This window comes from Capricornis sumatraensis, chromosome 12 (genome assembly GCF_032405125.1).
Source record: "Capricornis sumatraensis isolate serow.1 chromosome 12, serow.2, whole genome shotgun sequence".
NCBI lineage: Eukaryota > Metazoa > Chordata > Mammalia > Artiodactyla > Bovidae > Capricornis > Capricornis sumatraensis.
The window spans coordinates 44,284,881-44,345,828 of record NC_091080.1 but is presented as its reverse complement, the minus strand read 5'-3'; the positions used below and the strand labels follow the sequence as shown (position 1 = coordinate 44,345,828).

Sequence of the window (60,948 nt, the reverse complement as noted above, 5' to 3'; positions counted from 1 at the left end):
CTGTCCAACCACACCATATAAATTAGGGCGTTTGTGGGAAACACATACAAACAAACATCAAGCAAATGCCCTCACAGGTGACGGGCGTGGCTTTGGCAAGCGGTTCTCAAAACAATATTCACATCCAGCGAGAACAGGGGCCACCACCGGGTCTCCCGTAATGCCATCTTCATGATCTGGGATGCCTGCAGGCCCAGGGAGGGGGACCTCCAGAAAGAGGATGTGAAGGGCACTCAGGGAACCCCAGTGGAGGCTGTCTGCAGAGTCTCAATCAAGTAGTATTCAGGATAAAATACTGTACCATGTTACACATGTGCTGAGTATCTAGTATGTAAAACTGCAACAGGCTCATAATCAGATCCAGCTGATAATGCACCCAAGAGGATCTGCTTAAAGAAACGATAAAGCTCCACAGATCTAATATCCTTAATTTGTTTCAACCAATGATATGTCCAGTGTTTCATTAGCTCCTTCAAAAATACTGCATACATCAAAAACATAAAACTAACTCCTCCCACCCTCCACCACCAACCAGAGACCCAGAGACTCTATCTAACAGACCGCTGAGCTTTGGTGTGTAAAGTGCAGTTCACAGAGGTGCTGGCCGGTCAGCCAGCCGCATCCAGCAATTTCAAGTTCACCACCAGCCTCGAAACACTATTCTCTCAGGTCAAGGTCCCCTGTGGACATCCACGTTAATAAGAAGGCCGAGATTCTACCTGATCAACTCCCATGTGCTTCACCATCCCTGAATGCTGGCGATGAGGCTTAAGGAAGGACAGTGAGTCATATTTGTGCTACGACATGTCCAGGACCTAGCTCCCCACTTCTCCCCCGGTGTTGCCTCACACTTTCTGTTGTATGAAGTTTTCAAGTTTTATGATGATACAGGCAGTACATTCCATCACCCTCATGGCAACCTCAGACGTGAACCTGTCATTGGGGATCTGCGGGAAGGGCAGCAAGTCAGGGTACCTGGTCTTCAAGCTGTCCACACCGTAGGCCTCCAGGGTGTGGACATCGTTGGTCAGGCCCTCCAGCTGCTGACTGTACTCCTCAATCTTCTGCGCCAGGGCCGTTGGCTTCACGTCCTTATCGGATTTGCCCCGCACGGCATAGTCGGCCGCGATGAGAGCCAGCTTGGCAGACAGGAAGCATTTGAAGCACACCCACTCGTTGGCGTTCTTGTGCAGGTCGTTCCTGGCAGCCGAGAAGTTGGCCCTGGCCTGGCGCAGCCACCTGCGCGCCTCCACCGGGTTGCCAACCGTCTTGAAAGTAGGGGGGACAAAGAACCTCTGGGAGTACGTCTGCCCAGCCGGCGGTGGGCCTTTCTCTTTATTTTGCTGCTGCCGCTCGGATTTGTGGCTGGTGGCCTCCTGGTTCCACGATGTGTAAAATCTCTGGAAGGAGAACTTTTCCGACTGGAACCGGGTGGCCGAGGTGGGAAACGTCCGCCTCGAGGCTCTGTCTGCATTTTGATCGAGAAAGGCCTGTTTCTCTAACCTGTTAATCTCATTCTGCAGATGCTTGAAAACCTCATTAGCCATGTCGTGGTCCTCTGGGTTTTTGTCAGGGTGCCATTTCAAGTACAACCGCCTGATAATCTTCTTCCTCTCCGACTCAGGAAGCTTCCAGGCTTGCTCCACCACAGACGTCACCTCCTTTAGAATTTCTGGGAGAGAAGTAGCCTTGAGCTTTTGGGGGGAATGATGCTTGGAAGATGGGGTCTTGAGGCCCTCTCTCCCAGGGAAGAGGGGTGGAACACTTCGAAGACCGGGGGCCAGGAACTCTGTGGGGCTGGTGGGGGTGGAGGGGGTGCTGTCTCTGCTCTGGGAGCTCTCCTCTGGCCGTGAGAACTTGTACAGATCCAGAGAGCTAACGATTTTGTATTCACTGTAGCCAATGTCAATCTGATAAATCTTTCCTAGGAAGCTTGAGTTGTCGGCGTCTTCTCTTTCAACCTCTTGTACGATGATGGCGTACGTGTACGTTGGCTGGTATGACCCATAGATGTCCCCGCCTTCAGCATCGACAAGGTAACCGACGTACTCTCCCGGGTAAAAGACATTCATGGGGTCCATGAGCAGGGTGTAATGAATCTCAGCAGGTATTGGTGTGCCAGGCATTGGTAGTTCAAGTTTTGATGGCTCTGAAGAGTCGTACTTCACACCTAGGCTGTCAAGCTTCTCGCTGATCCTGTAAATATCATTGCAGCCCAGCATAGCAATTAGGTAGGACGTGTCAGAGATCAGGTTGTCGGTCGCCGACTTCAGCGTCATGGCCAAGGCCAGCAGGAAGTTGATGTCCTTACTGTCTGAGTGCTGTATGTACAGCAGGATGACGGCATTCCCAAACCGCTTCAGGAAAGCGAAGGTCTCGCTCCTGCTCTGGGGGATGGGGTTGAAGCCCTTCACCCGTAGTGTGGTCTGAAGCTTCTCAAAGCAGGACACCTTCAGCCCTTCACGGAGGGCCTTGCAGAGGCGGATGGCCTTCTCCTCGTTGGCCAGGAAGGCGTTGTCATTCTCGTGCTTCATGATCCTGACAAGGCCCGCGATGAACTGCTCAGAGGACAGCAGGAGCTGCAGCCGGCCTTGGAGTGAGCACAGCGCCCCAAACTGGCACACCCTGGGGGTCTCCTCGTCCAGCTGCTCCTCCAGGATGCTGCTCAGCAGGCGTGGCCGCAGCTTCTGGGGAAAGAGCATGATGAGCTTGGTGTGGAAGCCGTGGTCCTTCCCCAAGTAACACTGGCTGAGGTCCACCAGCATCTGCACCCCGATGCTGCCCTGGATCCGGCTCTTGTAGTGCGGGGCATCGTCAAACACCAGGATGCTCGACCTGACCAGTCGGCCGTCCTGACTTGGCAGGTAGAGTGCGAGGTCCCGGATGTTCTCCAGGTCGCCCCGCACCTTGACAGAGTCATTCTGCAGACTCCTGAACAGGCCAGAAACAACCCTCTTGACAGTGCGCATCTCGTTCGGGTCCAGCTGCTTCCCTTCAGAGTTCTTGAAGATGCGGCTCAGCACCTCCACGTACTGCTTGGTGGAGATGACGTCCTCAGTACCCAAATGTTTGAACAGCTGGTGGAAGGTGCCCAGCTCTAAGGGCAGCTTGTACAGATACGGCTTGAAATCAGACTCGTACTCCAGGTTGATCACCACCTCCTCTGGCTTCAGGAGCTTCCAGCCGTCTTCCACCATCACAAAAGCAACACCCCGCAGCTGGAAACGGAACTCTCTCTTCTCGGCACTGAGGAACTCGTATATGCTCCTCAGGACCTTGGCTCTAGTCCTGACCATATCCTCGTCCAGTGTCGTGATGTTGCACACGTTCCTGCAGTTGTTGATGACCTTGTCCACAGGGGGGTCGAGGTTCACATTCAGCAGGCTCAGAACCTGCTCCAGCTGCTCCTGGGGGCCGAGGTCACTCCCTGCTTGCTCCCTGATGCTCAGGGGTGTGGCTTTCTCTGGGAGGATGGGGCAGGACGTCCACAGCAGCTGCAGCACATCACACTGCTTGAACTTTGGGTTCACCTGAGCACCACTGAACCTGATGAGGGGGAGTGTCCCATTCACCTCCTGATATTGAGGGTGAAATCGGATGAACTCTGCAGGGGCCCGCTCTGGACACAAGAAGGGGATCAGAGACAGTTCTTTCAGGAAGTCCCCCACAAACAGATCTGTTCGTTCCTGGAATATGTGATGGAGAAGGATGTCGACCGTGTTCTGCAGTGTTTCCTTAGACCAGTTTTCCGTATTAGCTCGCACACTGATCTCCTTAGCAAACTGCAACAATTGCTGCTGAGAGAGGATGTGTTTCAGTCCAATGTTTCTTAAGAATTCTACCCAGGAGGTCATAAATGCAACTTGATTTTTGGGTTTTATAAGTTGTTCCAGTTTTTTAAAGAAGTCTTTTGGGATGAACAATTTTTCAGGAAGCATAACTTCAAAAACTCTTACAGTTCTGTCATAGAAATGCTTTGCTTGCTTTAGTCGGTTGTTAGCATCGTGGATTATCAATAAACCTTCCAGCTTTTCAAAAAGTTGTTCCTTAATCTCAGACAGCTCCTCAACATTCGACAGTCTATTCTTGAGATAAATCAAATGCTCTAGTTTTGCATCATAAGAGAGATTTTCAATTTTTGGTAAGAGGTGTTTCAAATATACCTCAAGATCATCCACGGGTACACAACCCAGCAGCTCATACAGTTCTTTCAAGTGTATTTTTTCTTCAAGAAATGCAGAGGATGATGATTGCGTCCATTTTTCCACTTCGGCAGAGGGAATACTTTTTGTAAGCACATAGCATGTTCCAAACTTCACAATGCTCATGTAGCGACCACTGATGGATTTGTAGCATGGAAGGGACTTTAAAATTTTTATGTCATCTTGGGACATCAAGTGATTCAAATTGCAGTTGAAATACATCAAAAGTGCTTCAAAGTCATTTTCCACTAATTTTTCAGTTCTAAACGTTGAGGTTTGGACCATGTAATGCACAGCCTTCAAAATGCTTGTGGGGCTCTCTATGTTGGCCGTGTGAGAGGACAACAAAGGGACAAATGCACTGTCTTTGGAGCAGATTTTGTTCAAAGCCAGCTGAATGCAGCCAGCTTTCATGAGGGCATGAAAAACCTTATCAGTCTGGGCATTTGGGAAGACAGCGATGTGCATGAGGCTCAGCGGGAGCAGGACGTCCCCCTCAGGGACCACGAGCTGGTTGGCCGACACAGTGAACTTTGTTCCCGGGAGCAGGGCCCAGTCTCTCAGGGTGTCCACGACGGCGTCGAAGGCTGGCTTTGTCTCCTCTTGGTCCTCCTTCACGTTCATGGACTCGCTGATGAAATGCCAGGCATTCTTCAGCCAAGACTCACTGGCAAAGCTGTCTTTCCACTTGGTGCAGCTCTTGGTCTTGTACTCGCGGGGCAGCACAGAGGGCAGCAGGTCAGCAAAGCTGGAAATGTCAAACACTTTCGCAACTTTGCAGTTCAGTAAAATACTGCTGTACTTCAAGTACAGCGTGTTCATGAACAGGTCTTTGCGGGATGGGATCAGTTCGTGGTATGTTGTTAGAAACTTGGGACGTTTTGCATCAAAAGTTTGCAAAACGCTGTCCAGGGTAATGAGAAGGGGCAGGCCCTCCACTTCAAACTCACTTTCTTCTGCGTCCTTAAAACAATAATCGACTAAAAGTTTTAAACTGTGGAAAAGCTTCAGGTTGGTCTGCTGGAGACGACAGGGCAGCTTCCCAATATGGCAGTTGGTGTCAGGGGAGGAAAAGGTCATTAAGAAAGCCCGGACATCGGCAGGGGTGACATAGCTCACGGGGATGTTGGCGTCCACAAGGCAGTGGTACAGGTTAGCAGTCTCGTCACAGTTATAAACCAGGTTGAAGCCGATCTCCAGGAGCAGGTGCTTCAGCCTGTAGACATTCTCTGCGACCGTTTTGCGTGTGGTGATGTTATAATCTGCGTTTTTAAGGTGCTGTAGCTCATCCTGCAGTAGATTGTCAAAGAATGGCCTGGTTTTATTTGAGGTGGACATGTTGACCCAGGTGATGATAACGGCGGAGTGCAGGTCGGAGCCGTCGATGCTGGGAGCGCGCACCACTGGAAGGAGGCGCTTCATGTCATCATGGATGCAGCTGTACAGCGCCTTCACCAGACAGTACAGGTCTGGCTGGAGGTCCAGCCTGTTGACGGGGAAGAACGACAGGAACTTCTTCAGCGTGTCCTTGACAACATGGATGGGTGTGCTCTGCAGGACTGAAAGCGTTGGGTCAGAGCCGGGGAAGTAGCGCTTCTTTAGCTGGGCCAGCAGCTCCACATACGCGGGTGCAATGAGCGCCGTCATCAGGCTGCTATTCCAGTCACTGCGCACGCCAACCCCGTTGTCGTCTCGCCACAGGTTCCTGCGGGCCGAGTCCAGTGCAAAGTGGCCGTTCACGTGGAATGGGAGCCCCGTCTCTAAAGAGAGCGGCAGAAAGCAGAAGACCCTGTGGGGCTTCTTGTAGTTGTGGGTGATACAGGCGGCCACGCCCCCACGAGGGAAAAGCGTGATGTCCTGGTTCTTGTGCGCTGACACAACGCTCTTGGACACCTTGTCCATGCTGGAGAAGCCAGACCTGTTACAGATGAGCCATGTGGTGAGGCTCCCCTCAGAGTCCTCGGTGTCCATGGTGTAGGTGACCTGCTGCACTGGGATGTCTGGGAGCTGCCTCTTCTTTGTGACGCTGTCGATGACAGACGCGTGAAACTGCTTCCTCTTCAGCCGGTCCCCATCAGTGATATTGCCCTTCACAGAATACAGCACGTTCAGGGCACCCGTGGCTTTGTCTATTTCACAAATAGAGATTTTTTCCATGTGGTTAAGAAACATTAACAGCTCTGCTCCATCTGACCGCAGCTTGTCCAGGAGGTTCTGGACCATCCTGTCCGATGATGGAACTGATGAGATCTCCGAAACCTTTGCCATCTCTGCATTACGGAGAGGGAACCGGAACATCGTGCAGTTGTCCAGCTTGAAGTGGGTTCCCAGGTAAAGATCCAGAACGTCTGAGAACTGAGTTCTGAAATCCGCATCCAGGTCTCTGAACATGCGTCCAGGACTGACGGACGTGGCTCCCGGTGCATACCTGGCGTGAGGGTCGAAAATGCACAGGATGTCGTTGCCGGAGATGAAGGAGGGGCAGTCTGTGATGTGATACACGGAGTTGAACCCCACCCCATACTGCCCGGTCTTACAAGGGTTCCCTTCCTTGGTGCCTCTGCCCAGGTTCTGGATCCCTCTGACGTCATCCTCCGTGAAAGGCTGGTTGTTGTACACACACAGCGCTGGCCCCTGCAAGGGCGCCCACTTATCATCAAATATCCTGTCCACTGGGTGCTGCCTGGGGTCAAACACGAAGCAGATCTCCGTGGCCTTCGCGTCATCAGCGTTCTGAAGCAGCTCTTTCAGCATCTCCTTTTCTGACGGATAGGCATTGAGGATGCTCTTAATTCTGCTGGTCAGTTTTTCTTTCTGCCCAAACTCCGAGCCCAGTGTCGTGAAGCACACATTGGATGCATACCGTTCCAGGGCTTTGTGCCGCTTTGGCACTGCACCCAGTTTCACGGCTACTTCCCTAGGTATGTCTGCATGACAGTACTTGACAGTGCTATCCTTCACTTTTATCCAGGGACAGTCATTATAGCACAGAGACTTCGCAGGGAGAAGCTTAAGGTTAGTATCCGGCAATAATATATGGCCATAATTTTTCTCACAAAATTCTTGTTTCTTTTCTCTAATGAGACTCCATATCCCCTCACTGATTATTCGCCGGCAGAGCTGAAAATTCTCTTCTGTTACTTGTTTGGTTTCTTTTTCTTGAGCAATGGATTCCAAAACGAGGGCAAAATCTTCCACAGTGAAAGACTGCCTCACACCCACACTTTCAAAAAGTTCACGGAAATTATTTTTATATTTATTAGGCAACTGATAAAGGTATGGGGCTGCTTCAAAATTTAAATGAAAAGCCACCTTTTCTGAGTTGACATACACATTTTCAACGAGAATGAAGCTAAAGGTTTTCAGCTTTTCAGTGACTGCCGTCTTGGTGCTGTCGCTCTGCATCATCGCCTCGTGGAGGTATTTGTAGCAAGCATTGGTGATGTTCTCCTGGTATAACGTGATCCCATCATCAACTGACTTTGCAACTTCTCTCAGCTGGTTTACAACCAGCTCAACTGTGGGCTTCCGGAGCAAACCCAGAAACTCCTTCACTGCTAAGGGCACAGACCCACAGCCTCTGAAGGAATGAGAATTTTCATTTAGAATTGGTTGCAAAAGACAGACTATATCCTGGTGCTCAGCTATATAGAGGTCAGTTGCTGCAAACATGGTTTCAGGCTTAAAGCTGTTGCCTTTCCAATCCAAAGAGAAACCTGCCGGCTTTGTCAGAAATGGGAGGAAGGGGATTGTTTGATACATTGCAGCAAAATCCTTTGCTCTTGGATCCCTTATCTTCAGTTTTTCATCAATAAGACTTAACAGGATGCTACTTCGTAGACAAGCAGCACCGTGATCACTTTTATTAATTTCATCTACTGACTCTGCACGCTCCAGCATGTCATCCCACAAAATGTCATCCTTCGCCATACCTAGCTGGACTAGTTTGATCAGAATAATAGGGTTTAGATAGTCCTGAGTGGAACCGTAAGGAAATCTTCCGTCTTTAGTATCAAATAACTTAGCGACGCGTCCTTCAGGGTGGATTAATCTTGACGGTAAAACCAGAGGATGCCCCTCCAGAGAGCAGGGGATACATGGGGTAACACGGAGGATCCCTGAGAACTCATCAACTTTCTCATTTAGGACAAAATTCATTAAAGGATCTCTGAGTTCTGCTTCAATTTCCTGAATATTTGGGAAAAACACTTCTGAAAAAAACTGTCTCTCTGAAAATGTATTTTCCAGCAGTATCTGTTTGCACCCAGCTTCTTCAAATCCTAGCTTTACCGAAGAAGGAAGTTCAACAGCACAAAGGTTTTTCGACCCTGTCTTCTTGAGGTATTTCAAAAATATCTTGAAGGCAGCTGGACCAACATCTCTTCTTTTAAGTATGGAGTCATCCAGAAATCTCACGTTCTTCATGGAGACCCACGTGGACCCGTCAGAGAAGACCCTCGTCAAGTCCTTCCCTTTGCCATGGGCGATGTCTTCATAAAACCCTTGGCAGATGACAGAAAAGTCATCGTGCACTAGGTCGGGGTCAGGCCACACAGTGTGGTAAGTGTAGTCCATCAGCTCTCCGCTGGCGGCTAGCTCACGCAGCACACTGAGAGCCTCCAAGTACGCTTTCACTACCACGTGCCTCATGAAGGTGGTGTTCCAGCGCCCCTTCGTGTCTGTCTTCCAGATCTCTTTCCTGTTTGAAGTAACAGCAAAGCACCCGTTGATGTGAACTGGCAATCCCGTCTTTATCCGCAGGGGTAAATAGCAGAACACTTCTCCAGCCTGTGGCCGCACAGCCCACTTCTGGTCCTGGACTTCAGCAAGGAGAACCGCCACAGCTCCACATGGGACCAGGCCCAACCTTCTCCCGCTCTCACTCAGGGAGAACTTGAGTGCCTCCCCTGTGTCCATGCAGGTACAGATCAGCCACGTGGTACAATCCACGGTTTTCTGGGGCAACTCATCTGACGGTTTTTTGGATTGGCCTGCCTTCGCCATTTCAAAGAGAGCAGCTGGGTCATCTTCTGGACCTCTGAAAAGTGGTGACTGTAAGTCTGCAATCCTTCGGAACACGTGGTGAAATTCCTCCACTGTGATCTGCAGGATACAAGACGACTTGGGGGCCTCAGCGGGAAGCTTTTTGTTACTGGTGCCACAAGTTTTCATGAGCTTAGCGGCTTCTTTTAGAACACTGATGACAGGTGTGGTCAGCGCTTTGGAGGAGCATGGTTTTTTTTTTATGATTATTGTGTCCTGTGCTAAGCTGGGATTGGTTTCCTCAATCTTCAGGTATTTCAAGTACATGGAGGTTACATTCTGAGTGAAAATGATGAGCCTGTGTCCACAGAGACTAAACTCATCCACCAGAGAGTAGATGTCAGCTGTGTTGTAGCAGGTGCTGCTGACCTCGCTCACTTTGGCTTCCTGCTGGGTTCTGAAGGACAGTCGGAACAGAGTCCCACTATAACTGTAGGGTGCCTCCACCGTCAGGGGCAACTGACAGTCAAACACGTTCATGAATGGCTTGAACTGATTAGGAAACTTCCTGAGTCTCTTCTGCTGCTTGCTCCAGTTAATTTTGATCCCAGGGTTAGACCTGTCCTTAATGTGCTTGCTAATGTGGTTGATGTTCGGGTCAAACATTATCATGAACTCTCGGCTCATAATGACAGGGATGTCCGTGATGTGGTACACAGAGTTGAACCCAAGACCAAATTTCCCAACCTTGTCAACTTCGGCCCTCTTCAGAGATTCCCCAAGCCTGGTTATGTTCACAAAGTCTGAATCTGAGAACTGGGAGTTGTTGAACGACCACAGAGCCGGCCCATGGCACGCCGCCATCCCCGGGTCCAGGAGATTCTCTCGGATGTCCATGTTTCTTCTCATGTCAATCATGAAGCTGCATTCTGTTGCATTTGCATCATCAGCATTTTGAAGAAGCTCTTTAAAAATATCTGACACCGAAGGGTACTCTTCCAGAATGTTTTTGATCCTTACTGTCAGCGGTTCTCGTTGTCCTGACTGCTCAAAGCCCATGTTCTCAGGGTTGATTAGTCTTGTACTGAGGCATGGGACTTTCAGCCACTCAGCAGTTTTCATGGGTATGTCCTCATGTACCAAAATGATCGGCTCCACAGAATCTTCCAGTAAGTCATTCAGGTCATCAACTTTGATGTCACAGTAGCAGCATTCATGAATTGGCTTCATGATGAGCTTGGAAGGGTTCTTGCTATGATGTATAGGAACTGGTGTGTTGGGGCTTGCTGGAATCTGATTGCTGTAAAGCCACCTGATAATGTTCAACATAAGATGAAGATTCTGTTTGCTTTCCTGGTCACTGAGGTCTTGGTCACTTTTGAGATACACCTTCTGAATGACCATGGAAATATGATCTGCTGTCAACTCCTCTATTGAGCCACAGGCCTTAAACAGCTGGTGGAACTTTGCCATGGTTTTAGGCACACTATGCAAATAAGGCTGAAGGTCAAGATCATGGAATGGTTTTATCACAGCTTGGGTGAGAGGACAGAACTTTTTGCCAGTCCAAACCCATGGAAATTTTAAGGCTCTGAAAGCATCTTTCCCTTCATTTAAATGATCATGCATGAATCCATAAATTTCAAGCAAAATATGTTGGAATTGGTAGTAGTCTTCATCGCTAAAGGTCTTTGATGTATACCAATCCACAACGATCTTAAAGTGCTTTAAGACGGCGTTGATACCAGGTTTTGTGAGGATGCCTAAAGCTTTCTCCAAGTTTACATGGACGCTTTCCACGAGGGGAAGTGAAGAGCCAACCAGGATGGCATGGGCTGCATCGCACATGTCAGGGGGCACACAGAGCTCACAGAGGTCGCCCTTCCAGACTAAGGAGCCTGGGTAGTTTGGGGGCCTTTCCTTGCAAGCTGGAACCCATTTTATCTTCTTTAGGGTCGCCTTCCCTTCACATGAGTGCAGCAAGGCAGGGTTCTTATTTAAAACCAGTAAGAGTGTCCTGGCTTTCTTTAGGAGAGTGTCCTGATTTGGACAAGAACTGGCCTGTAAGGCTTCAATTTTTTTAGCCACTTGCACAACATCTTTCTCTTTGAGACTGGCTTCATTTTTCAGGCCAATCTGTCTTAAAGAGTGAAGGATGTCTGGGGAGGTAAAGGCCAAGGGCGGGAAACAAGCTTCCTCTTCGTCATAGAAGAGGTCCTTCAACACCTCTACGTCAGGGTCAAAGAGTTCACTGGCCATCACCAGCCGCCCTGGTGGGAGCTGAATAAACTTTAGTGGCGTTAACCAATCAAGCACATTTGGGTTCTCACTTTTGAGAGAGGACAGGTTCTCAAGGACCCATAGCACAAGGTGTGTCACCTCTTCTTGAGAGTAAAATGTACTTTCTATGTCTTTTAAGATGAGCTTCAAGCAGCTGGTGGTCCTGACCTTCTCCACCTTCAGCAGGTTCGCCAGGCGGATGGTGGCCTCGTCGCTGCTGTCGACCACCGAGACGGAGAGCCGCAGGCCTGCCGGGAGTGTGGCCGCGGGGTGCAGGACCCTGCAGCCCTTCAGCTTGGTGTAGGAAGACAGCCCCTGGCTGGATGAATGGTTGATGCGCTTGAATATTGTCAGCTCCTGAATTATTCTCTTCTCCTTCTCACTGCTCTCAGTCAAGTTGGCCAAGAACTTACGCAGGGCATCTTTGTGCGTTGGAAGAAGCGATGCAACCTGGTTACACAGCTTCTGCAGAGGCATCTTCTCCATGATGTGCAGCACAGCACTTGGCGAGGGCAGGTGGATATATTTTTTAATAAGTGGGTGCTGTATGCAGGCATCTAATTTTTTAAGGACAATCCCTCCAAGCTTCTGTACCACGTCTGCTAAAAATTCTGGAAGCTGTGCTTCAGACTCATCATCTAAAATGACTAATGAAGGAGCCCTGAGTCTGATGAGCTCCACACACATCTGCCCTTCTTCTAGTGGGGTCCTGGGGATGAGCGGCATCTCATCAAATAAAGTCAGATCCTCTGAAAAATGTACATAGAGATGCTTCCACACCATCCTAAGCCATGACACAGATGGGTGCTTTCTGTCTTCATCGCATGGGTACCACTGGACAATCAACTCTCTGCCAGGCCAGAATGTGTTCATTACTTCTTTGATAAGACGTGCAAAGCGTTCTGGATTCAGGAGCTGAAGCTGAGTGCAGGGTCTTCCTACAAGTCACATAAAGAGATGCTATGAGTACATACAAGTCTACTGTCACTTATTTAATTTGCATATTCTTGCATATTAGATAGGCCTAGAAAGTCACTTTGAGAGTTTTAAGCACACTGTAAAAACACAACAATTTGGCATAATTGTGCTGACAGAGCCTAGAGAAGTAATATTTTTCTCTGGAAAGTGCTTACTTTATTTTTTTATAAATGTTATTTATTTATTTTATTTGCCTGCATCAGGTTTTGGCTGTGACACGCAGGATCTTCAGTCTTCATTGAAGCACGTGGGACCTTTAGTTGTAGCAAGTGCGATCTAGTTCCCCGGCCAGAGATTGAGCCAGGCCTCCTGCATCAGGAGCACAGAGTCTCAGCCACTGGACCAGCAGGGAAGCCCTGGAAGTGCTTATTTCAAATAAATATATAGAATGCATTTACATGCGTTTAAAAAATTACCCTATAGTATCATACAAATGGAATCAACATGGAAAATAATTTTTAGTGGTGATTTGACCACAAATAAGAGCATCAAAGAAAATGTGAATAAAGCTTAAAGAAGCCTCATTTTATTTAAGGATAATTTATAAGCAGGCCCTGTAAGAATTTTTCTTTGTGGTGCTCCCAGGAGCCGAGCAGCTGAAAGGATAAAGCGAGGCTCCAGGTGAGGGTATGGGGACTGATGTCCCTGTCCTAGCTGACCCAGGCTGCAGGAGCTGAGGCAGCCAGGAGCCTGGAGCTTCCTGTCCACCACGACTGGACATTTGAGGAGAGGGGGCTAGCGCGGCCTCTCTGGAACTTGAGGGCTCCCTGGAGAGAGGAAGGGGCTGAGGTTACAGCTCTGAGATGCTCTGTGCGTGTCCAGGCAGGGAGCACGGCCACAACCCTCCAAGGAAGAGTTCACTTGTGCTTATCACCCAGGAAAGGGCACTCTTCTGGACTCTGGCCTTGGCAGCAGTGCTTTAGGGATAAGCAATGGGACACCGGGGCCAGCTGTGATGGCATGCTTTCCCTACCAGGTAGCAGCACTCTGGGACTGTTGATAAACCAAGAGGCTAGTAAGGTTTTCTCTGGGGAAAAAACATGTTTGCTGATTTTCAGCCACTGGTCTAGAAAATAACATTTTATTTCTAAGCACATTTTGTGTTTCCGTGCATTTGTCTACAATACCAGGAATAATAAAATTTTAAAATAACATAATATACCTGTGGGTATGTATTTGCCTATACAGGGAAATAAAAAGCATCGCAAATTCAATATTATGCAAACTAACATTCCATTTTTTCCCTAGCATACGTATAATATCTAGACTCTGGAAAGACTAATTTTGGAAAAAAATTAAAAGGGGAACACCTCAAGCCCCTTGAAATTTTGTCCATCATTATCTGTTAACCAGGGAACGACACTCTTATTTCACAGACTCACACACCAGGGAGATGGCCTTAACTTCTACCAAGAAGATTCTCTCTCATGTTACAATAAGACATTTAAAATTACTGCCACAGAAGTTTAAGCAAGGACACACTTCTGCAGCTATTAAAGACACCAGTACCCACGTCCTGATTATTGTCAGTTTCTACACTATGTGGTGTTGGAGAAGACTCTTGAGAGTCCCCTGGACTGCAAGGAGATCCAACCAGTCCATTCTGAAGGAGATCAGCCCTGAGATTTCTTTGGAAGAAATGATGCTAAAGCTGAAACTCCAGTACTTTGGCCACCTCATGCGAAGAGTTGACTCATTGGAAAAGACTCTGATGCTGGGAGGGATTGGGGGCAGGAGGAGAAGGGGACGACCGAGGATGAGATGGCTGGATGGCATCACTGACTCGATGGACGTGAGTCTGGGTGAACTCCGGGAGTTGGTGATGGACAAGGAGGCCTGGTGTGCTGCAATTCCTGGGGTCGCAAAGAGTAGGACATGACTGAGCGACTGAACTGAACTGAACTGAACTGACACTATGTCACTTAGGGTGAGTCAGGCAGTAGTGTTTAAGAAGTCACAAAATCTTGTCTATAGTCTGACTAGCACAGCCTCCTTGGTCTGTGAGTCCCATTAAAATATTATTTTTTAATTCATTTTTAATGTTCTGAAAAATGCTTACTGAATTAACTATAATAAAATACCCAAATCACAAGACAAGGATATAATACCAAAGATACAAAAAAAGAGTTAGAAATTAAAATTCCAAACACTCAAAAAACAGAAAAACCAAATGTGCAGCACACTGTGTTCCATGTTAATAACTGTCACCCAACATGCACTCTGCAGATAATCCTGTCCAATAACCCTGCGTGGAATTCAGCAGCCTATAAGCCACATACCTACCTTCAGGACAGCTGTCTAGTATCAATGTGCAAATAAAATGTCAATGATATGCACACACCACATGAAACATGTGATTGTGTGCGCCATGTGTAACATGTGATTCACGTATACACCACATGTAACATGTGATTGCACACACATGTAACATGCGATTGACGCACACACCACATGTAACATGCGATTAGCCAGTCATGCTCTGATGAAACAAATCATGGAAAATAAAGGAGAGAGAAAATGTAGTAAGAGACATTTCTAAGCACAGAAGTCAATTAAACCTGGAGTTCTGATTTCTGTTTATTTTGTAGTTAAGCTTTCAGCTTTTACCCTAAAGTATAAATGTTGACACAGAAAAATGTCTCCATGCCCTGGATTGGGGCACCCTTGAAATTGTGAAGCACCTAAACCAATATTCATAAAATAATTCAACAGAGTTTATTAAATGACTTGTGCTTCTGTGGCCCTGCCTTTAGAATTATCGGCATTGTCAAAAGAGGTTAAGTATTTCATGCCAGGCATGTTTCTAGAGACAGAGAGTGTTTATCAGTTTTAACTATTTAGGAACAACTCTGCTCAGACTGGTTTGTGCTTTACTGTGGGTCAGCTCAAGGTAAAACCGTCAGCATGCTAAATCTGTGGTTCAGCCCTCACTTTGAGGAAGATTTTCCACGTGGATGGAGACAGGATGCTACAGTCCACTTGAAAATAAGATGAGGTGCCAGTTAAACTGTAGGCCATCTGTCAGTCAAATCTTCAAAGGAAGAAAAAGGAAACAAAGGACACAAAAGCAGCACACAGGGATGGAGAGGGCAGTTCGGTGGTGAGCCCGGTGCTCCCGGTGCTCTGCAAGGGCCCAGGGAAGCCTCCCTCTACTCCACAGGGCACCAGGCTGGCTCAGAACAGCACTGCGAGCAGAAGTCAGCAGTGGCACTGCAGCGCCGCCCTCACTTCCATCCTGAACAGGAGACAGACAACAAGTCGGGGGGTGGCCGACACCACCCACAGCACCCCCCACCCTGGGCAGGTGGCTAAACATGCAGCCTGCTGACAACAAGACTCTGCCTTCCGCTGTGATCACTCCTTAAAGATGTAGGAATGCAGTCACGGTAGCTGTGAGGGATCAGCCACTTTTCTTACAAGCTAGAAAACAAGGTTAATACTTACATGAATTATCACTATAACAGTGACTTAGCTTCTAAATTAATTTTAGCTTCAAGGAATAGACTAACTCCAAAAATAATGTTTACTATAAAAACAGTTTCTATAAAGCTAATCTCATATCCTGATTTTCCAAGGGAAACACAAACTGGAGGAAAATAGTACAAGTTTATCAAAACTTTTTATAAAAAGACAGTCAATAACTGACACTTCACTGACAGAGATCCTAGAATGGATGTCCCTCTGTCCATTTCAATCTCATCATGTAACAAGTGTGGGCACTCTCACCCTTCCATTAAATCCCACAGCTTAAATACCAATCTCAGCATAATTGTTTCATTTGAGACTACATGTTCTATGAACTGAAACATGGCCTGATTGTGGTGTGTGTAACAACCACCTGTGTACTCTACTAGTATAGTTTCCTCTCTCCTTTAATTGTTAGCACCAGAAAATAATACTGATACAACTTCTAGCTACTGGGGTAAATGAAAAAACAGGATTCAAAGAATCAAATGAACAAAAACATCAGGCTGCAAATGAATACAACATTTAGTCAGTCATCATACCTGAGTATCCCCAGAGAAGTTGTTGTGCTAGAATATAATTAAATCCGTTCTTAGAAAAAGCCGGAATTGTCACAGTTTTCACATAATGGCTACAACAATTATTCTGAATCTTAAGATAGCACTGTTTTCAGAATCTTACACATCATTATGTAAAAGAAAAGCTATAAACAAACTCCAAACATAGCAGAATATACATTTAAGATTTAAGGATATACTTCAATATAATTGACCTAGGTTCAATTCCTGGGTCAGGAAGATCTGCAGGAGAAGGGATAGGCTACCCACTCCAGTTTTCTTGGGCTTCCCTTATGGCTCAGCTAGTAAAGAATCCACCTGCAATGCGGGAGACCTGAGTTAAATCCCTGGGTTGGGAAGATCTCCTGGAGAAGGGAAAGGCTACCCACTCCAGTATTCTCACCTGGAGAATTCCATGGATTGTATAGTCCATGGGGTTGCAAAGAGTTGGACACGGCTGAGCACTTTCAATATAAACTTTCACTTTCAATATAAACTAAATCCAAATTATGAAGCATTCCTACCATATGTCTGATTCAACTGCTTTTCTACTTCCTCCAAAACCCATTTACCTGCTCTTCTAACTTCCAAGAGTCACCCATTTACTCAAGTAACTTAATACAGAAATAACCTGTAATGGAAAAGACAAAACAACAGAATCTTCACCCCAACTCAGAAGCTCCAGAGAGTCCTAAGTCCTTCAAGCTCTTTCAGCCTGTGTCTCTGTCCCTCAGAGGAGGATGAAGGTGGAGAACAAATCAGACACAGAAGATATGCATTTGAAAAGAAATTCTGACTCACGGCCACACTACAAGCATCTGCCTGCTCATATCCCCGTCCCCGCAGCTTCATCCCACCTAGCCCAGCAACGGAAGCTCAGCATCAGCCTATCAACCTGGCACTGGGAACATGAAAGAGACTAGTGGGTGGCTTCCTAGTCTGTCTGGCCCAGGAAACCGGGGCTGTGATCAGGCAGAGAGGATTAAAAGGGCTGTGACAGGCTTGAGTGACACAGGTCTGCATGGCCTACAGGGGCAGGGGCGTGGTGGGGGGGGGGGGGGGCGGGTGGCAGTGGGTGGCACAGAGAGCCTCTCCGTGGAGGAGACTTGTGGGTTGAAGGCAAAGAGATGAACAGAAGCCCTCAGGCAGGGTGCAGGAGAGAGAGTATTTTAAGCAAAGGGGATGCTGTGTGCAGAAACACAGATACGCGAAAACCTGAATTCGTGTAAAAGAAAACTTTACCAAGCGTCCACCTTGAAGTGGGCACTGTGCCGCGTCAGGGTGACAAACCTCACAGGGCTCTGCTCTCTCGGATGAAGGAAACTCTGGTCTCTGGAGGCCAGTCACGGGAGCCCCACAGGCCACACAAACAAGACCGGACCTGTCTGGAGCCAGGACACACACTGGAACCCATCAGCGGACGGTGATGAGATGAGCACAGCAAGGAGGAGGCCCTGCGGGCTCACAGCACAGCCGGAGAAGGGCGACGCAGAAATTCCATCCCCAGAGCCCAGAGACACGAGAACAAGGGTGGTAATGGTGCCGTGCTCACAAGGAAAGATCACACAAGAGGCGAGACAGATATGGACACAAGATGAGGACACAAGTGGGGAAAGCATGGACTTCGAGCTCCCTGAGGAGCTCCACGGACAGAATGACAACAGTGTTTCTCATGAGCCAGGTTTCATGTTAAACTACACGCTCCATGCACACCATCTTATCCTCAGAGAAAGCCTGCCAAACTAAAATATCACTGGAGAGGTTGTCAATAGCCTGCCTGATGGCCATCATGCAAACTGGATAAAATTCAGCTGGTAGGCTGGGACTGCCTGCCATCCTCCACTCAACCCTTATTCTCATTTCATTACACTTGTAAGAAAGAAAGCAATCTTTCATTTCATGTAGTTGAATCTCAAGCGCTCTAGATACACTTTTCTCGAAGGATGTCACTGATGAGGAAAGAGGCTCACAGAGATCAGGTAATTTGTTGAAGGTCACACAATGGAGGAATCAAGTCTGAGCCCAGATCTGTGCACTGACAGAGCCTGGGCCCATACCCCCTACGCTGCACTGCACTGTGAGTCCTGAAACTGGGCACCAACAGAAGACATACAGACCACTACACGTGTGTGATCAAGGGACCTGGGTGAACAAGGAGGCCCAAAGACCATAAGGAGTTCCTGAACTGACCCTCATTAAGGAGTCAACTAAGGAACAGGAATTCACAAATAATTCTTAAAAGCAGGCAAAGAAGTATCAGGACAATGAGAGAGCTGGGGACTCAAAGATGAGTGACCAGTAGGAGCAAAGCCTCAGGGGGACCAGGTAAGAAGAACAAAACAATTTCACTGGATTTAATAAATTTTAAAAAGTCATTAACTGGTGATCTCAGTCAGGCAATTTTATTGCACTGAATGAAAAGTGCGTCTGCAGAGACAACAGATGGTGAGCAAGTGCAGACGACAAGCATGTGCCACCCCCCCAGATGCTGGACTACACAGAAAGCAAACTAAAGTCAAGGTTGTCTTTGTTTCCCCCAAATGGAGAAGACTCTGTGGATCACAACAAACTGAGGAAAATTCTTAAAGAGATGGGAATACCAGACCACCTGACCTACCTCCTGAGAAATCTGTATGCAGGTCAAGAAGCAACAGTTAGAACTGGACATGGAACAACAGACTGGTTCCAAATCGGGAAAGGAGTACATCAAGGCTGTATATTGTCACCCTGCTTATTTAACTTATATGCAAAGTACATCATGAGAAATGCCAGGCTGGATGAAGCACAAGCTAGAATCAAGATTGCTGGGATGAACATTAATAACCTCAGATATACAAATGACATCACCCTTATGGCAGAAAATGAAGAAGAACTCAAGAGCCTCTTGATGAAAGTGAAAGAGGAGAGTGAAAAAGTTGGCTTAAAACAACATTCGGAAAACTAAGATCATGGTATCTGGTCCCATCACTTCACGGCAAAAAGATGGGGAAACAATGGAAACAGTGAGAGACTTTATTTTTGTGGTTCCAAAATCACTGCAGATGGTGACTACAGCCATGAAATTAAAAGATGCTTTCTCCTTTAAGGAAAACTTATGACCAACGTAGACAGCATATTAAAAAGCAGAGACATTACTCTGCCAACAAAGGTCTGTCTAGTCAAAGCTATGGTTTTTCCAGTAGTCATGTATAGATGTTGGACTATAAAGATAGCTGAGCACCAAAGAACTGACGCTTTTGAACTGTGGTGTTGGAGAAGACTCTTGAGAGTCCCTTGGACAGCAAGGAGATCCAACCAGTCCATCCTAAAGGAAATCAGTCCTGAATATTCATTGGAAGGACTGATGCTGAAGCTGCAACTCCAATACTTTAGTGACCTGATGTGAAGAACTGACTCATTTGAGAAGACCCTGATGCTGGGAAAGATTGAAGGCAGGAGGAGAAGGGGACGACAGAGGATGAGATGATTGGATGGCATCACCGACTCAATGGACATGAGTTAGGCTCTGGGAGTTGGTGGTGGACGGGGAAGCCTGGTGTGCAACAGTCCATGAGGTCGCAAAGATCAGGCATGACTGAGCTACTAAAACTGACTGACTGAACTAAAGTGTGCAACTGCAAATGAGAGGTGACAGAGCTAAATAGTGAGAGTACAATCAGTACCATAGTACTTAGCTGAGGATTTTACATGTGAAATAAGTGGAAGATAAAACTATCACATGGTGAGGTATTTTGTTGGGGCTACACCCATTGCCAAAGAAAACACTTCCCATGCAGCTGTACTTCCAAATGTGGCCAATCAGATTTTACTTATAATTAGGAAAGAAAAGCCCACAGTGCTTTGTGTCAGCAAAAGGATCACATAATCTGTTTTTGCAGCCAAAAAGATTCACTGACGTTTCACATCTGTGACGTTCCCACCGTAGGAAGGGAGCCCCACAGATGCAGCCCTCTTGGCCTCTCTTCTCATACTCTTACCCCACACACCAGCAAGATGACTGGCTCATCGACTTCTCAGTGTAGGAAGAAATGCCTGCCCCTGCCCAGGGGGATGCCCGGGGTAGCTCCCACAGCTCCGCAGTGCAGGGCATGCTGGGAAGTTGAGGTCCCCAATGCTGCCTGTGACCAGCCTGGTGAGCTCGTCCATCTCACCCCAGAGGTCACAGTACAGGCCCACAGTGTGCCCTAAGCCACACCCCCAAGACCAGGGTCACCGCAGTGACGCAGGGCTGACCAGTAAGGTCTGCCCACTGGTTCCTCTCTGCGTCTTCCTTCACCAACTGGAGTCCCAGGAAAGGAAAGCAAAGGGGTCATTACTGAGTCCCCACTGGCCCTACACCATAATGTTCTCCAAGCAGTAAATCTGTTCATCGGAATAAAGTGACATCAAAAATACATTTCTGTCTGGAACTAATGGTACAAAACAACAGGAAGGATGCCCGGGAGGCAGTCCCTTCACCACATGGTCAGCTAAAGACACCAGAAAGGCTAGAGACCAGGATGATTAAATAATCACAAGGGTGGCAGGCTAATATTAATACTTAAATCTAGATAAGTTGACAGTGAAGACAACTCCTGGGATAACTAGCTGCACATCACAGGTGACAATAACAGCAAAGACATCCCTTCTAGTGTAAAACCGGGAACCAGAGATAAAACACGGAGTTTACAGATGATTCCAAAATAACAAATCAGAACTCATAGTAGATAAGAAAATGAGAACACACACAGAGTGGGAAGACTCAGCTTTACAAAGATGTCAAATTACTGAGTTAACAATAGATAAATGTAACTCATCCCAAAAATATTACGATAGGTCCCCACTCATGCGAGGCTAGAGAAGAGGCTGTGGCCATGCCCTGTGCCACAAAGTACTTGAAAATTCTAAGTAAGACCAACATTATCCTGCTGGTCTTCTACCCTTTGAACCTGATTTGATTCTGAATTATTTTCAACTGATTTCCAACTCCCTACCTACCTCAGAAACTAATGCACATGAACAAAAATTCTCCCTTCAAAACAAAGTGAAACCACACAATGAAATAGCACAGCTGTGAGAAAGAACGGCCTGCAACTGCGGACACCAAACTAGACAATCCCAAATTCAGGGCAAGTGACTGCAGCAGACTGTGGGCACATGGATTCCCCCCACAGGAAGCCCCGAGTCCATCTGTGCTGTCGAGAGTCAGGGTCACAGTTGCCCTTGGGTGGTCAGGACTATCTCGGAGAGGCAGCCAGTCTTCTGGTTCTGATCCGGGCGTGTTCAGCTTATAAAATTCCAGACCTATGTTTAAGATAAGTATACTTTTCTGTGTGTACACTGTATTGCAATGTAATGTTTTACATAAGAAGATAATAGAGAACTTGGGAAGTAAGACCTTGTAAAACTTTGGAGCAGAGAATGGCAGAGTCATAGGAAAGAATCCACAGTAAGACTCCCCACAAGGCTCTTCTAAAGCTCCTGACACAGGGAACAGCAGCGTCCGGACCCCCTCCAGCTCACACTGCATTGCCCACAGCCTCCCTGCACTCCATCCTGAATCAACACCCCAAGCCCCAACACCTTTTGCTTCCATTTACAGGAATGAAGGTGCATGACCATTAGCAAGCTTTCCCTTTAGCCGTTACCTTTGAAAACAAACCAGCACACAGTACAAAAGACACGTCACAAAGAGCACGCTTTACAACCTTACCTAGTAGAACAAACCCAGAATTTTTCAGGCCAATATCTAGCTTTAAAAAAAGTTCAATATCCTTCAATTAAAAAAAAAAAGTGGCTGAAAGAATATAAACAAACAAACAAAAAGTTCAGGCAACAGTCTTACAAAGGTGCTCACAAAAGTTGAAAGATAAGGTTAAACAGAACCATGGTGATTTTTGTCCCAATTATTGTCTTTTCCTAAAAAGGACTCCCGATAGAGGACACCCATTCCTGCCTCGGCCCCAGGAGTCCTCCCGGCCCTGATGCACAGGTCTCTTTTCAACGTGCAGGTCCCCAAAGCCACCCCAACACAACCACGTGGAACCCTGGAGGCAGGTGGTGTGGGGGCAGAGCAGGCGGACCCCGTCTCCCCTCGTGTGTCCACCTAACCCACAGCAGTGCTCTCACTGCCACGCAGGCCACCAGGGAGGAGGCCGGGGGCAAAAAAGGGGAAAGAAATGGGGAAGTACTGCAGGCCCGTGAGGCACTGTGCAGGGGTGAGGACCACCGCCACACCCTAACCCTAAACACAGGTTTCTAAACACAGGACCACCTTTGCATTCGGACAGACGTCAGCATCCACGACTGACACATCTCAAACCACAAGTACATGAGGTTGAACCGTATGGAGCTGCTGACCAATAGGCAATTCCATATTCATTCAACTTAACAGGAAACACATAAATTGTTCACATTTTTATAATTACACTTATTTTTAAAAAGCTAAAATAGCTATAATACCTCGGGTTTGGGCAGCTTCCTTTAAAGCAGCTAGAAGGTGAGGCTTCAAGTTATCCAAAAGAAATCTGCCTTCCAGACCTGGGAAAAGGGACCTTAAAAGTGACAGAAATGCAGCAATTTTTAGTAGATAAGTCCAATGATATAATTTCAAGCCAGTTATATGTGCTCACTATTTTACCTAAATTATAAGGCACACCTCAAATCACACACAATCCTTGTAATCCAGGTGTGGCTTTAAACCCTGAGGCAGCATGCAAACCCAGGGACGGTCCAGAACACCTTAGAGAAACCTGTACTGTATTCCCTGAAATGTCAATAGGCATCCTGAGCTATAACTGGGGTTTCCCTGGTAGTTCAGAAGTTAAACCGTCTGCCTGCAATGCTGGAGACCCGAGCTCGCTCCCTGGGTTGGGAAGATCCCCTGGAGAAGAAAATGGCAACCCACTCCAGTATTCTTGCCTGCAGAATCCCATGGACGGAGGAGCCTGGTGGACTACAGTCCACAGGGTGGCAAAGAGTCGGACACGACTGAGCGACTTTACTTTCTTGAGTATTTTGGTGAATTTATTTTCATCAAAATAATTTCCTTTTGACTAACTTTAGTTATTACTAGCTCTTTGCAGCCATTCTTTTCTACATTCCGTTATTAGAATTTCCAGGAACGACGGCTTGGACCGCTTTTTAATGGATAAACATCTGGAGGCCCTTCCATCTTAGAACGTAACGGTGTGTTCTTTCTAACGGAGCAGCTCCGCAGAGCCCCCTAAGACCGCACGCCGACGTGTGCCCCGCCTACCTGGGGTGCTCCTCTGAGGCGATGTAGATCACGTCCTGGTCGCAGGCAGACGAGGAGAAGGGAACGAAGGCCCCGCTCTGCAGCGGCAGCAGCTCCAGCCCCAGCAGCTCGCCGTAGGCCTGGTCGGAGAGCACGAACTCCAGCAGATGCAGCCTCTCGGGCGTACCCGCGCCGCCCAGGCCGGCCTTCCGCAGCACCTGCCGGGTCCACGCAGGCGTCACCTGCGTCAGCGGCCCGGCGCTGGAGGCCATGAGCTGCGCGGCGGCAGCCAGGTGGGCCGGGGCCCGGACCACCTCCTTCCCCGAGCACTGCAGGAAGCGGAGCACGGCCGGGGCGTAGTCCAGGCCCTCGTCCAGATCCGAGAAGCATGCCTGCTCCAGGGGGACCCAGTGGCCGCCCAGGGAGGGCAGCACCTCGTGCTGGAAGAGCTCCTGAAACAGCGGCTCCAGCGCCGGCCGCCAGGGCAGCTTGACCTGCGCAGCATCCGGCCACAGCCCGTAGACCCCGGCCACCGAGAGCGGCAGCCTGGGGCTGCAACCGGCCCGCAGGCGGGCAATGGCGTCGAGGATGAGGGCGGCGTAGGCCCTGGGCACCACGCTCAGCACGAGCAGCTCGTTCCACACGGCGGCCGGGTCCCTCCACTGGTCCAGCTCCCGCCACTTGATGCTCCTGCGGTTGTCCGTCAGGCCGAAGAAGCCGCTGACGTGGACCGGGAGTCCAGTCCGGCTCTCCTCGCCGGGCGGTAAGGGGAGGAAGCAGAAGGCTTTCCCTGAGAACCCAGCCGCAGCGCCTCCGGCCCCGTTCTCCTCGGCGGGACCCGGCAGGGGCGTGGCGATGCCGATGACTGGGACGAAGCGCAGCTCGTCGGCCAGCGCGTCCAGCTGCGCGCTCAGGCCCCGGCCGCCCACGCTGTTGCACACCAGCCAAGACGTTTCCCGGGCGCCCTGGGCGCCCCCGTCCTCCAGGACGATGCTCACGGGGTACGTGACGCACGTGACGCCACCGCTGGGCACCCGCTCACAGTAGTCACGGAGGGCGGCCCCCAGCGCCTCCACCGCCCCTGGCCGCTCTGGCGCCGGCGCTGCCGGCTCGTGGGCCGTCACTCTGAAGACCAGCTTCTCCGAGCCGTCGGCCTCGCGGACGTGCAGGGACACGCCCTGCACACTCTTCAGGAAGAGCAGCACCGTGTCCGCGTCCGCCTGGAAGGACTCAAACAGCTCCAGTACCTTCTGCTTGTTGTAGAGGGTCCCGCTGAGCTGGGAGGGCTGCCGCCGAAGCGGGAAACGGAAGAACGTCCCTGGGAAGCTGCCCTTCACAAACGTCTCCTTGGTGCTTCCAAAAAGGCCAATAAACGGCGCAAACTGGTCTGAAAACTCGCTGATTTCTTTGCTGTCATCTCTGAGATTCCAACACTGGCCTGATTCGTGCGGACCGAACAGCGTCTGATGAGGATCTAACATGCCAATCTGGTCACCACTAAAGATGCAAGGAACATCTGCAAAGGAAAATTCAAGTCACCATCAACTCTGAGCTATACTGACACTGATAATCACAATTACACTGCCCAGTTACACGTGGAGAAGCGTGAGCCACAGAAGGATTCTAAATAGAGTTATCTTAAAATGAACTAAGTCTTGCTTTGGACACATAATTCTTTGAATGTAAAAAATGATTTCTCTTTAGATTCAAAAAGCACCAGGCATTGAGAGGCTTTAAGTGATTATTGTGAAAACCTAAGATGTATCTTCAAGCATTTACTAAATTAATTAAAATACATAAGGAATATTTGGATATTTACACTCTCCCTACAGCCTTGTGAACCCAACTAAACAGAACAGAGTTGTAGCCTGTGTGCAAAACAAAATTTCAACCACAGATTCTCTGAGAGAATGAGAAAGAACAGGTGATCTCAAGCATGCGTCCTGGAGTGAGTCTGAAATGGACAGTGACTTGAGTACGTAACCTTCACACAAGACCTCTGTGGGGTCCACCTGTGACACGCAGGGTCACCGACTATAGGCTTAGGCATCACAAGCACCAAATCCTGAGCTCTGGGGTATTTTCAGTAGGAAATGTTATGTCCACCAGCCCACCACCACGTCCAGTCAAGAAGGCTGGTCCACAGACCCCCATTGTCCACAGTCCCATCTGCACTCCCATTACTGAAACTATGTCAGGGAGAAGCCTGGTGGCTGCAAAGCAGAACGCATGACCTTGGCAAGTCCTTGGATTAGAGGCCAGCACCCAGGGAACCCATCCCACATAAGTGTGCTGGTTCTCAAACAGGGAACAAACCCACATTGAGAGCAGATACCAGCCACCAGGGGACTCTATGGACAATACACCCCTGAAAACAGGCTCCATGCTTATGCAACGCACAACTGTGTCCCCATAAAATTTAAAAACTACTGCATGTCACAGATGTGAGGAGTAACTCACAAATAGTTGAACACATGACTGTTAATATTCATATAATTGTTATATAACATAATGACTTCATCAGTTTTATTATGTAATACATAATATTACTTAACACAATACTATACATTATAACACTGTAAATGCAATTTTAAAAATAGGTTTGCTAAAAATGGGCCATGGTGAGGATGCTTCTGCGTCCCACTTGCTCAGGGCAGTCCTAATTTGGGCCAGTGGCCAAGAATAATATCACTTCTTAACCCTCAGGACTACCCCAGTTTGGGCGATCAATTACATGTTACTCTAGCAACAGCTAGAACTCTGCCAGCGCAGCCCCTTCTCCTACAAGTTCAAAATGCAAAAACAGTTCCAAATTAAGCCATAACTGGTGCTGATTTCATTAAAAGCTTTATCACAAAACCACAGTAAATACTAAGAACTCTGGTTCCAGAAGAACAGCCCTAAAAGTTACAAGTATTTCCTAGTGTAACTGAATCAGAAACCTCATATTCTTTCTAGATTCTAAACATGACTTTAAAGTAATCATCAAAATACTCAAGTTCTAGAGCAAAATTTCTATAGGTAAAGTGAGAAACCAAGATCATTTTAAAGTTCTCTGTGTCAATTGGATATTATATTTCCTTCTTCTTGTTATTTAAAAATATGTACAAGAAAATCTGTGAAAACCAGTTTGCCTGACTCAAAAATTTGCAGTACAAAAGTTTTTAGAGTAACAATTTTGTGTAGGCTTTCAACTGCTGACGTAAAGTCTCAAACTTCACATAAAATGACTGACTATACTACATTGATTCCACCGGAAATGATGACATTAACTTTTGCACCACACGATGCAGATTTGATACGGTTACCAAGACAACTAGAGAAAACACAAGACACACTGAAATTTCATCAGCATTCAATATCGTCTCTGAAGTTTACCCAATAATATCCAAAGCAGAGGCTAAAATAACTGAATCTCAGGACTGAAAAGCCAAATACCACACCTGTGATATGATAGACAGAATTGAAGCCAATTCCAAATCTTCCAACCTTCAAAGGGTCGTCCTTCTTCCTGCTCCGCGCTATTTCCTGAATGCCGTGCCAGTCTTCCGGGGTGAACACCGCGTTGTTGTACACGTAGAGAGCCGGCCCTGGGGGTCAAGACGCACAGGCAGGGGCTGAGAAAGAAGGGAGCCTGGACACTCACTTCTGCTACACAAACTTCCTCTATGTGATAATGCTTATTTGATGAAAAGACAGAAAGAACTGAAAACAGTGACTGATCCAGTATCACCGTTTGGTTGCTCTCACAGTAAAAACAGAAATTACAAATTAATGGTAAAAATGACCAGCACAAGAAATATAGTATTGTTGACCCAAAATCCAAAAAGGAAAAATTATAGTGCTTAGATACTCAAAACACAGCACGAACAAGAAAGTTAATCACCATGTACTACTTTGTAAAACTTGACCCTAAGTAACATATTTACTTATATATTTTTATAAATGGAATTACCTATAAATGTACTGAGAAGACTAAAGGAACCATGTTAAAATAATGCTTTTCATGTGCCTATGAATTCAAGCACAAATATGGGGATGCTGGTCATAATCTATGTTACAAAAATGGCATGACTGTAAAATATCTGTAAAATAGTCAAAGTAGAGACATGAAAAAGTCAAGCCTAAGAGGTTACTACAGGAAGGTTGACCATGTGGAGATCATGGTGTGTCCCACACAGCAGGAAGGGTGTGGGTGGGCTCTGGGAGCCCCCGGCTTCTGGGAGCCCCAGCCCTTCCTTCACTTGTAGCTCCTAATTAACTACACCCTTGAAGTCCTTCGTAAAGTGAGAAACTGAGGAAATCTCTTATTTTTCTGCATTGGATCTCTCTCATTGGACACATTCTGAGTCTTCTGTCTTCTCATTATATAAAAGAAACAAAAACAAGTTGAACTCAAGAGTTCTCATCTACAACACTAAGCATCTGTAAAGGGGAAAAAACTGTAACCCAAGAAGATGACACCAGCCAAGACAACACTCTTGTCTGAATGTGAGGAAAACTCCTCACACAGCATGAGCACAATAGACGTGAGCTAAAGAGATCACCAGGGCTTCCCTGGTGGCTCGGACAGTAAAGCATCTGCCTACAATGTGAGAGACCCGGGTTTGATCCCTGGGTCAGGAAGATCCCCTGGAGAAGGAAATGGCAACCCACTTCAGTACGCTTGCCTGGAAAATCCCTTGGACCAAGGAGCCTGGTAGGCTACAATCCATGGGGTCGAAAAGAGTCAGACATGAACTGAGTGACTAACACTATAGTCCATGGGGTCACAAAGACTCAGACACGACTGAGCAACTTTCACTTTCAAAGAGATCAAAATCATGTCCAGCTCCTTCTGGACGTCCAAGTTTTAAAAATCTGTCTAATGTGACATCACTCACACAGCTAAACAACCATTTCACACATTTTTTAAAAAATGAAGTGAAGTCAGGGCTGGAAGCAAAAACTAGACATGAGAGAGCTGAGAAGCAAAACACTTCTAGGATCTCTTCCCATTTACAGCTCTACAGGACACTCCAACCAGCAGAATGATGCCAGACAGAGAGCATGGCGACACACGCGAGCTCCTGGGACCCTCAAGAGTAACTGGGGGTGGCCGTGTCCTCACCAGTCCATGGACGAGCGGGCTGACATGCCGCCGGGCTCAAGCTCCACTCAGGCCCAGGGAGGAACTCGAGGGGCAGAGCTGACACTGGGTACCAGCGCCCGTGGACATGGAGCACGGGCAGCCCCAAGCAGGATCAGGACTTAGACAGAAGTCTGTCACATCTACACTGAGTGTCTTTCAACAATGCTTATACCGCAGACTCTCAGGGCCAGGAAACCTACTGGTTTCATCCTCTCACTGTAAAACTGAGCTTGCCCAAGATCAGCGAAGGTGGCAGGAGTCAGGACTAGAGTGAAAACCTCTTGACATGTTACATCTCATCTCCTTATGGAATAAAAAACAAAATGCAACTTCCATATCACAAGAATAAACATATGAGCTATCATAAATGCTAAATATTTAGTATTTAAATACTTAACAATAATGTTGATTATCCTCCTAAATCATAAAACATCTTTTAAAGAATATGTGATTTACACCTCTGTAAAAAAATATGTCTAGGAAAGTCTGACTTGAGTTTCCCTTTTCTCAAAGACTTTCCACCACAAAAGTCATTCACAATCATTCTGTAGACTTTAAAGCTGCTCTGCAAGTGATGAATACCCTTTTCAACACAGCCCTTCACAGCACAGGGCTTCAGGAGTCCTTGTGTTAGTTATTCCTACTGTCTTTCCTTTCATTCTCCTTACTCTACCCTTTCCTTTAGTCTTTCTTCCCACCTCCCTTCAAAATACTCCAAGGGCACCTCTCACAGCAGAAAGTAAGATACAAATCCACAGCCTCTGACTTCTTTCCAAATGCAGAGGAGTGTTCTCTTTGGAAAGGGTGCCATTCTGTCTTGCTAACGATATAAAAGGCTCACAAGTTTACTGAATAGAATAAGAGGTTTACATATTTACATTGTTTGTTCCTCTGAGTTTTAGGATTTTTATTCTTTTCTGTTCTGTAAAAATACCAACTAGCAGAGACACTTGCCCATGAAAAGCAGAGAAAACGTCTTAAGAAGTGGAGTTAAATATCCAGAGAAGTGAAGGAGAGGTGGTAATGCGACCGTGCACTGAACGCTGTACTGTAAACCACGAAAAGTCACCTGTTAGTACACAGAATAAAACGTGTCCCTGACTAACGACTGACCCTTACCCTGATATTGTGCCATGTCTTTCGACCAAAGAGTCTGTGTTCCGTACTGAGTCTCATCGTACAAGAACTTAACTTCTGTGGCCCCAGCATCTTCTGCATTCTGAATTAATTCCTAGAAATACACCAGAAAGAGTAATATTTAATAAAACAGTAATCTACTGCCCACCTTGTATTCACCTCAAATATGCAAAAAGCATTTACACATAAGTAAAGGAAACCCACTATCTGGATCACGAGCAGGTCTTTGTAGGTTTGCTTGTTTAGTTTGTTTGTTTAATGAGTGTATTCAAACTAAAAGGATATATCGTAAATACAAATACTGAACTAAAAAAATTACCCTTTTAAAATACACTCACCCAAAAAGCAAACTTCTAAATCCAGGAGTCAAGCAGGCATGGGTTCATGGCCCCTGAATGTGGGTTTAGTATTATTTAATTTGGTCAGCTGGTTGGTTTGCGAAGCTCCTGCACAATGTTTTACATAAATTCACAAAATTACAATATGTAATTATATAAAAATTGCCCCAAAAGAGCATTTGTAGCGTGACACTGCTTGACTCCCGCACACAGGGGCCCCTTTGCCTCTGAACCCTCACACATTCATGCCAACTGCATCTCAAGCCGTCCTGTTCAGCATACGCACGGCAGGTGCAGAGGGAAACAGATACAGCCATTGAAATCTAGACAAAGCTTTAAAATGAAAACATGAACAGGACTTCCTGGTAATCTCTCTCATCTCATGGTTACCAGCATGGAGGTGCACATGCATGCAACCCTGCCCTACCTTCAGAATCTGCCCTCCTTCTGGGTACCGTCTCAAGATGTCCTTGAGGAAGTCCACAAGCGGTGGCGTTGTTTGACCAAATCGACCTAAAAGACAGAACACATTCAACATGATTGTTATTAAGTCATTAATAGCCTTTACAAATGATGAATACCATTTGGTTCTTAGAGACAGTCAGTCAGTCGGTCAGTCAGTTCAGTCAATCAGTCATGTCCGACTCTTTGCGACCCCATGAATCGCAGCACGTCAGGCCTCCCTGTCCATCACCAACTCCCAGAGTTCACTCAGACACATCCATTGAGTCAGTGATGCCATCCAGCCATCTCATCCTCGGTCGTCCCCTTCTCCTCCTGCCCCCTATCCCTCCCAGCATCAGAATCTTTTCCAATGAGTCAACTCTTTGCATGAGGTGGCCAGAGTACTGGAGTTTCAGCTTTAGCATCATTCCTTCCAAAGAAATCCCAGGGCTGATCTCCTTCAGAATGGACTGGTTGGATCTCCTTGCAGTCCAAGGGATTCTCAAGAGTCTTCTCCAACACCACAGTTCAAAAGCATCAATTCTTCAGTGCTCAGCTTTCTTCACAGTCCAACTCTCACATCCATACATGACCTCAGAAAAAACCATAGCCTTGACTAGACGGACCTTTGTTGACAAAGTAATGTCTCTGCTTTTCAATATGCTATCTAGATTGGTCATAACTTTTCTTCCAAGGAGTAAGCGTCTTTTAATTTCATGGCTGCAGTAACCATCTGCAGTGATTTTGGAGCCCCCAAAAATAAAGTCTGACACTGTTTCCACTGTTTCCCCATCTATTTCCCATGAAGTGATGGGACCAGATGCCATGATCTTTGTTTTCTGAACGTTGAGCTTTAAGCCAACTTTTTCACTCTCCACTTTCACTTTCATCAAGAGGCTTTTTAGCTCCTCTTCACTTTCTGCCATAAGGGTGGTGTCATCTGCATATCTGAGGTTATTGATATTTCTCCCAGGAATCTTGATTCCAGCTTGTGCTTCTTCCAGCCCAGTGTTTCTCATGATGTACTCTGCATAGAAGTTAAATAAGCAGGGTGACAATATACAGCCTTGACATACTCCTTTTCCTATTTGGAACCAGTCTGTTGTTCCATGTCCAGTTCTAACTGTTGCTTCCTGACCCGCATAAAGGTTTCTCAAGAGGCAGGTCAGGTGGTCTGGTATTCCCATCTCTTTCAGAATTTTCCACAGTTTATTGTGATCCACACAGTCAGAGACAGTAAAGCTGTGCAATTCTGACTTCATACACGTCACTGCAGCCCTCTGGTATGAAAACCTACCTGACTACACAGCTTCAGTACAAAGTAGAGTAGACTCAATTTTATCAAATCTCAAGCTTCTTAATTAAATTACAAATTTGGGTTTTAAAAAAATATCCTAAATGTCACATAAGATTATTAACTCAAAAATAAAGAGCATGGGGTGCTGCTATTTTCCAAAGCAAATGAAATAAATGGCGCTATTTTATGGGTGCTTTGGAGGTGGTTTTTGTCACTAAGTCGTGTCTGACTCTTTGTAACCCTATTGACTGCAGCCCGCCAGGCTCCTCTGTCCATGGGATTCTTCAGGCAAGAATACTGGAGTGGGTTGCCATTTCCTTCTCCAGGGGATCTTCCCAACCCAGGGACTGAACCTGTGTCTCCTGAATTGCAGGCAAATTCTTTACTGCTAAACCACCAGAGAAGTCTTTGCAGCTAAGAAAGAAGCCAGAGATGGAAGTGCCTGTCATGCCAGCCTTAATATTCTCAAATCAACCACTGTTCTCACTGTTCTGAAATGTGGCACAGGCACCATTCCAATGGCTGCCTGGTTCCCATACCCTCTGTCTCTCCTAAACTGGAGACTTTCAGGACAGGCCATCAGGTCACCTTCAGACAGGGGACAGCAAAGTGTAGGGAGAATGGGGGAGGGAAAGTAATTTCCTAGATGCACAGAAAAAATACATGTTTATAAGCAGAAATGAAATCTGTGCTGACGACAAAACCTCAGTCTTAATTAATCTGCATCTTTCTGGTACAACAACCCACCCCCACCAAGCCCCACAGGACCCAACCCGCAGACCGCTCACCCCAGGGGAGACTCACTCCACCCATGTGTGCTTCTCCGACCCTGACATGCCCTCATCGCATCCCAGTGGTATGTACTTTCACTTCATTTTTAAAACATTATCTTTATGCAATTAAAAATGGAATTGACTCCTAGTAAAGTCAATGGTATACCTCCTCCTTTTAAGCCTTTTGATTGAAGGTTTACAAAAAGATGACAGTTCTGGGAGGTCAGATCTCCAATCTTGATCCAGTCAGATAACTGAAAAAAAGAAAATGTATGAAAAGCAATATGGTTTCTACTTCTATAAATTCAAAACTTTACCTCATTCTGTTTCACTTAAATAATGTTTGTTAAGTGTTCTAATCGGGAAATAAGTTGCTCTGGAGAAGTGAATATTTCAGAGAACAAAATTTAGTCAAAAATTTTATTTAAAAATTTAAATGGCTCTTCCTTGTGTGCATGCATCAGTCACTCAATCATGTCCGACTCTTTGCGACTCTGTGGATTGTGGCCATGGGTTTCTCTGTCCATGGGATTCTCTAGGCAAGAATACTGGAGTGGCTTGCCGTTTCCTCCTCCAGGGGATCTTCCCCACCTTTAGGGATTGAACCAGCATCTCCTGCCTCTCCTGCATTAGCAGGTGGGTTCTTCACCACAGAGCCACCTGATTTTTCCTTAAGTAATTACAAATAAAGAGACAGGGACACAAGCCATGGAAGAAAAGCACCAAGGCCAAGAGACTGTTAACACTGTTCCAGTGCTTCAGTTGGATGATGGGTTCATGGCTGTTCATTCTATTAATAATTGATTGATGACCAAAAGAGAGCTATGCACAAGCCAAAGATTAGTAGTCCAACTCAGTTAGCTAAGGTACATTTAAAGAAGAATGGCAGGAAGGGAAGCAGAAGTCTATAACATAGGACCATGTCTCCAGGTTTTAAGGAGGACTTGAAAGGAAGAACACACGCTGTAGAACCCTGTTAGTGACAACAGACATGACTGGCTGTGTGACTCCGACACTGGATGCTTCTGGCAGATTGTAATCAGTGGCCTATCTCAGGCAGTGATTCTCCCAAAGAGAAGTCAAGCAGCAGAGAGAACCCAGCAGTGCACCTGTGTTCCCTCCTGAGCCCGCCAAGATCTGGGGGTTCTGCTTGGGCCTCTCCCTTGAGACCTTAAGTCAGTCAACCAAGCAAAGCTGGTCATATCCATCTCCAGAGGCAATGAAACCTTAAAAGTTGCCAATTTCAGTCTTTGTATTTTGTTTTTAGAACAGAATGATTACAAAATAACTTGAACATTTGGGTCTCTGTTCAGGTCAGCCCTGCTGCTGCTGCTGCTAAGTCCCTTCAGTCGTGTCCGACTCTGTGTGACCCCATAGACGGCAGCCCACCAGGCTCCCCCGTCCCTGGGATTCTCCAGGCAAGAACACTGGAGTGGGTTGCCATTTCCTTCTCCAGCGCATGAAAGTGAAAAGTGAAAGGGAAGTTGCTCAGTCATGTCCAACTCTTCCTCCTCGTGTCCTACAGGCTCCTCCTGGGAGCCTGGGATTTTCCAAGCAGAAGTACTGGAGTGGGGTGCCATTGCCTTCTCCGTCAGGTCAGCCCTAGTCTTCTTTAAAAACCTCAGCAATACTCATTTTCATTTTCCATGAAACAATAATTGTGAAGCAAATACTATAATATTAACTGCATCTAGATCTCCCAATACTTTTTCCTTTGTTCAGTTGTCAAGAGCACAAGGAGTCTCTCAAGATTCAAGGGTTGATAGGCACATTTCTGATGAGCTAAATGAAAGGTAACAATACTTCCCACATCCTGGTTTGAGGTTCAAGCAGATTTGGCTGGAGAAGAAAGAGTCAGGAAGACACATAGCTCTAGTGAGCAGTTTCCCTCTCTTCACGGGACAGGAGGTGGAGGAAACAACACACAGACCCCTCTTCCAGACCAGGAGAAGCAAGAGAGACAAGGAGGAGGAGGATGGCAGGGGAACTGGAAAGACTGAGGACCAAGTACTATAAGTACCCACTCCTAAGTACATAACCTACCAAAACCAGTTTCTTGCACACCATGAAATATTTAGAATTCTCACCAATAATTCAAATCTAAAAAGTTCTGAGCAGCACTGGATAAAGAGGAAAAGAAATCCACCTCTATGAAAGGTTAGCTTATGTAAAAGAGACCCTTCTTGATGGCACATGTTGGCATCACTAAGGTCACCAGTTCAGTAGAAGTCACAGCCCATATGCTGCATCAGGAGAGAATTATACCCTCTGATTGTTTTCTGGGAGAGCTCTAAACTTGAGTTCAAAGATCACCTTTACTAGTTTAAGTTCCTCTTTGTTTTAAAGAACTTTACATTTAACTTTCATTTATTCCCAATTGACAGCCTGACCAGTTCTTTCTGGAGTGGACTTTGGAATCAGATACACGTGGGTATGAATCCTGATTGGATCCTTCATCTCTCTGAATCTTAGTTTTACTCTTTTGCAGGATGGACCAGTCACAACTCTCTCATGAGGCTGGCTGTCCTGCGTAGTAAACGAGATGACATGGGCAAAGTCACCAGCAGAACAGTGTGTGGAACACAGTCGACTGCCCAGCAAACATTAATCATGTCCCCAGTGAGCTTACCAAGATGAAGAAGGAGAGAGGCCCTGATCAAGTGGTTCCCAAACTCATGGCCCCAGCCCTGAACTCTAGTCCTTGAGCTTCAGGACCAGATCCACAGCTATCTGTGGACCACCATGCCCTAGACCGTTAACACAGCAGAGACCTTAGAACGGGTTCGGTTCAGTTAAGTTCAGTCATTCAGTCATGTCCAACTCTTTGTGATCCCATGGACTGCAGCATGCCAGGCCTCCCTGCCCATCACCAACTCCCAGAGTTCACTCAGGCTCACGTCCATTGAGTCAGTGATGCCATCCAACCACCTCATCCTCTGTCGTCCTCTTCTCCTCCTGACTTCAATCTTACCCAGCATCAGAGTCTTTCCCAATGAGTCAGTTCTTCACATCAGGTGGCCAAAGTATTGGAGTTTCAGCTTCAGCATCAGTCCTTCCAATGAATATTCAGGACTGATCTCCTTTAGGATGGACTGGTTGGATCTCCTTGCAGTCCAAGGGGCTCTCAAGAGTCTTCTCCAACACCACAGTCCAAAAGCATCAATTCTTCGGCACTCAGCTTTCTTTACAGTCCAAATCTCACATCCATACATGACTACTGAAAAAACCATAGCCTTGACTAGACAGACCTTTGTTGGCAAAGTAATGTCTCTGCTTTTTAATATGCAGTCTAGGTTAGTCATAACTTTTCTTCCAAGGAGCAAGCATCTTTTAATTTCATGGTTGCAGTCACCATCTGCAGTGATTTTGGAGCCCCCAAGATAGTCTGTCACTGTTCCCACTGTTTCCTCATCTATTTCCCATGAAGTAATGGGACCAGATGCCATGATCTTAGTTTTCTGAATGTTGTTTTAAGCCAACTTTTTCACTCTCCTCTTTCACTTTCATCAAGAGGCTCTTTAGTTCTTCTTCACTTTCTGCCAGAAGGGTGGTGTCATCTGCATATCTGAGGTTATTGATATTTCTCCAGAAATCTTAATTCCAGCTGTGTTTCTTCCAGCTCAGCATTTCTCATGATGTGCTCTGTATATAAGTTAAATAAGCAGGGTGACAATATACTGCCTTGACGTACACCTTTCCCTATTTGGAACCAGTCTGTTGCTCCATGTCCAGTTCTAACTGTTGCTTCTTGACCTGCATACAGATTTCTCAAGAGGCAGGTCAGATGAGCTGGTATTCCTACTTCTTTAAGAATTTTCCAGAGTTTGTTGTGGTCCACATAGTCAAAGGCTTTGGCATAGTCAATAAAGCAGAAGTAGACGTTTTTCTGGACTCTTTTGGTTTTTTGATGATCCAACAGATGTTGGCAATTTGATCTCTGGTTCCTCTGCCTTTTCTAAATCCAGTTTGAACATCTGGAAGTTCACAGTTCATGTACTGATGAAGCCTGGTTTGGAGGATTTTGAGCATTACTTTGCTAGCATGTGAGATGAGTGCAATTGTGCAGTAGTTTGAGCATTTTTTCGCATTGCCTTTCTTTGGGATTGGAATGAAAACTAACTTTTTCCAGTTCTATGGCCACTGCTGAGTTTTCCAAATTTGCTGGCATATTGAGTGCAGCACGTTCACAGCATCATTCTTTTAGGATTTGAAACAGCTCAACCAGAATTCCATCACCTCCACTAGCTTTGTTCATAGTGATGCTTCCTAAGGCCCACTTGACTTCACGTCCCAGGATGTCTGGCTCTAGGTTAGTGATTATACCATCATGATTATCTGGGTCATGAAGATCTTTTTTGTATAGTTCTTCTGTGTATTCTTGCCACCTCTTCCTAATATCTTCTACTTCTGAAGGGCAGAGAAGCCCCAGCAAGATGGTAGGCGCTGGAGCGGCGGCTGCGCAGCACTCGAGCAACTGTGAGGAATACCCTACGTCCAAGAACAAAGGAGAAGCCCCAGCAAAGTGGTAGGAGAGGAGAAATCACGTTTAGAATCAAACCCTATACCCGCCAGAGATGCTCAGAGGGCTCAAACAAACCTTGTGCACACCAGGACCCAGAGACCCACAGAGACTGAGACAGAACTGTGTTTGAGCATCTCCTGTGGAGGCACGGTGGAGAAGTTAATGGCACCCCACTCCAGTGCTCTTGCCTGGAAAATCCCATGGATGGAGGAGCCTGGTAGGCTGCAGTCCATGGGGTCGCTAAGAGTCAGACATGACTGAGTGTCTTCACTTTCACTTTTCACTTTCATGCACTGGAGAAGGAAATGGCAACCCACTCCAGTGTTCTTGCCTGGAGAATCCCAGGGAAAGCAGAGCCTAGCGGGCTACCATCTATGGGGTCACACAGAGTCGGACACAACTGAAGCAACTTAGCAGCAGCAGCAGCAGTAGTGGAGGTACAGGTCACCAGTGGTCTGCCACAGGGACAAGGGCTCTGGGTGCAGCAGACCTGGGTATGGCATAAGCCCTTTTGGAGGAGGTCTCCATTAACCCTACCATAGAGCTATCAGAACTTATACAGGACTGGGAAATAAACTCTTGGTGGGCACAAACAGAACCTTATGTGTACCAGGACCCAGGAGAAAGGAGCAGTGACCCCACAAGAGACTGACACAGACTTGCCCGTGAGCGTCCAGGAGTCTCTGGAGGAGGCGTGGGTCGGCGATGGCCTGCTACAGGGCTGGGGGCACTGAGTATAGCAATGCATGCAGGGACCTTCTGAAGGAGATCACTATTACCCTTCGGACTTCCCAGGTGGCTTAGACGGTAAAGTGTCTGTCTACAGTGTGGGAGACCTGGGTTCGATCCCTGGGTCAGGAAGATCCCCTGGAGAAGGAAATGGCAATCCACTCCAGTACTATTGCCTGGGAAACCCCATGGACAGAGGAGCCTGGTAGGCTACAGTCCATGGGATCGCGAAGAGTCGGACATGACTGAGCGACTTCATCATATCACCCATTATCCTTCATTACCTGCACCATAGTCTGGCCTCAGGTCAAACAACAGGGATGGAACACAGCCCCGCCCATCAACAGAAAATTGGATGAAAGATTGACTGAGCATGACCCCGCCCATCAGAACAAGACCCCAGTTTCCCCCTCAGTCAGTCTCTCCTATCAGGAAGCTTCCATAAGCCTCTTAACCTTCTCCATCAGAGGGCAGACAGACTGAAAACCACAATCACAGGAAACTAACCAATATGATCACATGGGCCACAGCCTTATCTAACTCAGTGAAACTATGAGCCATGCTGTGTAGGGCCACCCAAGACAGATGGGTCATGGCAGAGAGTTCCGACAAAACATGGTCCAGTGGAGAAGGGAATGGCAAACCACTTCAGTATTCTTGCCTTGAGAACCCCGTGAACAGTACAACTGGTTAGAATTTATTTTATTCCACTGCTACCAGAATAAGAAAACAGAGTCTACCGTGTTACTTAATTTGGCCCCTGTTACCCACTGGTAATACAGAAACAGGATCTAGGTCACCCCCCCTTTCCATGTTCTGTCCTAACTGCTTAAGTCCTGCACAAGCTCAAACACACATAAAACCTGGGTCACCCTCACCCCTGACCTGCTCATCTCTGCCACCTGAGCATTATCCTCCCGTCCTGTTCAAGGCTTGTGAACATCCTTGGCAAGGCCTTCCCCTTTATTCTACATCCAACACTCACCCACCACTTCTCCCATTGTTTGCACAAATATACACGGCCATTTGGTACCACACAACCCTGTCTTTCACAAAGGCCCCCATGTATCCTTTCCTTTGGGTTTCAACTCTACAGCACAGGTCTGGAAGCTTACCACTTACACAAGCACAAGGTTCCTACCTAGACTCTCCACACCCACCCATTCAATCCAACTGCTCTGCACACCACACCCATGCCCACCACCCCACACGAGTGCTCTGCAGAGACGCATCCAGAAACCCTACCAATGGCAAGACTGAGCCACAACTGACTCTTTGGGTATGACCATACCTAGGGGATAAGATGACAAAGCAAATCCAGAGGAGCAACCAAAGAGGTAGGTTAGGACCAGGAGAGGATGTGCAGGAAGGTCAAGAGATGGAGGCAGACGCAGAGAGAGAGGTAAGGCCGAGGAGCTTTTCTCCTCTGTCCTGTCCAGAGCCCTGATCCAGTCACTGACCACCACCAAAACCCCTGGGGACCAAGCAGTAGGAGGACTGATCCCTGGAGGAACATAAGAACAGGCTAACCTGAAACCTGTTTAAGCAGGCAAGAGACAGGAGGGTGCACCAGGCACCCTGAAGGCCAGAACTACACTGCGAGATTAAAAATCACAGGCACCAAGCATGTCGCCGATGTCTGTACTGGTATTAAAAGTAAAGAAATCTAGTACTTGAAATGCCATCCTGGGTACTCAAGCAGTCCTGTGTATCTGGTTCAACCCTTAAAAAGTGAAGATGTTTACGAGGATAAAATAAGAAGTTAATTTTTAGTAAAATGTCTCCATTTAACACCTCCTTTAAGAAAACTGCAGTACTTCCACCAGTCTTAAAGGTTATATATAACATGAAATACTCCTGTTTTCCAAAGTTCTGATTAAGTCATTCATTTGCATCTTATAAGTTTTCATATAAATTTACTCCTCAAAATAATGGCTTACATGTTAGAGTATGCCTGAAGACCTTCTCAGCCCTAAATTTCTGTGCTTCAAAAATTGGGGGAACTTCTAAAACATAAAAAGCTAAGGTACTGACCAAGATTCCAGTCAAATGCATAACAAAATCAGAAAAATATGAGTAATGATGAAGTCACTTCAGTGGTGATGGCTCCGAATAAGCAAACTAAAAAAAAACCTCTTGCTATACCGCACATCAGAAAAGTATCTTAATTTCAGGAAGTGAAGATTCAGACAAAAAGGGAGAAGGGCATACAGTGCTGAAAAGGCAAATCGACAAAAATCTGAGCAGTGACAGGCGCACACAGCCACCTCATCTGATCCTTATTCTCAGAGAAGGATGACTTCCAGAAGGGCAGGAGCCTGGGGCCCCTGTCCCCGGCTTCTCGCCCCCAGACCCGGGTTCTCCAGTCCTCCACCTCGCCCCTGATCCCCGCCCCCAAGCTCCGTCGTCCCAGGGCCCCGTCCCGGCCCCCCACCCATCCCCGATCCTTGTTCCCAGGCGCCCCGTCCCGAGTGCCCCCTATCCCCGACCCCCGTTCCCAGATCCCCCAACTCCTATCCCCCATTCCCGGTCCCCCCCACCCCCGATCCCCGTCCCCAGGCACCCCATCCCTGGCTCCCCCATCCCAGGCCCCCTCATCCCCCGTTGCCCCCCATCTCCGACCCCCGTCCCCATCCCCCGTCCCCTCCGGTCCCCGGCCCCACCCCAGGGCTCGTCCCCGCCCTACCTGCCGGCCGCCGAGCCACAGCCTCTGCTCCGACGTGGGGAAGCCGGTCTCGGCCGCGAGCCGCCGCTTCACGTCGCGCACCGTCCAGGACGCGGGCACCGCTACGGTCCTGCAGCCCGCGCAGCCGGGCAGCACAGTCACCCGGAGCCACCTGCGCGAAGGAAAGGCCTCAGCGGGAGTCACGAGGGGTCGCGGCCCCCGCCGACGCGCGCTCACCTGTCGCCCATGGCGCGTCCTCACGGCCGTGGCCACCGCGCCCTCGCCATGCTCCCCGCCGCCCGCGCCGCCGGGCCCGGCCCCGCCCGCCGACCGGAGCCGCGGGAGGAAGCCGCGGCCGGGGAGGGGCCCCGGAGGCGCCGCCCGCGGGTACGCGCCCGCCAGGACCGTTAGCTAAGGAGACGCCCGGACTGCGCGTCAGGACTTGGAGGGCTGGCCCCGCCCCTCCCCGCCCCAAGCCCCGCCCGGCCCTCCAGGTCCCGCCCCTTCCTCACCTTTTCTTGAGAAATGGGTCCACCAGGCCTCACCCGCCAGTCAGGACTCGCCCCGCCCACCCGGCCTGTCCCGTTACTTCAGTCGCCGCTGGCCCCGCCCCTCCCGGATTTGTAGGTGAATTGCTGCTGGCCCCGCCCTCTCCAAGCCCCGCCCCCGCCCCGCCCTCCCCTCGTCTCACGCGCGGAAAACCCCCACACGGATGAGAAGACTTGTGTTTTCCGTGACCGAGTTCCAAAGAGCCGGTGCGTGCAGAATTTGCCCTTTCCAGGGCCTCTGTCTCCTTCAGCCCTAGGAACTTGTGAGGAGGCATCTCCGGATGAGATCGGCGGGGGCCTCTCGGGCACCAGCGGGGAAAGAGGCAGCCGCAGAACCGTGCCTCCACGCTTTCGTTTCCTGTTTGCTTTTAAGGCACAAAAGGACGATCTATCGATTCCGTTTCCTGCTGGACTGCCAGCCAGAAAGCGATAGATGAGAAGGCACGTGGACTTAACTCGGCAGTATTGTCTTCTGTTGTTGTGGCCTGTTACCCATCGCACCTGCAAGCTCCTTGAAATCAGAAGCACACTCTCAGAGTCGATGGACTCGCCCCAGAGTGACCAACGTGGCCTTGCCATTTGGAAGTGTATGTGGCTTGATGACCCTTCAGAACATGTCCTTTCTTCGAGCTAACTTCTCCTAGGTGTGGATGAGACACGTTGCAAAAAAATAAAAGGCAACATCTACTAAGGCAGCTCAAAGACTCTGTCGTGAACAGGTAAACTTGTGTGCTTCTTGTTTAAATACCCTTGGTAGAATTAAATTTTTGTGTTGACCCCCAAAGATGGCATTAATTACTGGTTTTCAATTACACTTCTCACACACACACAAGAAATATTATTCAGAACTCATTATCAGTAATAAAGATACAAAACACCCCTACAGCTGTTCCATCCCTTCCTTCCAACCATATTTAAAAGTGAAGTTCCTGTAAATCATTCAGGTCTTTCTCTGCTTGGAAAGTAAGTTTGTTCAATCAATCAGAGAGAGACAGGCTAATGTAATATAAAGATCAGGTCAGAAAACTCTAACAGACAAATATTCACTTCTTCAATCAGACAAGATGATACAAGCAAGTGTATCAGACAGAGTGAGACTAGTATCATATGCTATAGCTATAGCTTATATGCAGAATCCTGATACAAATGGAACTTATTTATGAAACAGAAATAGGTCTTAGAGAAGTAACTTATGATTACCAGAGGAGAATGGTAAAGGGGAAGGATAGATTGGAGTTTGGGATGGATATGTACACACTGCTATATTAAAAATAGACAACCAAAAAGGACCTACTGTATAGCATGGGGAACTCTGTGCAATACTCTGCAATAACCTAAATGAGAATTTTTTAAAGAATAGATACATATATATATAACTGATTCACTTTTCTGTACACCTGAACCTAACCCAACATTGTTAATAGACTATTTGTGCTTAGTTGCTCAGTCGTGTCCAACTCTTTGCAACCCCATGAACTGTACCCCACCAGGCTCCTCTATCCATGGGATTTTCCAGGCAAGAATACTGGAGTGGGTTGCCATTTCCTTCTCCAGGGCATCTTCCCAACCCAGGAATCAAACTGGGGTCTCCTGTATTGCAGGCAGATTCTTTACCAGCTGAGCTACCAGGGAATACTGCAATATAAAATAAAATAAATTTCTTTAAAAGAGTATCAACAAGTAGAATGTGAGCTCTCACTCCTCCACTAAAGTGTCACAGCATGCACAACCTCAGGACAAATCCTTCACACCTCAATCCTTTGATAACCCTCTGGTCCCTGATTTTCTTAAGCGTCTCCTAAGAAGCCAGGCAAACAGGATGTGGTGACAGAAGAATATAGATGCACAGTGAAGACTTGAGAGACAGAGAAATGACCTGAAGGGAGAGAGTTTCATAAGAATCAAAGCAGATTTGGCTGGGGAAAGACGCTGATCACAAAAAGCTCTGAATATCTGGGGTTCATAGTATGCTTGAAATACACATTAAAGGATTAGTCGGCATGCGGAATGCACATCTGGAACTCAGCAAGGTGCCAAAGCTAAGGATATAGAGTAGGGAATCATTCATTGAATCAGTGAGTATTTATTCAACCTCTCCTGTGTACTAGATCAAAGTGTTAGTCACTCAGTCGTGTCCGACTCTTTGTGACCCCCTGGATTGTAGCCCTCCAGGCTCCTCTGTCTATGGGATTCTCCAGGCAAGAATACTGGGATGGGTTGCCATTTCCTACTCCAGGCTATTCTCCTCACCCAGGGATCAAACCCATATCTCTTGCTTCTCCTGCATTGGCAGGAGGGTTCTTTACCACTAGGGCCTCCTGGGAAGCCCAGGTGTCTATTTAGAAACAGACATTTCTAAATGGCAGGAATACAGCAATGAACGAAACAGAGTCCCTATCTCATGCTGATGTTCTGAGGAAGGAAAACAACAATAACCAAGTGTACAAATGATATAAATTCACATCACGAGGTCAGCCTGTTCTTTGTAAGTGAGGGGAGGGTGTCGGGGCAGGACAGGACAGGACAGGAGAGGCACTAGGGTGACTGGAGAACTCCTACCTAAGAAGGCCCAGTAAGCAGATGCCTGGGTAAAGCGCTGGGAGATGACCCTATGCAGAAAGCACCTACAAAGAGGGACAGAACTGGGGCAGCTCGCACTCCCTCCCCTGTCACCTGCACTCAGGGTAGTCCGATTCTTTTCCCTCTCCCAGTTCTCTCTCTGATCCATGTCCCACCCAACCCAGACACAGGTTTGGAATTCCTGTGTCCTTTTACTGATGGTTTCATGGCGCCTGGAAGAGGTCGTCACACACAATAGGTGCTCGGTAAATACAGAGGAAGGAAGGAAGGACCGAGAGAGGGAGGGAGAAGAGAAGGAATGAGTAAATATCTGGAACATACAAAGAAGTGGAAACTCAAACATTATTCATGATTCGAATGCCCACCCAAATGCTAATGATTTTATACACTGCCATAAATGTAAGGTTTTTTAATATGATAGTAATTACACCATGGACAAATAGTATCTTTCAGTACTCTTATCATGGTGTAAACCTCATTTCTAATAATTTCCTGACTTTCCATTGCGAAGAACTATCTTTGGGTACTTAACCCAATGAATACTTACATGGATATTTTAATTTTTCAAAAGTGTACAAACTTCAATGAATATCTGTTCATGAAACATCACCATTATGTATGATAAGAAGGAAATTTGAAAAATATATTCTAGGAAATGTTAGAGAAGTGTGAAGGTCGCTCAGTCGTGTCCGACTCTTTGTGACCCCATGGACTGCACAGTCCATGGCATTCTCCAGGCCAGAATACTGGAGTGGGTAGCCTTTCCCTTCTCCAGGGCATCTTCTGGACCCAGGAATCGTACTGGGGTCTCCCACATTATGGGGCGGATTCTTTACCAGCTAAGCCACCAGAGAAGACTTAGGAAATGTTAAGCTGAGCCTTAATGCTTTTATCAAATGCAGAACAACAAGAAACCAGAGCTTTCAGTCCCCCCTTTCATGGTAAGTCCAAGTCAGTAAGGAAGGGGGATCATAGGACCACCCTCTGAGCCTGTTTCAGTCGTGGAGATGGGCAGATAAAGCTGTTTGATCGCATGTGTTGGACTCTGCAGGACACAGAAAACAAGATTCCTTCTCATGACACCTGTTTTAACTTGCCCTGGTGCTTCCTTTCTTTTTCCCTGGATAACACGCACCTGGCACAACATGGGCCCCAGCTTCCCCATCACTCTTCGGTGATGAAAATCTCCCACTCGCTGCCAAACGATTCATTTTAGTAACTAAAAATCCTACCCAGGGTCATCATCAAAAAACACAAGTCCAGGGCTTCCCTGGTGGCTCAGTGATAAAAAATCCACCTGCCAATGTAGGGGATCTGGGCTTGATCCCTGGTCCAGGAAGATCCCACATGCTGCGGAGCAGCTAAGCCATGCCCCACAACCACTGAGCGTGTGCTCTAGAGTCTGCAAGCCACAACTATTGAGCCCAAGTGCCACAAATACTGAAGCCTGTGTGCCAAAAGCCTGTGTTCTGCAACAACAGAAGCTACCGTGATGAGAAGCCCTCACACAGCAACGAAGACTAGCTCCCTGCTCACTGCAAGCAAGGAAGAGTGCAGCCATTTTTGTGGTTTAGTCGCTGAGTCGTGTCCTACTCTTTATAACCCCATAGACTGTAGCCTGCCAGGCTCCTCTGTCTTTGGGGTTCTCCTGGCAAATATACTGGACTGGGTTGGCATTTCCTTCTCCAGGGGATCCTCCCAACCCAGTGATCAAATCTGCATCTCCTGCATTGGCAGATTCTTTACCAATGAGCTACTAGGAAAGCCCATAAATAAATGAATCTTAAAAATACACACAAACACACACACAAAACACCAGTCCAATCCAGTGTAAAAAATCCTAAATTTTTATTGTGGTCCATTCTCAGCCTCACACTGCAGTTTGGAAGCATAGCTCCAGGCTGAGGTTAACTTCCCCTGAAACAATTGCTTCATGATTTTACGAAGTGGAATGTTCCCGATTGCGCCTCTTTGAGTCAAGGGAAACAATTAATCGGTTCCTTCTGCAGAATGTTGGCCAGTTATAAAAAGACAAAAGTGTAACAAATCATTATTCCCTTGTTTCATGAGTCAGCACAAGACTATTTAACTTGGAAACAGAAAGATGACGATATTGTGGGCACACAGTTCAGTGAAGCCCTAAAGGATGAGTAAAACCATAAGCCAAGCAGAGAAAGGAAGACGGTGTCTAAGGGAGAGGAAACGGGACCACAAATCATGGAATAAAAATAGCAATAAAGCTGAGGAGCTTCTACAGTTGCCTTTGTAAGGGTCAGAGGGTAAAAGTCATGCAGAGCATAAAAAAAATAGAACCATGTGGTCATGAAGCCTCTACACCACAAACATATGGAGTGACCGGAAGGACATAGGGAGTACCCTTTAGGCTTTAATCAAGTTAGGTGATCACAGCTACATTCTACAAAGACTCCTCAGGCACCAGAAGTTAGGATGACTGAAGAAGACAAGACTTAAGAACAAAACCAAGAAAAACTGGTCTCTGTGAGATTAAAGTTAAAATGCTTCAAGAAGGGAATCAAGAGTGCCAAGTTGCTGAAGTGCCCCCACTTGACAACAAGGAGGCCACTCTTGACTTAGTTTTTTGCTCCAAAACCTACAGGGATCTGTAGGATCAACGGTCAAACTATCCAGCGTGGCGTATAAGGCTCATCACAGTTTGCTGCTGCTGCTGCTGCTAAGTCGCTTCAGTCGTGTTCGACGCTGTGCGACCCCATAGACCGCAGCCCACCAGGCTCCCCCGTGCCTGGGATTCTCCAGGCAAGAACACCGGAGTGGGTTGCCATTTCCTTCTCCAGTGCATGAAAGTGAAAAGTGAAGTCACTCAGTCATGTACGACTCTTAGCGACCCCATGGACTGCAGCCTACCAGGCTCCTCCATCCATGGGATTTTCCAGGCAAGAGTACTGGAGTCGGGTGCCATTGCCTTCTCCCATCACAGTTTAGCCCCCATCAATCTTCTCAAATTCTTCTGTGGCCACCCTGCCAACCCTGATACAGTCTGTGTCCAAGATCAGCTGATACTTAATATCAGCATTCATGGAATACTCACTACATGCCATGCACCAACTAAAAACCTTCTGTGATTCAGCTCATTCAGTCTTCCCAGCCACCCCGTGAAGCACATGAAGACCTCAATTTCAGGTTAGGAAAGTGAAAGTAAACATCTTTCAGCTATGAACGGAAGAGCCTGATTTTGAATACAGGAAATGCAGCTGCAAAGCCCCAGCACTGTTCAGTGTTAACCTAGTCAGTCAGTTCAGTCGCTCAGTCATGTCCGACTCTTTGTGACCCCATGGACTGCAGCACACCAGGCCTCCCTGTCCATCACCAACTCCCAGAGCTTGCTCAAACTCATGTCCATTGAATCAAAGTATTAGAGCTTCAGCTTCAGCATCAGTCCTTCCAATGAACATTCAGGACTGATTTCCTTTAGGACTGACTGGTTGGATTTCTTTGCAGTCCAAGGGACTCTCAAGAGTCTTCTCCAACACCACAGTTCAAAAGCATCAATTCTTTGGTGCTCAGCTTTCTATATAGTCCAAGTCTCTCTGTTAACCTAGTGTTTACAAAATGTGGTCACTTCACACTGCCTGACCTTCCCCATGGGCTCCACCTGCATTGTCCCACCTGCCTGCATCCTCCAGTCAACCCTCTCTTTCTGATAATCCCTAAGTTGTAGTCCTAGAATCACTACTTCCTGAACCTTCCCTGCACTCTTCAGTCTGATTCGTCCTGTATAACCTGTATGTTGTACATTCACATTGGTACTTTAGTGCCAATCACATTTCTGTTAATCATATTTCATTTCTATTGATTGCAGTGGATGTCTCTTTGTACCTTAAGGGCCTAGAATTAATAAATGTTACTCAGATATTTAGAGTTAAATGAATGGCTGCATATAAATGGATATTCACTTTACCCTGAACATCAGTCAGCAAGGTTTTATTTTGGGTTTTTGTTCTGTCCAAGATGCTTTTGGTTGCAAATAACTGATTACCTGACTAGCAGTAGCTAAACCGGTAAGGGTTTGTTTTTCTCACAGCGCAGAGGAAGGCTGCTCTTCTTCAAGATCAGCACCCCAGTGACGTGGAGACCTCCCACTCCTTCCCATAAAATGGCTAATACAGCTCAACATTTCCACATTCGATGAAGGAAGAAGGGAAAAAGGAAGACTCCCACCCTCTCTGTTTTATGGAAAAAGTAGAATTTCTTGAGCACACTTCTGTTTCTCTCTCATTGGCCAAAATTCTTATCACATGGACACCCGGTAGCTGTGAGGAAGCTGCAAGAAAAGTGAACACAATTGTCCCTGGGTATGGGGGGCAGGATGGAGGTGGATTGGTTCCAGGACCCCCCTGGTTTCCAAAATCCTTGGATGCTCAAGTTCCTTGTATAAAAGGACATAATATCTACACATAACCTACACACATCTTCTGTGTACTTTAAATCATCTATAAGTTTACCATCTGAGCCACGAGGAAAGTCCCTAATACTTTAGGCTGAACCAACAATCACTCATAAATTCTATACAGGTTATGTATAATACCTACTACAATGTAAATGTAATGTAAATTGCCAGCCCATGGAAAATTTAAATTTTGCTTTTTGGAACTTTCTGAAATTTTTTTCTAGTACTTTCAACCTATGGTTGGCTGAACCCTCAGATGTAGAACCTGTGAATATGGAGGGTCCATGGATTTATCTAGCCTTCCAAACCTCTGTGGCAGGTTCCAGCAAGAGAGATGAAATTTATGAGTGACTGTTGGTTCAGCCTACAGCTTTGCTCTAATCTACACAGCAAAGTTATGTTTGAATTATCTGTAGAAGTATTAGGGACTTCCCTCATGGCTCAGATGGTAAAGAATCAGCCCACAGTGTGGGAGACCCAGGTCCTATCCCTCGGTTGGGAAGATCCCCTGGAGAATGGCATGCAACCCACACCAGTATTCTTGCCTGGAGAATTCCATGAACAGAGGAGCCGGGTGGGCTATAGGGTATGGGATCGCAAATAGTTGGACACAACTGAGTGACTAACACATACTTTAGCAGTGTTAGAAAACAGCATAACTGGTAAGATTGTAAAAGCCTGAGTACTAACACGTCAAGGCACATTTTCTGAAGGATTAGGGGTAACGTTTTGTGCCCGTCACCTTTCTCTGCCTTGGGATGGGAATCGGAGCAGATTCTATGGTTTTTCTGCTCACTCTAACATAACCATGGTTCTGAGGTCTCTTTAAGTTATACAACATGATTTCATTTCTATAATTGGAACAAATTCAGCCAAAATCATTATATAAAATTTCAACCTTCAATCCTCATGCAAAGGTCAGCTCTCTCCTCGCTGAAGCCATCAGCACCCCGCACTAGGGCAGATGGTCAAAGGCTGCCAGCCTTTGAGGGGAGCAGGTGGGGGTCTGCTCTCTCCCTGTCCCGCAAATAGTCAGCTGTGATTGACCCCACACAGGCCAAAGCCCTGAGGCAAGAGAGGAAGAGGGTGGGCTGTTCTCCTTGACTGGGTGGTCCTGAGCCCCATGGCTCTGGCAGGGGAGCGAGTTCACCCTCTCTCTTCTTAATCCCCTGTTCCTGAGCATCTCTATTTGATAAGGCTCTCCCATTTCTGCTTTCCATCAGATCGCCTGACCTTGAGGGAGCATGGAGAGTCCACTGTCTTGGGTGAGGTTTGCTGGTCGCACAGGCTTTCTCTCCAGGCTTTCCCAGGGTGCCCAGCACCTGCCCTCTGCCCTGTGCAGCCTCCACTGCTGGTGAACATCCTAAAAACCCTTTAAAATGGTGAGTTTCATGATATGTGAATTACATCTAACATAATAACAACATTGTAGTTGATGTGAAGCAAAGGCGTTCCCTGCGCACTGTGTGTAGAACCCCTCTGGGCTCAAACACCTATGAACGTGGCTCCCATGATTTTCCTGGTGGGTCCAGTGGTTTATCTATGTAACTGTCTTCTTAAGATGCTCTGGACCTTTTCCAGAGTAGTCAGAACTGACATCTTTGCCCTCAAACACATACGTGAACAAGATGAAATACAGGCTCCTTAGGAGAACATGCGAGTTCTACTTTGCACACTCATCCACGCCCCCCCCCCCACCTCACCAATGTGCTCTCCCCACCTCCCACCTCCCTTTCTGGGCTCTGCTCCAGCCCCATCAGATCAGCCCCCCTGCTCTCTCATGTGGCCTTTGCCTGTGTCCTTCTTCCTCCTCCAACGCCCACTCCTCCTTCAGATTCGGGAAGCCTGATGCCTCACAGGGTGCCACAGCTGCAAGCGAGCCTCGTGCCCACCTGCTGGCTGACTTACCCCGTGTGTGTCTTCTCCCTAAGCTCATGGACCCCACGCTCCGCCATCGAGGCCTCACACAGAGTGATCCTTACCCAGAGGACCTGGTTTTCAACCAGAGAGGCCGGTGGCCCAGACATGGCTTATCCAGCAACCACGTTCAATAACCAATCAGCCAGACAAGTGACAAAACTTCCCTTCTCTTCGTGCCGGTGCAGACGCAGTAGCTTGACTTCTATTTTTAGTTCCATTCAACATGCTTTGGGAAATGATGTCATGTTTCTGAATTAACATTCCTGCCTTTGCTCCTTCCAAAGAGGGCATTATGCACCCCCTAGAGTAAAAGCATCAGGTAAAGCATGAGACTGTACACGCTTTACCTCATGCTTTTGAATCTGTTGTTAATGTGAGAGGTAGTTGTTGAGTTGCCAGAAATCCCAGATTGTTCATATATAACTGGGCCAAAGCCCGATTACCCAGGAAGAGCCTTAAGTGTAGTCATGCTTCTGAACAGCAATGGGGTAATCAGAAAGAAGTTCGCATTAGAAAGGGAAAAAGTGACTCAGGCCCTCAGATTTTGTCAAGGTGACACATTTTGAGCTGTCTTAGCCATTTCAGGAATAATAAAACCACCCATGGCCTCTGAATTCCTCTTCTACTTATGTAATCTTTGATGAACCATCCTCTCTTGGATCATTTTATAGAAAATAAAGGGACAGGGCGAGCTAACTACGGCAGTAGGTACATTAAAATGAATGTACCTCATGCTAATAATTAGAGTAAACTGAACTGAATGGAGTCTCGCCCTAGACACCAGAGTAAGGAAACTTTTGACATAAACCTGTAACTGCTGCTAAGTCTATCAAACGCTCCATTATAAAAATTGATTGCACTGGATATAAAAAAGGAAATGGTATGAGCAACGATACCATAATACACTCTAATACGCTCCTTCCTTTTTTCTGTGTCTTCCGGCTATTTATATTTTTTCTTTTCTTTTAGGAAATTAACAATTTCCCTTCTGTTTTGCCCATTACTTTACATGTTGCTTTTCTTCACTCTCTACCTGTCTCCACCCTCTACCTCCTTGAAAGTGAAAGTGGAAGTCGTTCAGTCATGTCAGACTCTTTGCAACCCCATGGACTATACAGTCCATGGAATTCTCCAGGCAAGAATACTGGAGTGGGTTGCCATTCCCTTCTCCAGGAAATCTTCCCAACCCAGGGATCGAACCCAGATCTCCCACATTGCAGGTGGATTCTTTACCAGCTGAGCTGTCACGGAAGCCCTCTGCCCCTTCGTGTGCGGACGAATTCATAGTCAGATTCTTGGCTCTCCCATCTTTCCATGGGATGCCACCACTCCAAGCTCACCGCCTCACCTGTAGGACCCTTCCTTGGGGTTATGAGGAGGTGAAATGGGCTATCACTGACCTGGGAGGGTCACGTGTATTCATACAATAAAAACACGACAACCAGGATGCCCTAGGCACTGGCACTCTGATTAAGGGGCACAGTCCCCGGAGGGGTATGTCCCCCTCTGCCCGGGGGTGAGTCAGCTCACGGGAAACATCTATCAGGCAGGCACCGTAAGAAGGAGGCCTCACACCCTTCTTGTCGCCTTTATCCTCCCCCATGCCCTCCTCTCTGGCTCTGGAGGTCAGTGCTGGAAAAACCATGAAGCAGGCCAGTGTGTCTCAGGTCCCCTTCAACCTTTGATCTGAACTTCACCTCCTCTCCTGACACACTCTGTGCTTGTATCCACTGCGTCCCCAGCACTGCTGAGCTCAGTAAACGTTACCCCTCCTAGGTGCAGGCTCTCTGCCAGGGGCTCAGAAATCAGACAGATAATGATCTTAATAACAGCTCCACTGCCCATTAGGAACTCAACGGCCTGTGTGCTCAGTCACTCAGTCTTGTCCGACTCTTTTGCAACCCCATGGACTGTAGCCCGCCAGGATCCTCTGTCCATGGAATTTTTCCGGCAAGAATACTGGAGTAGGTTGCCATTTCCTCCTCCAGGGAATTTTCCTCACCCAGAGATCAAACCTGCATCTACTACATTGGCACTCAGACTCTTTACCACTGAACCTCAAGGGCAGCCAAGACTAGAATGATGCAGAAATATCATTTCAACATAAAAGGGACAATGCTGAAATAAAGGCAAGCTGCTGAGTGCCACAGCGTGGCTTTCCATTAAAGGCTTTCCTGGATGAGCACCGCAGTCAGGAAAGAGACTGCTCTCCTGGGTGACCCTCTGTCTAGACCGAGGTCTGGTCTTCTCTTCCCTCATTGTCTCTCCTCCTGAGCATACCCAGCCTCAGCTCCCATCAGCTGTATCCTTCACACACCCGCCAGGCACACCCCTCCTGCGCACAAGGACCCCCTCCAAAGTGGCCCTGGGACTTCCATTCTGGTGCATTCCCCTGTGTTCCTGTGTGTTTAGAGATATCGTTTATTTTTCCTTCCATCTCTTTAACCTTCTTTGGAGAAGACCACACATACAGGGAGCTCCCAGCCAGCCCTCCCCCTCCAGCCCGAAGCACTGTGCTCTGACCCCTGCTGCTTCTTCCCCCAGTGGCTCAGCAGACACTTCCTGGCTCTCAAGGGGGTCTGTTTTAATTTCTACTGCAGTGTGGGTCCTGGGATCAGAGGGCGGGAGGTGCGTCACTTACTGCCTCTGAAATCCTATCACCAAGACCGTTGTTCACTTAAAGCAGTCATTGGGATGTGAGAAATGGAAAATCATGTACAATAATAATAATCCGTGTGGCTTATGAAACACTTCCTAGGCACCAAACGCTTGTCATTTAATCTTCACTAAAATCCTATGCGGCATGTTTATTCCTATTTTACAGATGAAAAGGAGATTCAGAAAATTTCTAACTGCCCCAGATCACATGCAGGTCCCGCAAACCCATACCCTGTGCATATCTCCATGTGGGGCTGTTATTGGTGCTAACAGAGATGTTTATCCTGGGGAAAACGTGACTCCAGCGTGCATGCTACACTGTTCAAATAGGAGAAAGATTTTCATGCGCAAAAATTTCTGCGACTCCAGAGACAGATGTGGGGTTCACTATAAGGAAAAATATCCCTTATATTCACTATAAGGAAAAATAACAGTGCTTGTTTGTATTTACTTATCACCAACCACATGCTGACTCTTTCACATCCACTGTCATATTTAATTCCCAGAAGAATCTAACATTATCATCCACAATTACAAATCAGGACTCAGGACCCAGAGAGGGCAAGTAATTTGTCTGAAGTTTCCTTGCAAACACCAAGTGTCAAGACCGGAACCCAGGTCTCCATTCAATGTTCTCATTCTGTGCTGCACCCCAGAATTGAAGTAAAAGAGAAACATTTGCTTTGAAATTCTAAAAATCTCGCAGAGTCAGCACACCTTAGGGAGTGCATGCGTGCTTGACTGCTAAGTCGCTTCAGTCGTTTCCGACTCTTCGTGACTCCATGGACTGTAGCCCACCAGACTCCTCTGTCCATGGGATTCTGCAGCCAAGAATACTGGAGTGGGTTTCCATACCCTCCTCCAGGGGATCTTCCCGACCCAGGGATCGAACCCATGTCTCTTATGTCACCTGCATTAGGCAGACGGGTTCTTTACCACTAGCACCACCTGGGAAGCCCATGCCTTAGGGGTGGGTGCCCTAAATTATCTCCTAAGAGCTAATCACGATCTTGTATTCTCAAGCACGTGGCAGTTTTACAGTCTGGCCAGACGTAGGCAGCACAAGAGCCCTCAGGCACATGCTGGGAAACACGTTTAAATGAATATGATAAATACGTGAGCATGCACTACAGAATAGAGACACAGACAATGCAGCTGAAAGGGTGAGATTGTACATTTCACTACTTCCGTTTCATTCATTATAGCCAGTTGAATTACTTGTTGAAAACTACGCTCCCCTACGTATCTGAGCACCTCTGGGAGTTCTTGAAGAATAGGCCTGCTGCAGTCCATGGAGTCGTAAAGAGTTGGGCATGACTTAGGGACTAAACAACAACATATTTAGCTGTGAAGTAGTGCCTCAAACAGAATCCCTAGACTGTAATTTGATTAAACTAACATCCTCTGGTCAGAAGGATTTGAGAAATGAGTTTATTTATGAAAAACAAATGGGAATCTTTTTTATTTTGTCATATTTTATTTTTAACATTTCTTGCTTACGTTCATTAAAGTTTTTTTTTTAATTTCTTTTTTTATTTCATTTCCAAATGTTTGGACTTGGAGTGATAATGTCAATGAATGATCACTTCAAAAGCATTGTGTTTTATGTCTGTGCAGTCAGTGCCACAATAACTTGAAAATATGAATTATAGAAACTGTGCCCACAAAATTATAGATCTGTGAATTTGTGAAAAACACCTTTCTGGGTTTTTCCTTTGCTTTGTATAAAAAGGGATCATGCTACAGCCTTCCTCATATGGAAGGTTTACAAATAGCTTCATGCATTTGCTGTTTGGCGGACAATGATAGTAGTTGGCAGTCAACCACTTGGAGGGGACACAAAGGAAATGCTAGTTAGAAATAGGTCAAGAGAGAATATTTTAAGGAAAATTGGGAATGAATCCATAAAAAACAAAAATGACTGAATTTTATATGATTACTGTAACTAAATGGACCCTTCCTCTGTTAAAATCCTACATTTTGCTCATTTTCCAAACCATTTCAAATTTTCTCTTGATAAGGATTTTATTGGATAAATTAGATAGTTATAAAATGGAAAAGATATCTATTTACTGACAGCTTCTGAAAATGAATATTTATGAAGAACCAAAGACAAAATTTTTAACAGAGAAAGCATAGAATAATAGTCATATGAACAGCTGTGCTTTTTTTTTTTTCAGAATTCATACAAATCTAAATCCCCCCCAAAAAAAAACCTATGATTGTTCACTATTTCCATAATCTTTATAAATATAACAGCTAAGTAATTTTGGCTGATTCATGTTGATGTTTGATAGAAACCAATACAATACTATAAAGCAATTATCCTTCAATTAAGAATAAATACTTTAAAAAATAAAATAACTCATCAATGAAAAAGCTATTAAGGGCAATTGAGTGTACTTCAGAAAACATATACTTAATGTTATTAGCAATTGCAGTTTATATGTGTGTTTGTCTTTTAAGACGCTGGTCACTTTCTTGTTTTCTAAATATTTTCACACTGCCCCGAATCCTTTCCCCTCTGACTAATCCTGTTAATTAATTCCTGTTGCCACTGAGTTGATCTGTTATGAAGTATGACTTAGCCTCGCCCCAGCATAACAACACTCAGTACTTCAAGTCCAAAGGCTTCGTAGACTCACCTTACCCACCTCATCCCCACCCCTCCTTCCTGGGCATCCTCCCAGAGCCCTGCAGCCATGCTTATATCCTTATACCTTTTTTTGCACATTTCTCTGGACATTCTGCTTTAAAGACATTAAAGAGGAAAAAAAACCACCAACAACTAGACATGACTTAACCAGTCAACTGAGTGGACTTAATCCATGGATCATCCATTCTATGAATTTAAAGAATGGGCTAAATCTAACTAACCCTTTGGGCAGCCTTCGCTAAACAGTTGTAAGTAAACTGGGTAACGTTCACGGTATTCATACTAAAAATACATTAGCACAGTTTTCTGTTCCAGAACAGGAAACAAGGATTTCGAATCATCTCTTATTATAACATGACCTAAGAATGCAAAGAATATGATGGCAAGGTACGCAACTACTCAAATGCAGACATAAAGATGACCCTCCCAGTGTTTGCCTTTTTCAGTGACTGTGGGCAGAGAAGCCTCCAGTTCTCTGCAAGGCACGTGTTCTGCTTGCCAGCCCTCTGTCCTCTTCTTCTGGGGCTCAACTGAAGCTTTAAGCTAAGCCTTCCCCAGTTTAAAAAAAAGGACAATATAAGTGTATGATGGGTCTATAGTCCTACACAGATCCATCACATTTGCCTCCATCTTCTCCATGCAGGTGAAAGGAACAAATTAAATAGTGTCTGAAATATCTTCCTTTGGGACTCTACATTCAGCCACCACTTTCTTGCAACATGAGAAAGGTTAATTAATTTATTTATTTATATTTCTTTTTCTGTGGGCAGTAGGGAGCAGGTGACCATTTAATTTTATGTCAAAATGTCAGATTGTTAGGCTATGCCTTCAGATGCCAGTTGTCACAATCATAGGCAATCCCTTTTATACATTTTTCTGTTTTTAATATTTTCTATGATTCTTCAAGGGATGTTTTTTCTATTCAGTCTTTGAAGGCTTTTTCTACAGCAGCTATTTAACTTGGCCTAGAATCCCAGGGACAGGGGAGCCTGGCGGGCTGCCATCTATGGGGTCGCACAGAGTCGGACACTACTGAAGCGGCTTAGCAGCAGCGGCAGCAGCAGGAGGTGCTGCAGGTTTCAGATTGCATTTGGCTTTGCCTCTGGAAAGAATTAGCGTTTTGTTTCTATGTTGTTTTTCTGTGGCTATTGCTTGCAATCATAACAAACTAGAAATTAAGAACCATTTATATTAAAGTATCATAAACAAATCATTTTGCCTACTGCTTAATTAAAAAAAATAATAATCTTGAGTCAGTTGGACTAAGTTACCATTTCTATATGAGATTCCCTCTCCCTCCACCCCTCCCCCAGGAGATTCAGTAAATGAGATAATTTAAAACTGCGTTTCTTGCTGGGTAATACACTAACATTATTATCATTCTCAAGGAAAAGCTATCAGTTGATTTTTCAATGGAGTGGACCTTCGTGAGCAGTGTCTAAAGGGCAGTGATTCCGACCCCTGTGTATTTTCAATGACACGTGTATTTCTACAGCTGAGACAGTTTCTCGTCTCCCATCGGTGATTCTGTGACTGCACCGAACCTGTCCTGGGTCTGCACACGGGTCCACCTTCCCCGACACGGGTCCGCCTTCCCCGACACGAGCCCGCCTGGAGCGGGACAGCCCTCGGGGCTCCCCAGGGACCGCCCTGCAGTTTACGAAGCTCCCCTCCAACACACATCTGTACCCCCAGGGCTCTGCTGCGAGGACCAGGGGAAATAGGACATCTAGGGTTTGCTTCAACATGAAAAGGCAAAGAAAAAGAGAGACAGGAATACCTGTGGCTGAATTATGACAACTGCTGAAATCTGCCCACTGGGTACAGGACGCTCACTGTAATAAATAGTTTCCTCTGCTTCTCTGGACGTCTGAAATTCCTCATAATAAAATTTTTACCACAAGGCACAGGGGTACCAAGGCTGAGCAGAGGACTTCTGCTAATTCCAGGGGAGGGAGATGAGAGCCAGCACCCTCCGTATGCACCAGCACCCTGCAGGGGGCCCACTCTCCACCCGCTCTGGGCCCCAGACCAGCCTGTGTAGACCATCAGTGGTGTCTCCAGGATGCTCCCTGGGCCCTCTCTTTGCCTCTTGCACTTCCTGTCTGATGGCCAGTGACACTCCATAAGCCCCTCCCCAAAGAGATCCCAGCGCAGGTGAAAACGGAGGGGCTGACAGTGATGGGAAGGGACACCCCGCCACCAACAAGAGGGACAAGACAGACCGGTCTGCAGCTGCTCTGTAGGCTGGGGCGGCAGTGGTGGTGATTGTGGCACCCCCCAGGGCACCTGCATTGAGGACAGGTGCTCAGGTTGTGGGTGGGGCTTTGTGCGGGCTTCTGGAGGATTGAAGGATGAGAGCCGCATCAGATACAACATAAGTGTCTTACACTCACAGGCTCTCATCTAACATTTTTATGGGCATTGTTTTCCCTAAGGCTGCATGACTAGAAAATGGGATTCAGACCAAGTATGTCTGGCTCCAAAGTCTACACTCTTTCCATTACACGATTTGTTTTCTCTTAAAACAAATGGGTGTCTGTGTTTGTGGAGGGTGTTTGTGGAGTTGGTCTTGTTTTGTTTGGATGCGGAGGTATGTGTCTAAGGAAGAAAAAAGGTGTAGAAGGGACAGGATGGGACCCACCGTCCCCTCTCTGGCCACATGAGAGGGACCGGTTTGGAGGCTGTGAGGACACAAGGTGAAGGACCAGTGCCATGAAACCCTGGGTGGGAATAAGTCCAGGCAGCAGTGCCTCTCTCCCAGGAAACAAAATCAGCACGGGCTTGAGAGGAAGGCATTCCTCTTCCTGACCTCCAGTCCACAGGTGGCAGTCACTTTGGTCCCAAGGGGTCTGTTGGGTTAAAGTCTTACAGAGGCACCACCTACAGAGGTCATGACAAGTGCCCCTGACCCAGAGGCTCAAGTGGAAAGAACATAAGCAAATTCGTTCCTGAGACCATAGGAGATGTCACCGCCCCAAGGACACCCAGAAATAGCCGGGGAAGAAGTTAAGCCAACAAGAAGAGCATCAGGGGTAAGGTCTTATCGACAGGTGAAGATCTGGAGCCATGGAGACGTGGGTGTAAATGTGAATTGACCTTATTTACACTCACGAACTTCTGAAACCTAGGAGGGGCGGCATAATCGCTTAAGTACTTGCTCTTTCTCTGGACTCCACCTTCCCAGCTCGATCCCTGGCTGACTGCCATCAGGTCCACAGCTCCATCAGAAGTCAGGGCTGGCTGGCTGGCTTGGCCCTCTACTGCCCACTACTGCTCTTCCCCACTGGGCTTAGTCTTCATACACTTGGACTCAGCTAGTCTGCCTCCTCTCCTGCTCTCTGGACCCTGCTGTCTTACCTGAATCTTTACTCCTCCTATTATGGCATAATAGGAAATAAATATTTGCTCTTTGCCTCTGAGTCTTGGCACAAAACTCCTAAAACTCTCGGAATTCCCTGAGAAAACAGTGTCTTTCGTATGCTGATGAGGTAGCTCAAGGCAGGGCCCCTAGATAGCTTCAGATGGGGAGGGAGGACTCAACCCTGTGATTAGAGGGTTGGAGTTTTGTGACCCTTCTAATCTCCATGGAGGGGGAAGGACTAGAGTGAGTTCAATCAGTCAATGATGTAATCAGTCACGCCAATACAGATACTTTGCTGGGAACTCGGAAACAACCACTAAGCTACAGGAACTTCCAGGCTGGTGACCACATGGAGGTGCTGGGGTGTGGGGGCCCCCGGACAGGGCCTGGGAGCTCTACACATGCGCTGACCCATGATCTTGACAAGAGCTCTTGTCTCTTCCATGAGCAGTTACAATAAACAGTAATTGTAAGTAAAGCACCCTCTGGGTTCTGGGTCAGTCTAGTGAGTTATTGAACCCAAGGGAAGGGGTTCTGGGAACCCCTGAATTTGTAGTTGGGGTGTCCCAGGGATCCCATTCCCACGGGCACCTGAAGTGGAGGCAATCCCGCAGGACTGTCTGTGACATGGGGTCTGTGCTAACTCTGGGAAGTTAAGTGTCAGAATCAACTTAACATGCTGAACTCCCAGGAGGTCCTGGAGAATTAGGGAGCCAATCATTGTAGGAGAGATGACTCAACCCCCATCCTCATCGGGTTGTTGACATTCATCTTAGATGTCCTGGCCGTTCTGACACTGCCAGGTGGCCAGGACACCCTCCCAGCCTCAGTGGAGAGACTGATACAGGAGCAGCACTAAGAGGTCAGTGCGGGGCCTCCTCCACGCAGCCCTCCTGGCAGAACCACCCTGGTTGCTCACCTGGGAGGTGACCGCAAACTGTAGTGGGCCTTCCTGCCTCTGCTCATGTCCTCCACACACCAGCTGGAGGGATCCTTTTACAAAGGAAGTCAGATCATGCCTCTCCCCGCAGTGGGTCCCCATCATGCTTCCTCTTTAACTGTGACTTCAGCTCCCTGCCCCTAAGTCCCTCCCCGCCAGCCCACCAGCCTCCTCTCTGTTCTTGGAACATTCCAGGCAGCACCCACCTACAAGATCTACACAGTCTGGAACATTCTTCCCTGAAAGAGCTTATGACTAATTCCCTCACCTCCTTCAAGTGTCTGCTCAAATGTCACTTCCAAGAGGTTCGTCTTGACTATCCTATTTAAAACCGTGAGTGACACACGTTCCTATGAAACCCCGTAGACTCCCACCTCCTTTTCATGCTCACTGGTCTTTCGTTCCATCATGTGAGGTACAACTTAGTGACTAAACAACAACAAAAATGAGGTACCCTGTAATTTAATTATGTATTAGGTTTATTGTGTACTTTCTGTCTTCCCCCTGTTAGAGTAGAAAATTCATCAGAGTCAATACCTACATCCATTTCATTCCCTTACATATTCTAAAAGCCTGGCCTAATAAATGCCCCACACACGTTAGCTAAAGGAATGACTTTGTGATGAGCAGGATCCTATAGGGTCTTCCCAAAACAGACCTCCCTCGCTGTCTCTGCAGGTCCTCTGCCTGCCTTTGTAGTAAAACTCTAGGCTCTTATGTTTTCCCTGAGTCCCAAAGAGTAAATTTAACCAAAGAAGTGAGAAAATGCAGGAAGAAAGGAAACAGTCAAGCAAGACAAAATAATAGTTTAGTCGCTGAACAAAGTTGAAGACCTTTAGTTCCACCTCAAGGGCTGTAGCGGAGAAGGCAATGGCACCCTACTCCAGTACTCTTGCCTAGAATATCCCATGGATGAAGGAGCCAGGTAGGCTGCAGTCCATGGGGTCGCTAAGAGTCGGACACGACTGAGCGACTTCCCATTCACTTTTCACTTTCATGCATTGGAGGAGGAAATGGCAACCCACTCCAGTGTTCTTGCCTGGAGAATCCCAGGGACGGGGGAGCCTGGTAGGCTGCCGTCTATGGGATCACACAGAGTTGGACATGACTGAAGTGACTTAGCAGCAGCAGCAGCAAGG

At 47.0% G+C, this 60,948-nt stretch overlaps 1 protein-coding gene across 1 annotated transcript; it reads right to left on the bottom strand.

Annotated features, from left to right (window-relative positions):
• Positions 1 to 845: 845 nt before the first annotated feature.
• On the bottom strand, positions 846 to 29,962 carry SACS (sacsin molecular chaperone). Its single transcript, XM_068984681.1, has 5 exons — positions 29,932 to 29,962; positions 27,125 to 27,271; positions 23,703 to 25,197; positions 22,907 to 22,998; positions 846 to 12,403 (listed from the first exon to the last, which is right to left on the bottom strand). The coding sequence occupies exons 1-5, from the start codon at positions 29,945 to 29,947 to the stop codon at positions 846 to 848; spliced, it is 13,308 nt and encodes a 4,435-aa protein (XP_068840782.1). The 5' UTR covers positions 29,948 to 29,962.
• Between the last annotated feature and the right edge of the window lie 30,986 nt (positions 29,963 to 60,948).

Bases quoted from the DNA above. Each gene is read 5' to 3' on its own strand.
- SACS (XM_068984681.1), bottom strand. The intron at 22,999-23,702 runs GTAGGCGGGGCA...GTCACTTTTAAG, and splicing joins GCCTCAGAGGAGCACCCCAG to GTCCCTTTTCCCAGGTCTGG. The intron at 12,404-22,906 runs GTATTATAGCTA...TGTGACTTGTAG, and splicing joins GGAAGCTGCCCAAACCCGAG to GAAGACCCTGCACTCAGCTT.